General features: G+C 36.9%; 1 pseudogene; it reads right to left on the minus strand.

Annotated features, from left to right (window-relative positions):
- Positions 1–14225: 14225 nt before the first annotated feature.
- Positions 14226–53907, minus strand: LOC149189265 (GDSL esterase/lipase At1g06990-like; annotated as a pseudogene).
- Between the last annotated feature and the right edge of the window lie 18182 nt (positions 53908–72089).

Raw genomic sequence — 72089 nt, forward strand, 5'->3', positions numbered from 1 at the left:
TAAGATCTAATGATGGATCGAGATCTTAAGGCTTGAAAAGAATTATCATTATATGGTTTGATCATGTATAGTCTAGATCTGAATACTGACGCATGTGTTTTTCTGTAAATTTTATGATCTAGGTGTGACTAAAGTGTGGAATAGCTACAAAATTATGAATTAATATTTACAGACATATATGCTGGTTGGCTTTGATAAAAGCACGTATACACGCCAGTTCAACACATCTAAGTAGCGTATACATTATGTAATATGATATTTGAAGTTATAGTTGGATTTGGCTGTTGTTGCAGAATTCTGGGTTCTTCTTTGTGTTCTAGTGACTATAGTTTGATGGCATAATACTAAATGTTCAGATTGATTGATTGTGATTTTCTTCAGTGACGATGGGCTTTCACTGATTTAGTTGTGGGTGATTCAGAGATTTATGATTGAGTTTCAATGATTGGTTAATTCAGATTTATTTGATGGTTTTCGTGCAGTGGTGATTGATTTTGAGCTTCAATGTTGATAATGGGTCCAGTATAAAAATTTGATGAAACGAGGCCTTCATGTGTATTGTTGTGTACCAGGAGCATCTAGTCTGAAAATTTATGAGACGTGGTCCCTGGAAGAAGAGAGAAGGTTGTAGCCTTCTGTAGGTCAGTGCCTACGTACTAGTAAACATATTAGCTAGCACAAGAGGTAGGGGGTTGTAGCTCCCTTCTAGTAGAAGCTAGAGAACGAGAGAAGGTAATAACCTTCTGTAGGTAGAAGCCTGTGTACTGGTATGAGTCTGCACCAGTACAATGTTGTAAATAGATTTTCTTATTATTAAAAGGAGACAGAGATGACATCAACGGGAGTTTTCACCCACATTGGGTTTCCACCTTAAATATTGGTGTTCATGTGTGTTGCTTATGTGTGATGGTTCATTATGTTATTAACTACACATGGTTATTGTTTAATGTTTAATAAAGTACTGATGCATAGATTAAAGATCAACATATGATGAATTAATTGAATCATAATTTTTTTGGACATACACTGGTTTCCTTAAGCACAGTTGCGTGTACATGCGGGTTACCTTCATTGAAATACTGTATAAAAATTTGAGTATGAGAAGAAAAAGATTATTGACTTGAGTAATACTGATTCACCCCCCCTCAGTATTATTTCCAACACATATTACTACAAATAACCTATAGGTGTGTTGCAAGAAGGATTTTCCTATTGACAATGGAAAAAAAAATTGTTCCTTCAAAGATTAAAATATGGCATAGAATAACATATCATGGTGCATTTGATCAAGACTATAAGATTAAAAAGAACATGAATTAAAACTTTGATATCTTGTATGGAAACTATCAATGAACTACAAATCATGGCAATTAATCATTCTCTCTCCCTTATACATGCTCCAGAACAAAATAAAAAATACTTATGAAGCCTACAGGTGTGAGAGCCAAGTGGATCACATAAGAAACACAAACAAACGTATCAAGCTCACAACCTTTCTATATCATTTCTTCGTTAACATTACCATGATAAAATCAAAGGTAAGGTTGATGGTATCAAATAAATAATGGACATATTTGAGCACTTGAATTCCTTGGGGAATTCACTAGTTTTGTTGGTGGATTTTCAATTTCTTCACCTACAGGCATTGTTGTTGGGACAATGCATCTTCCTTGAGATGATCATAACATTGAAAGCACTCCCTCCTAGTGAAATTATACCATTTTCACACTGTGTTATCTTTCTTCCAACAAAAATAGGCAAACTTGGAGAAAAATTGAGATCCTCTACCTAGAACTTTTCCAAACCACTTCATCACTTCCCCAAGCACCTGTAGATCCTATTAAAACTCCTAAAAATCCTCTTCAATAATTCATAATGCCAATAGACATTAGAGCATCATGAAATTGTGCAAGCCAACCTCTATAGTTATGTTTCGATCACCAATGTTTCTAGTGATAAGATCACGATCCAGGTTGACATCAAGTCCAACAAACTACAATAATGCTAAAAATCCCCCCCTTTGAGGTTTATGTCAACCTATTGCAAAATACAGGTCATCAAGTCCTCTCCCCCTCTGACATCAATGGAAAAGGGAAGGTCAAACTATATAAGAACCAAGCTGACACATCATGCTTTCAGTTTTATTGATCAAGCCCCCGTGAACATGGAGTGGAAGTTTAATATGTTGCACACATCATGTTTCCTTGGCTATGTTTCCATATATAAGAAGGTGTTAATGATATTCAGTTCATTACAAGGTTACATCATCAAAATTACATGACTAAGGTTTGAACCTGTTAGGGTCCTATAATATAAGTAATCAGAGTCTATCTATCCAGTTATTTACTGTGGGAATCTGCTGGTAAAATTTAGCCTACGAATCCAGGTCTTATAGTCTAAATTGTCTTTGTACAAAGGTCCCTAAGGGGTTATCATTGAGGTGTCATGAGTAGTTGTCAATAACCATTTCCATTTGTAAAAGATGAAATATCTCTAAAGTTACTTTTACTAGCTTTTATTTTAAATGAGTCTTAATTTTACAATCAATATATATATATATATATATATATATATATATATATATATATATATATATATATATATATATATATATACTATAAAATTATTTATTTGAAAAAATAAACTTAATTTAAAAGTAACCTAGCAACCAAATCTCGAAACTATTGGAACCACATTTACTTTCATGGGTCGACCAATAATAAATTCTAAAGTCAAAATCGAAAAGTCAAACTAAATTTGTGACCCCACCCCGCACTTCATACATGAAATTCCCCACACTTTATATATTTATGAAATGAATTTACAGAGGAAAGTAAAAGGAGACTTACATGTCATTATGAAATGAATGTATAGTTGCAAGTAAAAGGAGACTTACAGGTCATATATTTATGAAATTAATTTACAAGTGAGAATAAAAGGATGCTGATTAAAAAACGAAATTTTACAAAGAAGAAAGACATTTTTTTTCTATGGTATAAATAGGAGAAATGCATGGAAAATAAATTTTGGATAAATACTTATCCAAATATTTTACAAGATTAAAAGGGGAAAGTAAAAAATACTTTACCATCCATGGAAAGGAAAAACAAGACATGGATTTAAAATAAAAGGATGCTTTATTAAATCATTCAAAGAAATATTTTGAAATTTTATTTATGAAATTCATTTACAGATTTAAGAAAAATATTTGGAAATATTATTCAAAATCTTTTCTTACCAAATATTTTGGGACAATGATAAAGCATTAAAAGATGATGAAGGCAAAGACTATGGGAAAAAAATTCAGCACATAAGTTTAGTTTAACTCGAGAATGCAAATAATTTATTGATCAACTAGGTGGAAAACATACATAGGCATGCAATTATTTTCAGTTTTTTACTCAAAAATAACAGTCAAAGGGAAATCTAGTTGATACATGTGGCAGAGTTAATCAAGTTTGAAAGGGAAGCTAGTAGGTTTTGTGAAAACAGATTCAACCTTTCTAGATTCCAAGGCAAAAGGTCAAAATTAATGAACCAATTTCCAGATTCGAAGGTTGAAGGTTTTCCAGTAGTTCTAGATTTCCTGCATTTTTCCAGTAGTTATATATTATTTTGTAATCTGTTCCCTTTTGGAATCTAAATTCAATAGGAATTCTATAAATATGTTGTAATAAAACTTAGTGAGGGTTGGAATATGTTGGATTGTTGGAACTTGTATAAAGGAAAGGGTTATGCATTGATGTAAGCCATGAATTGGACTCAAATTAATCAATTTGCAGAAATACAGAGAGTTTTGCTCTAGGATTCCCATGTTAGACAATTGGTGATGTCCTTTCTTATGTTAAATTGTTTCCTTCTTCGGTTTCTATATGGTTTTCCCTCTTTATAGTTGCAAGAAGATTAAGGGTCGAAAGTGTACTCTACTATGGGTTGTTAGCAATATTCATGTTTTCTTTTTTATGTTAAATATAGAATTCATCCCAATATTTTCTATATTTAATTGAACTTAAATCATATTCATCCCATTCACTCCATAGATACTCTAAAATATCCAAAAGTTTGCCTATCCTTCCCTATTATAGTTCCTCTGTTGTGTGGTGATTGATTACCCAAACGTTCATGACTCCATGCCCAATGGAATTTCCCTGGATCTTTCAACCAAACCTTTGAAAAACCCATCTCAAACTCAAATAGATAGCCTAAAATCTAAAGAAAAAATATAAATCGTATAGAGAGATCACTCTCTAAATCTAGAAGGGTTAGATCCCAACTTTAAAAGTGATTTTTTGGTTACTTTTGTAGTTTTCTTCCTTAGCCTAGGAAAATTATGGAGTGATAACATTTTGGTGACCATACTAGGGAAGAAAGGTTTCATCTTCCCCAAGAAAGACTATCAAGTTTGAGACCTAATTGTTGAAGGTGGTCAGTGGTTAGACATCTGGCGACTCCAAATTGTTTCAAACTAATCTAAACACTCCACTAGCAGTAGGATCCAGATAATAAGATGAGTTCTCCACCCAAAAGTTATGCTCCTATGAATCAGGATCATATTTCGTTTCGGGTTTTCCAAATCGCATGCCTGATGTAGCTTGGCAAAATTATTTACCTACATTCAAAGATAAAAAAGGAGATGTTGTTTCTTCACATCTGATTATATTTCATTTGCATATATGTAAGTTTAAATTTAAATTTCATGATGATTGTCTTATGAAGATATTGATGGCGTCCTTGGATGGAGTTGCACAATCATGGTTTGAAAGCTTTCCAAATAATTGTTTATATTATCTTAGACAAATTCATACAATATTTTATGAGAAATATAAAGAACATCATCCTTCTTTGTTGATGGTCAAAGATTGTTTCACACATTTTGACAATTTTATTGAGGATTTGGAATGCCTTTATGAATATGATCAATTTATGGATGATGAGATTATAGAGGCTATTCATGAGAGACCTTTCAACCATGAAGAATATGTATAAGTTGGCTTCTTTGACACTCAAGAAAATTCTCAGCAAGTAGTTATTTCTCCCATGATTGAAAACGAAACATACCTCTATTTAATGACTTACTTTCTCCAAAACTTGTTGATGAAATTCCATGACATTTATACATTTAAGAAGAACAAGAGAACAGGTAACCCAGATGTAATGAAGAAGAGCTTACAGATGATAGTCATATTCCACTCTTCGAATTTAAAGAACATTTACAACACTCTTATCAATCTTTTTGCAATCAAACACATGAGGGAAATTATATTCTATTTTTTGAAACTAATGATAGTTTGCAGCAATCTTCTCATATTTTCATAAATTAAATGATCATTCTAGTTGTTGTGCATTCCTTTCTTCTCTTGAGATTTTAATTTAGGAAAAAAATTCTGAAAATCGGAATTTTGAGTTTACTATTATAGGAAATCAAGAAAGTCACGATTCATCCATTATTTTCAGCAATAATATGTTGCAAGTTTGTTCCTTTAAGCTTAATCCATAAATTTCTAAAGAGCAGATTCTTGAAAGTACATGCACAAAGATTCTCAGCAATGAAATTATTCAGGATAATTATGAGGTAGAGCATGTTGTTTTGATTCCCATGGATATCGATGTTATTATTATGGACGAATTGGTTGCCTCAAGTGAAGAGGGTAAGATTAATGAACTCACTTCTCCCATTTCTCTAGAACATATTCCTCTCAACGATCATTAGGTGAAGGTAACCAATTATGTTTTTGAATATTCTTTTGTTGACCTCTTGAGCCATTGAAAGAAGAGTTTTATCATCCCATGGCCAGTTTTTTGGAGGATTTATGGAAGATTTAACTCTTTACCAATGTTGGCTTTCAGAATAAGTTGAATCTTGAGTTTCCACTCTCTTTCTTACTTTATATGCTCAAGGTCACTGTGAGAAGAATTCAGTCAAGTAGTCATTTGCTTGATTGGCTAGATTGGAGAGAAGATATCACCTAGTGTATATAAGGTCACTGTGTGAAGAACTCAGTCAAGTAGTCATTTGCTTGATTGGCTACATTGGAGAGAAGATATCACCTAGTGTATATAATTTCAATAGGTATAGACAATCATCATCAAAGTTTGAAGCACGAGGAGAAGGGCCTAAGACTTTTTTGATTTGTTGTCAAACTTATGATTTATTTCAAAGTTTGCAGTAGAGTTTTTAGTATGCAGTGTACAGTTCATGTTCCAATTTGTTTGCTTGATTGGCTACATTGGAGAGAAGATATCACCTAGTGTATATAATTTCAACAGGTATAGAAAATCATCATCAAAGTTTGAAGCACGAGGAGAAGGGCCTAAGACTTTGTTGATTTGTTCTCAAACTTATGATTTATTTCAAAGTTTGCAGTAGAGTTTTTAGTATGCAGTGTACAGTTCATGTTCCAATTTGAAGAATGGATTTGGTTCAGTTTAAGGATTAGAACAAATTACTAGTTGGGTTTTAGTTGCAGTTGTTTCATAGCATAGCATGTTGCAGGTTTGTGGTCATCCCAATGGATTAGGATATTATTCTATGGTGTTCTTGGTACATCATAGAGAGAATGTCATCCCCATTGGAGCCACTATTAGGGTCCTATAATATAGTCAATCAGAGTCTATCTGTCTAGTTATTTTTTGTGGGAATCTGTTGGTAAAATTCAGCCTACAAATCCACCAGGTCTTATAGTTTAAATTGTTTTTCTACAAAGGTCCCTAAGGGGCCATCATTTAGAAGTCATGAGTCAGTTGTCAATAACCCTTTCCATTTCTAAAATATGAAATGTCTAAAATTATTTTTAATATTTTTTTATTTTAAATGAGTTTTAATTTTACAATATATAGTAAAATTATTTAGTTTAAAATATTAAACTTAATTTAAAAATAACTTAGCAACCCAATCTCTAAATTATTGGAAGGAAATTTACTTTCATGCATCACCAATAATATTAAATTATGAAGTCAAAATCTAAGAGTCAAACTAAATTTGTGACCCCACCTTGCACTTCATAAATTAAATTTCCCTAATGTAAAATGCGTATAGAATTATGTGAATATTTACATCAACGGTTATTGATGGATTTCAGGGGGTTACTTATTTGACATTCAACCCGCCCCACCCTATTATTATGAAAATGATGCGGGAAGGGAGATAAAGCAAATTTCATATATTTATGGGGTTACCTATTTGACATTCAACCCGCCCCCCAATTATTATGAAAAGAGATAAAGTAAATTTCATATATTTATGAAATGAGTTTATGGATGAAGGAGTTTGAGTAAAACGATCCTAAGGTGAAAGGAGACTTAGAAGTCATGTATTTATGAAATGAATTTGCAGGTGAAAGTAAAAGGAGAATTATAGGTCATATATTTATGAAACGAATTTACAGGTGAAAGTGAAAGGAGACTTACAAGTTATATATTTATGAAAAGTGAAAGGAGACTTACAAGTTATATATTTATGAAATGAATTTATAGGTGAAAGTAGAAGGAGGTTGAGTAAAAAACAAAAATTTATAGATAAGAAATAAATGTTTATTTTTTGTGGTAGTATAAAGAGGAGAAATGCATAGAAAATGAAATTTGGATAAATGCTTATGTAAAGATTTTACAGGAGTAAAAGGGGAAAGTAAAAAATAATTTCCCAACCATGGCAAAACTAGGCATGGTTTTTAAAATCCATGGGAGGAAAACGAAGACATTATTTTCAAAATCCATCAGAAGGAAAAACAAGACATGGTTTTTAAAATCCATGAGAAGGGAAAACAAGAAATGGATTTAAAAAAAGAGACATGGATTTTAAAACAAGAGGATGGTTTATTAAATCATTCAAAGAAATATTTTGAAATTTTATTTATGAAATTCATTAACAAATTTAAGAAAAATATTTTCTTCCCAAATATTTTGGGATAATGATGAAGTATTAAAATATGATGAAGGCAAAGACTATGGAAAAAAAATATTTTGGGATAATGATGAAGTATTAAAATATGATGAAGGCAAAGACTATGGGAAAAAATTTCAACACATAAGTTTGGCTTAACTCCAAAACGAAAATAATTTATTGATCAACTAGGTGGAAAACATACACAAAAATGCAATTACTTTTAGATCTTTTACTCATAAATAATAGTCAAAGGGACAACTAGTTGATATAGGTGGCAAAGTTAATCAGGTTTTAAAGGGAGAAAACATACACAAAAATGCAATTACTTTTAGATCTTTTACTCATAAATAATAGTCAAAGGGACAACTAGTTGATATAGGTGGCAAAGTTAATCAGGTTTGAAAGGGAAGCTAGCAGGTTTTGTGAAAAAAACTTCAACCTTTCCAACCTTTCCAGATTCCAAGGCAGAAGGTCAACACTAATGAACCAATTTCAAGATTTGAAGGTTGAATATTTTCTAGCAGTCCCAGATTTCCTACAGTTTTCCAATGATTGTATGATTGTTTTCATCTGATTGTTTTCATCTTTAGTTTATTGTTCATATTTTTTCCAGAAATTGTTAGATAATATTTTGTAGTCAGATACTTTTTGGAATATGAAGTTAGTTCAATTGGAAGTTTATAAATATGTTGTAATAAGACTTAGTAAGAGTTGGAATATGTTGGATTGTTGGAACTTGTATAAATAAAAGAGCTATGAATTGATATAAATAGTGAACTGGACTCAAAGTGATCAATTTGTAGAAATACAAAGAATTTTGTTCTGGGATTCCTGTGTCAGATAATTGGTGATGTTCTTTCTTATGTTAAATTGTTTCTCTCTTTAGTTTCCATATGTTTTCCCTCTTTATTGTTGTAAGAAGATTAAAGGCCAAATTTTCTTAAGTATACTCTCCTCTATCTTGTTAGCAAAATTCATGTTTTCTTTCTAGTGTTAAATATAGAATATATAGAATTCATCCCAGTATTCTCTATATTTAATTGAAATTAAATAATATTCATCCTATTCACCTGACATATACTCTAAAAGATCCAAACGTTTGCCTATCCTGCCCTATTATAGTTTCTCTGTCATTTTGTGATTGATTACCCAAAGGTTCATCACTCCATGCCCAATGGATTTTCCCTGCTTTTTCAATAAAACCTTTGAAAAACCCATCTCGAATTCAAATAGGTAGCCTAAAATTTGAAGTAAAAATATAAATCATATAGAGAGATCCCTCTGTGAAGTTGGAAGGGCTAGATACCAACTTTAAAAGTGGTTTTCTGGTTACGTTTGTAGTTTTATTCCTCAGTGTAGGAAAATTACGGAGTCATAATAGAACCAAAAATGTATCAACAATTATGACATGATCATCCCATGCATACATGAACTATTATACCATCTTCCATTTTTCAACAATAAGAAACTATAAGGCTACAATATTTCACACATACGTGCTTTACATGACATGGAATAAAACACTAGAATGAGATGTATCAAATAAACATGAATGTTTCATCATACAACTACCTCCCCCAAAGGTCATGCTACTTGTCTTGTTCTTTATCCCAGTACAATATGCCCCTCCTAGACCTAAAATCATCCATCCATTCAGGCATAAGATGTTATTTTACGATACCAACAATATAGAAACCCTAAGTGAATTCCAACCACATCTGTGAGTGGCTAGTGCATGTACTAATATAAAATGTTGAATGTAGAATTGTTAGTGGATCATAATCGTTTTCATGTTGTTAGGATAAACACTCTTCATTCTTTGTACAATGTTATATACATGATGTGAATAGATGTGATCTCTCTCTCTTGTCCAATTGAACTCATACAAGACTATTCAAACCTTGACTATACTAATTTCAACTTTTATGTATGAAACATCAAAGATACAATTGAAATAAGACAATCTTAAATAATAAATGACATATTTCTTTCCTATTATTTCAACAAAAGAGCATAATGGAAACAATGAATAACTGATATAGTGGAGGCATATGAGTTGTTGCCCCTAAACATGTGCCAACCCTTCATCACCACACCTTGACTTAATTTTTGTCTTCTACCAATGCCCTAAGGGAATAAATCATTTAACAACTAAACAATGGTCTAACAAAACATCAAGATTCATCCATATGCATAATATTCATATGCATGGTTTCCATATTTTTTGAACATAAAGCTTCAAAATTAACCATAAAAAATAAAACTAATGTAAACCTTCTTTTGATGAATACCCCCCCCCCCTCCACCCCCCGATCCCATACACCTCTCTTCAAAGAGCAAGTTGACCTCGTGGACCTGATTTTCATCAGTCCTATACTCCTATCACATGCTTCTCATGAGGCTATGCACCTCTCATTCACTTTTGCAGTCCTTTTATAAATATGCATCAGGCATAATAAACTATAGTGAGGATTGTCTTCCCCTACTATGAATCAAAAGAGAGGGATATTGAATTCGGTCTCTTATTTCTGCCTAGATTTTCCTTTAACACATATACCTTATCTTCATTTCTGATCCCTTTTTCTATAACTTTTCTAGTGTCTTTTGTTATAACTTTTCATCCTCTTGAGTTAAATATCATGACATGTCCTCTATTAATTATTTGAGCTAGACTTAGGATGCTTCACTTAATCTCTTCAACGACTAATACATTAGTTTCTTCTCTATTTTTAACATCAAGATCAACTCAGACTTTTATTGGCACCATCGCTGGTGTGTTTTCACCAAGAATAACATTACTACCCTTGGCTTTATTTAGTGAGATAAAATTTCTCTCATCTCTAGACATGTGGTGAAAGAATCCATTGTCTATGTACCTATTATTTTCTTCTTCTTGTGTGCCTAGAGTAATACCACACTTCTCTTGTTGTTCTTTCATTTTTTTTTTTAGTTTCCATATGAGGGCTGCTAATGGAGGTGTCTTATTCTTGGTGTTTGTTAAAAATATTTTTGTTCATTTTCCTTCCCATACTTTTGAAATGTCTAAACGAATTCATTGGCATACTCCTACATTCTTTTAACACACGTCCAAGTTTATTGCATGTATATCACCATATGTGACTAGAGAAAGGGACAAAAGATTCATAACACTTCTTCTTCATATATGATCACAAACCTTGGCCTTATGACCAAATAATTTGAATTTCAAACAATTGACTTGAAAGAAACTTGAATACGTGGGAATCAATGATCTTCTTACGTAGAGACTATTTGCTTGAGGTCTGAACCATCTACTTTTACAATCGGTTGTAATGTATCCAAAGTTGTGATAGATAAAACACTCAATATCATTGATCAAGGGAGAGAATGAATTGTTGTTCTTCTTTGGATGCCTACATTTATGCCATAATAGTTTTGGGGAGAAAATGCTTTTCTTTTAAAATTCACTTTTCTTGGTTTCTGGTTCAACTGCCTTCCAAGATTTTTGAAATTCACTTTATTGTCTTTGACACTACCTGCGCATGCTTGTGAGTTAGATTCTTCCTTCATAGCTTCACGAACATCAAGGCTTTATTTAATGGAGGTATAAATTGGACTACTAAGAAGATTGTCTAATATCTTGGTACTATTTTGAAATCTCAATTATTTGTCTCTTTCTGCTAAATTACTTCTTACTAATATTACCTTCTTCTTTTTTTAATTTCTCACGATCACCGTTCTTTTCTCTTAGCCAATAGTGTATTGCTTCAAATTTTCTTGACTCTTCTAGCTGGGTTCTTAACTCGATAATTACCTCTTGAAGCCCATTTTCATGTTCTTCAAATGCTTCAAGTAGCTCCTTAGTTCATTTATTTGACTTTTCTAGATTAGACTTTAGATTATGATCTCATCTTCAAGTCCTTCACAATGTCTTGTCCTTTCATTAAGTTATTTAGTTATTGTTGCAGTGTTAGTTGATTCATCATGATCCATGTTCTCATATACCTACAACTTAACCTTGAGTATGTCAATCCTTTTGAAAGTAGAGACAAATTTCTCTGTGAGATTAAATTTGATATATAACCTTTCTTCTTTTGAATCTATAATTCCACCTGATATTATGAAATTTGTTTCATGGTCACTTTCATCTTCTAATAGGCTACAGGTTTCTTCTTCAGATACATTGAATTTTTTAGAACAATATTACCTATTGGTTTACCTGATCAATTTTTCGTCTTCTTGAATGAAGGGCCTATAGATTACCGCATACCTCCCTCACAAGTTGATAGTGCATAATTTTCTCAAGTTCTGAGTTAGGTGTGCTACAATAGATTGCATTTAATGCCTAACCATGCTTATCTAGTTCTTGACCTGATGGGGGTGTTTTAGGGCATCCATTACATACTAAGTGCAAAACATCAAATATGAGGTATATTAACATAGACTTTCTTTTCTTTCCAGTCTTGATAATTTGCATAATTAAGTAGAAGCATACATTGATTATACATAGATTTTTATCCTAATATTTTTCCTTGATCTATGATTTCTAATACTTCCACTGCATGTGATACCTCACTTGCACTATCATTGTTCTCTGGAATTGACTTATTCCTTTGCACTATCTTATTCTTGTACTTAATCCCTAATATCTCCTTCTACCTACTAAACTAATCCTTGAAGGAAATGGCTCTAATACCAATTTTTAGAAATACTGAGCTCGGGGGGGGGTGGTGAATTAATATTTTGTGCAAACAATATTTTCACTTTTCTTTTACGATGTTAATAAACAACTAGTTAAACATTTCTAGATAAATTATGTAAATTGTGAGCATTATGTGAAATCATATAAACATAAAGCACATAAATAGATCAACAAACACATCATCACATAGGAACACCAAATATTAGGTGGAAAACCCAAATAAGACAAAACATCGCTAATGTTTTCCTTGATTCATATCTTGGCTGGGGGGAGAAGATCTGATAAACTTAAACACCAATATAGAAGAGAAAAACACATAAATAATTTTTTTATTATAACAAAGGAACATTGTTATAGCTACATTGTGGTGGAGAAATCTACCCCTTACAAAAGGAAGCTTATTATTGATAACCTCTTTTTAGTTACATTACCATGGCTAAATACCATGGGTGGGAAAATATGATGGGCAAATCATACCACGAATGAGTTATTATAGCCTTTAGTTACATTACTACAGTTTAAATCATTGGGTGAATTTCCATTCGGATCATTCCTCCCCCCTTAGGAAGTAATGATCCCCATTTTGTGAAGTTCCCTCTGGAGAAGCCTTTATTGAAGATGAATTGTGGATAAGAAAGCATTGTTGAAGACAAGAGTTTTGCATGGTTTACCCATGACTGAGGGTTTGTGGCTGACTCATAACCAAGATAGAGATACCCTATAATGTTGGAGAGCCAAATACGACACAAACAATGTGCAACCTAGCAATTGTACCTCAATGAATCACGGGTTTGTGGATGACCCTTAACTATGACAATCAAATATTTAAGGACAGAGATACCCTGTAATTATTGTGACCGAGTGTGTTAGTGACAATGTGTAGCCTAACAAATGGACTTCGATGATAAGGGTTTTCCGTGGTTGACCCATAACCATGATAAACGAGGGTTCGAGGATAGAGATACCTTGTAATGAACCTTGAGATTGCTTGTCAGTCTATCTAGTAGAGATATGGGGGATTATCTTTGTAAATTCTCATAGTACGCATTGCAGTAAATCTATCCATATAAACACCCTGCATGGCCCTTATTATTGTTCCTCCAAATGGAATCTCATCATGAGACTTTGAGGTCATTTTATTAACTGTTTGAGGCCAAAAGCATTTGAATATGGTACTACCCTTTGCAGAATCACTCTCAAAGGATAAGGTTGATGGATGGTTCACAACATCAAATCTTTTAAGATTATTATGATCCTTGCTAACCACCATGATCAGAATCTCAAAATGTAAGTAAACAACATAAGCAAAGAAGTATTCTCCATTATCATTGTCTTTTAAAGTTCTCAAAAAAACTTTTCAATTGTTTGATGATAAGGACCATATTTAGTGCTTCATTAGGTGAAGAGAAGACCATTTGCATGCAGATCTTATCAGTGCTTATTTGGGTGCACTTTTGAGCAAGTGATAACTTGCATAGAAAGGTCATGAGAATTTGGTTAACTATATGAAGTCAATATTTTCCAATAACTTATATTGCCTTGGATATCTCATCCTTCATTTTGCGCATTCCAAATGCAAGTCACTACCATCAGATGAGGGCAACCAAGTGTCTCGTGTGGGTGGCTTTTACAACACAGTCAATATTTTCTTCTAGTATCTACCTATCCAAGGAAAGATAAATGAGAATCCCAGTGATATTGTTGTCCAACTTCAGTGAGCCCAATTCTGCAACAACCTCTGGTTACCTATTGAAATCCGTAATTAAGCACATTTTGAACAACGCGCATAATAATGGTATAAATGTCTAAGTAGACTATCATAGATCCATGGAGAGAAGCCTGTAAATTAGCAAGTGTGGGTTCCCACTTCTGAAAGAACTCGTATGATGTCTTGTTTATTCTTTCATTGCATGGCCTCCCTGCAAAAGCTACGTATGTTCTCTCCGAAGGTAAACATCCCAATATGTATAGATCCCCCACTAGCATTTTCCGAGCCCGCAAATTGTAAATCTCCTGGAATAGCGAGACCAAAGGCTGATGAGATAATCTACATACTGGGAGATAGTGAATTGTGTGAGATAATCTACATAATGGGAGATAGTGAATTGTGTGGCATGGTTATACTGAAGGTTGCGAGGATTAAAATTGAAATAACTGACACCGAAATCAAGATTTCCTGTACCAATGTAGTACGGGGAATCGCTAATAATTATGGAAGCCTCCATTTCTTCTAAAATACTTCGTAATCGCAACTGGTATTCCCTCAGATAATTTATTTGTTTATCATAACGTATTACATTTCTGCTCTTTGTGGCATTATCATAGCCAGAGCCAAAGAAAGGCAAAGGTAACTCTAGTGACCAAATCATTGGATGTCAGTTGTGGGTTGAGGTATGTAGGTATTGTTTCTTTGATACCAAAACTTGAGGTGAGGAAATCTGAGGTGAACTTTCTATTGGAGAAACGTCCAGTAGGTACGCAACCAGGAAAATCTCTACCATAAGGTGGGAAGTCACATTTAGTCAGCAGGTTGATCCGATTGTTGTTGCCAGGATCGAGGGTCGAGTCCCGTAACACCAATATTGCAGGAAACTGTGGGGTGCGCTGACTTGCACCACCTCCAGGAAACGTGCAAAACAAACGAACAAAGATGATGAGCTGGAGGAGCCAGTTGTAGTGCCTCTCTACTCTGACGAATAGCAGATCCTACCCATATGACAATGTCAGGATCTTGTGCAACACCCCGACAATACCTACCAACTTCAACACACAAAGCCACAAAAGTTTAGATGAGGAAGAACAATGATATGGGGAAGTGCTTGAAGTTGATGAGGTGCTCCGATAGGATGCGCCAATCATCTACCAGGGTTTTCTGGCGACCACCAAGAATTGATTCATATTCTAGGGCTTGGCTTGCATATTACAGGCCACGACATTGACATCGTAGATCTCTGTCACCTTATAGCTGGTGATGGAAGCAGTTTCTTAAGTGTTAAAAATTGTAATTACTCTTGTATGTGGAGTTGGTTAAATATAGAGAGTCAGTGAACTGAGTGATTGAGTGATTGAGCGTTGAATCAAGTCAAGTGATAGATGACTTCCAGTATGTGATTGCATGTGTTTGCATGTCAATATATTTTAGGCAAATCACTAGTTGGAAAAAGATAAATATGCTTCAGGGGGTTCATTGTAAATATCAAGTTTTGTATCATCAATAAGAAAATCCAACTCATGTGATTTGTGTGTTAACCTATGGTTTGTCTCCTCTGCTTTTACAAAAATTTGGTATCATAGCTGAGTCGAGAAAGAGACCAGGTTTATCAGGCCTTTGTGTATCTGAGAAGTGCAGCGCCAATCTTCAAGAGCCGCACAATTTATTATTTTTTGATTATTTGAGTTGTGAATTCCTTATTGGTCTGTATTGCCACCGTATCATGAAAAGCCCATGTCTGCTAGCTGCCACTGTAAGCAACTAATCCTCCATCGTCATTGTCGTGAATAGAGTTGGAGCACAAGAAAATACAAGTATTAATAAATTGCAAAGTCGTGGTTGGTGGTTAAAAGAGCCGTTAGTTTCCATAAGGGAAAACTAACATCACGTGCGGGTCACAAACTCCGCTGAAGGAATAAGTTAAATTCACCATTCGCCAATCGAAGGATATGAAAATTCAATTAGCATGTTATTCATGCCATACACAAGTCTTAAAGAGATATGTGATTTTTTTATTTTTTAAAAGTCACAAGACTTGGATTTTTTTCCCAAAGGTGTTTTAATTAGCATTAACACCAGATGTTGCAAAAGAAACACCTTAACACATAAATTGAGAAGCATTTTAACATATAAAGAATCATTGAAGATAAATATTAGTAAACAAAATGCTTCCTAGTGGCTCCTCACACTTGCAACTATGAACAAAGGGGTTGTACTTCTAGGGTTGGTCAATTGTTCTCACTATAAACACAACTTGAGTGTTTGGTATCAAAATGAGCACATAACCATTACAAAGAAAAATAAACTACTAAGATGCGGAATTGCTAGATATAAACAATATATGTTGAGTCAAAATAAAATGAGCAGATGTCATTTGGTGGTACACTCTTGTAGGGAGGCACCAAATTGGTGTATGAGACCAATTGGTATATAAAGCCTCAATATGTCCTTTAATACCCTTTTGTAACTTTGTTCTGTTTTTTAGTAGTAATCTTTTTGAAAATTACTATAATAAATTTTCAATATTATATATTTAAATATAAAAATATATCATTTTAATTTTACACCTAAAAAACACATTGCCTATTAATTATACACCTAAATTTTCATATAAATAATAAATATTTAATAAAAAAAAATACAGATTAACTATTAATTATACACCTAAATTTTCATATAATTAATAAATATTTAATTTTAAAAAAATACAAAACATTCGGAAGGTGCTCTCGACACAAACAATCCCATAAAAAAGAGAGCCTTCTAACTACTTCAAACTTTCACGGAAGTAATAATATAAGTTTTCCCAAAACACTTGACCTCTAAAGCTTTTACGATGTAATCCACAGGTCATGTTATGGGTATCCTTATAATTAATTAACTATATCTTATCATTAAAAAATGGAGTAAAAATGACAAAATGGATATTATTATTTTTAGAGGGAACTGATAATTTTTCTAGATATATGTAATAGATGGGAAGTCACAAATTCATACTTCAGCTCAGGATGGAGGCTTTGGGTTACCATCAAAAATTGAATAGGAATCTAAAATTGGAACTAGAGTTTAGACTCGGGCGGGACCTTTTTTAGTCACCCCTTTTTTTAGATTTATTATAATAAAGCATTAAATTTGGGTGAATGAAATGACAAACTACTATATCAAGCACTCAAATTAAAACCTAGTGACACATGAGACAAGTGTTCTTCTAAGCTAAATAAAACCACAAATAACATATGTTTGGCCTCCTCTCTTCACATTCAAATACTTCCACTGCCCTTTTGCCCATAATCAGCGTAAGCAGAACGACTCCAAAGCTATATACGTTCGTCTTCTTGTCCAGCTTCAGAGTGTACGCATAACTGTATAGATTTAATAATTACAGACACAAAAATCAATGTCAGATACAATGGCAATATAGTAATGTTTTAACGCATGAAATTTTATTTATATAATGCCAGTTGTTTGATAGAAATTATTTATGGGTTAAAATCTAATACACTGAATGTGGGTAGAGTACTATATATTCACAATAAAATACTTATCAGCAAAATGGTGTGGTCTGAGGTTTGACGTTTAATTTAGTTAACGACCATTTCTTTAATTCCCACAAAGTGATTTCCTATCTTCAACCACTGCACCTAGTGAATTTTAAAGAGCTAATAACGAACCATAAAATTTCTGAAAAAGCAGGCATTAAGAATCAGGCTGTGCGTGAAGTATCAGACTAACAGAATGCCAAATACTACGCCGTCGGGTGGATAGCGCTCGCCCTCAATCCACCCAATGTCCACTCAGGGAGAAGAAGGAAGCAAAAATTTGCAAGGTTACAGCTGGCATGTGTCAGTGGAGGATGCACGCAGATTTGGGCAGAATTGCATGGGCCAGTGGAAGACCAACGCAGCTATTGGCAGGATTGCAGGAAGGACTAGTGGCAGCCATCTTCCGAAATAACAACGGTGGTTTACATGAATTTACGCAGACGTTGGAAAAATTGCGTGAATGATCACTGGTACCCATCTACAGAAAGGCATGTAGTTTTCATGTATTGGTTTTTAACTTTTTATGCATGGAGATTTATGGGGCTGTCGATGAAGAATTGCACAAAACAAATGTGCCTCAGACTGTGAAACTGTAGTGGTAAATCACAGTGAAGAAGAGCGCTATGGCAATGAGAGAATCAACTATAAGAAAAGTCTCAAACCGAAAATAACATTGAAATTTCTAAAAATCTTTCATCTCCATTCACTGGGCTCTGTCCTCTTTTATCATCAACTTTGTCTAATTATCTTATTATCCGAAGTATTATAAAAAAACTGCAATTCTGTCTCATTGCAACTTTCGATCCATTGCTATAATAAAAATGTAAGTTTGTTAAAAATATGCACAACGGTAAAGATATTACCAAAATCTTACAGTTTTAGACCAAAGAACATAAAAAACCTGCACTATTCGAAATTTAAAGGTTAATGTCTGTGTTTAAATACCTGCAATAAGCAAGAATCTGTCCATGATAGAAGGTTAAAAAGAATCATATGGAATTAAAAAATTGAACGTACTGAGTCTCTCCGAGTTGCTGAAATGTTGAATGGATACTGAAAGAATGAAAAGGAGCCCTCCATTCGAACTTCAGGTTTCATGGCAGAGGACAAAGCGCATGGTAGATGACACATCACTACCAGCAAACTAAAGAGTGTGAATGAACCAGATGCGAAGCGGAGGTGGAGAGTGCCAATGAGCCGAAAGCTAGGCCGAGGGAAGGGAAGTTAGGGCGAGGGAAGGGTAGTTACCCCTTATCCACCTTGAAAGAGTTGAATTCACATAGGGCTTGCAACACTGAAGAGAACAAGAACAAGTTGCAATGGAGCCAACATCGCGGGAGAGGGAAGTGGGTGGTTACCCCTTAGCCGTAGTTCCTGCATCTGAACCTTAATGTAAGGGAGTTAGGTTTAATAACTATTCTTTCCGACTACTTTCTGATTAAAATTCTTCTAATCGTCTAACCTCTAATCCAATGACGCACAAAGTTGACAAGTGTGCGAGAGGAAAGTGTTTTGTTTTCATAGGGAAACGGCTTACCTAAATAATTTTTTGAATTTTTTTTTAAGGGTCGAAAGATATATGGAAGATTTTTTTTGGAATTTTTTTTATTAAAAAAAGCAAAGTTATATGTATAAATGTTTTTTTAAGAATTGAATATTTTTTAATTGAAAGAGAATTAAGGAAAAAAGGTTTTATTGCCAAGAGAATTTAGGGCTTTGCCAAAGTTCATTTATTAGTGAATTTTTTGGTGTTTTGTCAAGCATGACATTTTTTGGGTGAATATTGTTGCCTTACGGGGGCGCATATTGAAAATTATATGTTTTTTTGGGGGTGGATGGAAGACAGCCTCATGCAATCAACAAAACAACTATAAGAAAAGGAATGACAACGGTCATGGGTCGCAAAGCGCGACCGAAGAAGACTAAAAAAGTAAATCGAAAAGAAAAGGGAGAGATTGTTGCCATGGTTAGAGAGGTTCAGGTCATAGTCGAGGAACTGAGAAGTTTAGCAAAAGCTACAACCTCCAAGGAAGCATGGAAGATTTTGGAAATAGAGTTTGGCACAAAAGGGAGTGACATGTAGTAGCAGGTTATGTCACAAGCAAAGAAGTTAGTCGTAGATATGAGAGTAGATGAGAAAGAATCTGAGAAGAAAACATAGGTTGGAGAACCCCACTCAAAAGTGGATGATGGTTGTCAAGACCACAAAATTGAAACCTATTATGCAAACATGCATATGGATGAAGAAGATGCAACAAAGATTGCTAAGAGAGAAGTTGAAGCCTCTATGTGAAGCAGAGCAAGAGAATATAAATTCTCAAAGACCCCACAGTAATATGGATGATACAAACGATTGTGAATCCCACTATGATGAGACACATGTGGATGGTGACTGCAAAGTGAGATGTGAATTGGTGAATCCAGTCGTAGTTGATGGATTTGGTGAAGTTGAAATTGTCAATGAACTTGACAATGAGCACATGCATGCTTAGATATCAAACCATAGTGTGGATGAACATTATGTTGATGTTATGTGTGGTTTCTTTTTTGAAACAGGGATTGATTGTGGCAATATGGTAAGCGCAATTTTTGATGAAACATTGAAGGTTTAAGTTCCATTATAGCAACAAGATATGAAGCAATTGGATCTGCTCATGAAGCAATATGTCATCTACCAACAATTGTTGATCAAGAATAGAGTAAAGTGATTGAAGAGTTTTTTATGATAATATCGACTAACAGCATAAGAGTGAAAGACAACCTCCATGTTGTTGAAAAGAACGCAGATGTAGAGCAGGAAACTCTCACTCAAGAGAGTCATATTAAAGATATTTTTAACATTGGTTTTTAATATGCAGTTGTTCCAAATAGAATGGGAGTGGAAGTTGAAAGAAAGGTTGTTGATGAGTGCCAATATTGCAGCAAGGATGCCACAACTCATGGGCTACCACCTTTACTTATCAACCCGGGGTTTGTACAAGCTTGGAGGTGACAATGCTATATACACAAGTACAAGTGAAGGTCTTGCCTATTGTCACTATTCATCGAGCAAGAGACCCAAGGGGTTCCAACCCAGACTTCTATAGACCCAGAAGAAGCTTGATTCTTTGATGGAAGAAGAGCAAATTTATTCTAAGATACTATATTGCAGTAATGAGGAAAACATGAAATGCTAAATCGCACCATATCTTAATTAACCATTTAAACAGCTATGTTAAGCAGAATTGCTAAATCAACACTAACCTAATGCTGATATCTATGTTACAGAGGTAAAGAGCATCAAACTATACTAATATGTAAGTAAGAAAACTGAACTAAATATGTTTTCACTTTTTTGGTTTTCTTGGGCAAAATCAAGCATGCAATTTAATTGTTCTTATGGTTGTGATAGATGGATGGGAGGTGGTTGAGGATGGCTAGAAGGTTTAGGGAGTGGTTTGATGGTGTGGAAGGGTCCTAGGAGGATTTTTGTGACTTCCTAGAGGTTCCCCATCAATTTGGCCTCAAAACAGGTCATTTCAAGAAAACCTACAAGATATACTAGAAACCTATAGGATGATCCTGTAGGAATTACAGGAAACCTACAGGATGCAGCCGAGAGATGATTGTGAGGTGTTGGAGGTGTTAGGAAACTTGGAAAGGGTGTGTGATGAGCATGATAGGGTGTTAGAAGGTCTAGGAACACTCATGAGTCAATATCAAAGAGAAGAGATGGCTAGATTCACTCAATGTGTCTAGGGGAATTTCAATAAAACATGACAAAAAACTAGTGAGGGTGATGGTGGAACAAGAGATGGTTGAGGTGGATGAGGTGGAAGATGGATGCTGGTGACGAAGTCTAGACATTCTCCTGAAGTACCTGCAGTGCTTAAAACTCTTGCGTCTTCCAAGAAATATACAACAATATACATTTTCATAAACAAAAAAAGCATGAATCAGTTGCCCACATGATGCATGAAGAAAGTGTCGAAGGAAATGAGAACATGAGTGAGATCTTATTGCAGAAATAGAGTAATGGAAAGAGATGACAGTGAAATGAACCAAATGCTGAATCAAGACAACAAACTCCAAATCTCATGCAAGAACTAGAAATCTATGTTTTTGTGGTTGTCGAAGGGTCTCTTCCTCAAGTCATGGTCCCAGAGGGAGGAAGTGAGGTTGAGACACCTACTGACAACCTTACGGTGATGTTTTTCCTTGCTAACCTGCTAATTGAAAGAAGACACAAATGGAAGCAAACTAAAATACAACCAATCTACTCTACATTGTTGTAATGGAAATATAGCTACTTAAGCAAAGGAACAATTAAAACATGAATATATGTGCTAGCATATGTGTACAATAAAGAGGAGCCTTGGCTGCTAGGGTTAGGCCCTAACCCAAGAGCTTCAGCCCTCTGAGTTAGCTCAGTTCTGGCTCAAAACAAAACTCATTTTTTGTTATCAAAACCATGGATTACATCAAAAATTGTCACAATTCTTGCAGCTCGAAAATAGAGTACAGTTTTACAATCAAAAATCTGAATCCTACTGAGGTCCTAGGCCTCTCTACTTATACATTTGAAGTCTCCAACAACTTCCTTAAAATTAGGGAGGCTTAGCTCCCAAACTTGAGATAAACTGGTGCTTTGTCTTTCACTTTCTCGATTGCCTTTTAGTCCTCATGATTTGGCTGTTTGCACTCCAAGCTGATGGAGGAATATTCAAATGGAGGAGTAGTAAATGAGGAGCATTTACCTCGTATAATTCCTCTCCCTTATCCCATTCAAGTTTTTACCAAGGTCTTTGCCAAAATTCCTTTCTTTTATCCTTTAATCCTGCATTAAATGCACATTAGACCATATAGCAAAATATCCAACTCTAACTCATCTCATAAACAAAATATAATCAAAAGTATCCAACAAGTTGTGAGAATAGTTGGTTTGACTAGGCTAGAAGGTGAATTAAGGCCAATATAATTAGCCAATGATGAGGCTCATCATCACCCCCCTACTGAAAGTGTTGCTCATCCTCTGACCAACTTAGTCAATGTCCATGTCCTTCATGGCTCTGGTAGCCTCTCTGACATCCCATGCCTCTGTTGTGGTCTCCTCTTCTTGTTCATATAAGCCTGCTTTATTTTCTACTTCTTCCCATTGCCTCTTTTTATCTTCTTCTTTTCTCCCTTCCAGCATCCCTAAGAGTAGTGGTAGACTGAGTTTTAGGCCTATCCATTTGACCTTCAACCTTTGCATTTATTTCTTATACATAGGTGTCCTGTTGAGTGCCTCTCTCAACCTTTGAGGGGAGTGATATTCTCTAATCTTCAAGCTGTGTGGTAGTGTGTTCCATCTCCTTAGGCATGCATGTATACTATCATCTCGTAGCAGCTTAAACATATCTTCATGATGTGAAATTGCTTGCTCTTAGGCAGCAATATATGTATGTTCTAGCTGAGGATCATTTGTAATCAGATTATGGGTGCTGATTAGGGCCATGGGATTTGATTGTTCAGCTCTGATGAAAGGAGGTTCATTTTGCTCTCTGGCCAATATTATTTTCATCTCTGTAGCCATTGAATCCTCATGGTTCATCCATGATGCCAAAGCCATTAATTGTAGATCTCCTAGCATGGCATTAGGGTCCCAAACATTCATGTATGTGAGGGGCAAGTTGTGCAAGTGAAACTCAGCCATTTTGGCCCTATCCTCTAGTGTAGTTTGATCACAAAGAAAAATAAATTACCTGTAGTCCTGAAATGGCATGGTGCCCCTTTGTGGTAGTGTTTTAACTTGAAATTGCAGCCATTGTACTTTGAGGTAAAGAGCATGGGATTTAGCTGGCATCCTACACTAGATGACCTCCAAGGAGAGGCTGGCCGTACATGCTAGTTGGTTCTCCCTTTCCTGCAGTTGTCCCCTTAGCCATGCATTTTCCCTCTCAAGTTGATCTCTCATTATTGCTTCTCTATCCCTTAAGCCACTTATCTCTTTGCCCATTTATTTGAGCTTCTCTTCCATGTGCCCAATGTCTTCCACCCCTTTCGACTTGGTGATTTGCATCCATCAGTGGGTTCTGGCCCTCTTCTTCACAAGCTCGAAAAAAATGGGATGGAAAATTTTTGAGGTATCACCCTGCCTCCTTCAATAAACCGGTAGTAGGAGTCTAGGTTAGGTTAGGGGCTTGGTTCCTTTGTTTCAAGGTCTTCTTCTTTTGTTTCTTTCTACTCCCCTACCTTGCCTTCCAATTTCTGTGCTTCATGTAGTTTTTGCAGAGTATCCTGTAGGACTGTTTTTTCTTCTTGTAGGTTTTGTTGTGGATCCTGTAGGATGGCCTTACCCTTTAAGGAAGTTGATTTCATACTAGGCCTCCTTACATAGGTAATTGGTGACTTAGGGGAAGGAATTTTGTCTCTTGGTGCAGGGGAATCTTCAATCTCAATAGGAGTTTTTGTGGATATTTGTGGCTTCCCTTGTTTGATTCTTGTGCACTTTCTTGTTCTGAAATATAGTGGGGCTTGCCTCCTTCTTTCCCCTTTTTCCTTGACTGGGGTGCTTAGATCAGTCAGGGCAGCTGCTACCTCCCTCTCTGTAGCCTCTAGGGACACCATAGGTGACTCCTCTTTGTGTTCTTCCCTTTTTTTTTCATTTCCTTCTTCCTATCTATTTTTCTTATCTCCTTCCTCTTTCTGTTCCTCCTCATCTCCATTAGTTTCTTCCTTAATTTCCTCCTATGTTCCACCATCATCCTCCTTCTCTTCTCCCTCTTCTTCTTCTACTTAATCATATTCCTTTGTATCAACTTCTTCTTCTTCACCCATCTCATCCTTATCTAACTCTATATCTTCCTCTTCCTGTTTTGCCTCCTCCTCACTGACAGAAGGACTAACATCATAAGTGAGGGTTTTGATGTCATCCTTTGATAGCAAGTCTCTAAAGACTGGCCATGTTAGAGGGATTCTGAGGTTTTGGAGGGCATCATAAATGAGGATCTTGATCAACCCATGGTGAGACAATTGTTGGGAATTCCCTTCCATTAATTTGTTTCTGGATTCTATGAGTGATTACATCAAGAAATAGGGTATGTTGAGTCTTTGGTGAATTGGTGTTTCTACCCCAAATTTTAATTCTTTAAGGATCCTAAAATAGTATCCATAAACAACATTGTATCTACCCTCACATGAGATATATTTGATTAGTTGGTAACCTACCTCACTCCATGGGTATGGCAGGTTGTCCCTCCTTACTCCATTTTTATCCTCTATGGGTTCTTCACCTTCTAAACAGATTTTCTTTTTTGCCACCTAACTGTCTGCTTTGTCTTCTTTTCTCCACAGAATTACTAGGGGAAGTGTGGTGACCCTACTAATGAGCTCTGGGGTGATATCTATAGTAAGGCCTCTAAATAAAACAGTGGCACATATTTTGCTGTGTGGAGTGAGGGAATGAGCAAATCCTTGAGCCACCTTATCATCATACCCTGTGAGTTTTTCGAAAAACCCCATCCAGTTGTGTCTTGTAAATATTTCAAGCACATGGGGGTGTTTTTGTATCCTAACAGTGTTTGTGGGTTGTCTCATATTAAAACTTCGTATCATCTTACTTGTGAGGCATGTGGAGAAAATGAGAGGGTTGACAAAAAAAAAAAAAAAAATCAGGAGGAAAATAGAGTTTATTGTGTATGTAATTACCTCCCACATTTGCCAAATTCGCTAGATTTTAGAGCATTTCTAGTTCATTTTCTTGTAAATGGGGATGGATTTTTATAGCCTACCTCTTTAGAATGGTGGCAGTGCGCAATTCTCGTGATATCCCCTCTTGAACTCTTCTCTGCCTATCTTGTAGACTACCTCTATGTATCCTGTAGACTGATCTTGTAGACTATATTCTGTAGACTCTTCCTGTAGGAATTCCTATGCATGCTCCTGTAGGAATTCCTGTGCATGATCCTATAGAAATTCTCTTGTAGAACGATGGATCCTTGCTTCCAGTGGGTACCTAGAGTTATGAGAGCGACTTGAGTGAGGGAGTTTTGAGGAGGTGGAGTGCATGAGTGCATGCAAACAATGTTTTATTTCCCTTTATGGTGTTTCGGGGTGAGATGGTGTGCTAGAAGCAGAGGTACATTGCCATTTTTGGACCATTGGTCCCCACTACCACCTCATCATTTGCCACTCCTCGTAATCAGCTCCCACCTCATAGATCCATAGTTAACCACTTCTTGTCCTACTCCTCCTTTGTCTTTGAGTTGATTGTAGCCGCGTGTGAAAGGACACCAGCTTTTGCATGTGATGACTGAACGAAGGTGGCAACGTTAACTGGCCACCTTTTCACTTATAAACCAACTATCTCATAACCCTTCAAATTTTGATTATATGATGCATATGATTGAGTGAGCGGGATACTTACCTTTGGTTTTCATGCCATGCTACAGTTGTCGAAGATCAAAGGTGTTGTGTTATTTATTTGTTGCATGGTCATTCTTCTTCCCCCTCTTATTGTTTGCTGATGGTTTCTTAGCTTTTGTAGGTATCTGTGACTGAAGGTCCGATGCTCTTGCTACTTTGGAGCTCATGGATCAACCTAGTGAAGACTTGTAGATGATGATTGACATTCTTTGGGATAGGTTGCTATAGGATTTCCTACAGGATGTCCTATAGCTACTTCTCCCTTAGAATTCCTTAATCATGTCATTGGTTGTGCTGTGAGGATGGTGCAATGAATAGACAAAGGGATTAGGAGTGTGTGTGGATCAAGGGACATTCAGGTAATGCTCTTACTTTCCTATGTTTTTCCCTTCTTCTTTTTTTTTTATAACTGGTAGAAACGGATCTCTTTTCTATTTGAATGGTGGGTGTAGGGATGATGATAATGGAAGAGGTGAGTGGTTAGATCATGTTTAGGGTGAATTTTAGGGACCTAAAAAACCTACCATGTGCCCTCGGATTTCTTCCTATAGGTTTTTCGGGCCACTGTAATTCCTATAGGGTCATCCTATAATTTTTCAGTGGATCCTGTAGAAAACACAGTCTATGCATAAATTGAAGCAGTGTAGTCGAAAAAGATAGAAATGATGGAGGGATACATGGTAAGGAGTGGAGGAGATGGATATGTGTGAGGCCAGGTTCCCTTTGGATCCTCTTTTTTCTCCTTGACTGTCTTTCCCGCCCACCTGCAAATAACAATTATATATTTTTCTCTCTTTTTTATTTTAATTTTTTTTTTTGTTTTTTTTTTTTTTTTTTTTTAAACACATAGGCTACCTCAGAGATGTTTTCACCCTACATGTTTTCCCTAGCTGCCTCAAAGAAAGTTTTCACCCAAGGATCTTCTTATTCTTCTTGCTACTTTTTTCATCATTGTGCCACCTCACAAGGTTTTCAACCCAAAGATGGGACTCAGGCGCCTCATGGAGGTTTTCACCCGAGTCCTTATTCTTTTTTTTTTTTAGTGACCCGATGAGAGAGACGCTAAAACTTGCTCCACCATCATCACTGTTTTATTGATATTTTAAATGAACTCTTGCTTTGATAAAGGCGTCTTGTACATTTTCAATCGGTGTCCATTAATAAGCAATGGAATGACTTCTTCATCTATAGTTATAATTTTCACTGAACCATTATCATGACATCTCTCCACCACATAAGGTCTGAGCCATCTTATCCTTTGCTTTCCCTTGAAGTCTTTATACCTAGAATCATATAACAATGCCCAATCACCCTCTTGAAATTGCTTCTCCTTAATATGTTTATCATGCCAGATATTCCTCTGAACCTGAACTATCTATATATGTAGGAGGGCTTGCAATCTGAATTCATCCAAGCCATTCAATTGGAACAATATTTCTTTTTGTGCATGACTGAGATCCAAATCTAGTTGTGTTGTCATCCTTCATGTGTTATATTCAAAGTCAATGGACAACAAAGCCTTTTTCCCATAGACTAGCTCATAGGGTGTAAATCCAGTCGTGGTCTTCCATGTCGTATTATAGGCCTAGGTGGCCTCAACTAGTCTCTCTACCCAATAATTCCTATTGCTTCTCACTACCTTGGTTAAGATGCTCTCCAGTGCCCTATTGGTCACCTCCACTTGCCCATTAGCTTGTGGATGATAGGGAGTGGAGGTCCTATGCTTTATTTTGTGATGATTGAGTAGTTCTTCAATCCTGTTGGAGGTAAACTAGTTGGCTTGGTCTATGACTAGCTCTCTTGGGTACCCAAATTTGTAGAATACATTCTCCCTTAGGAACTCAACCACCTTCTCTTTTGTTGCTGCTTTAATTGCCTTGGTTTCAACCAAATTATTCAAATAATCAGAGCTCACAATAATGTACTGTTTTTTCTTTGGAGGGGGGTTGATTGGCCCAATGAAGTCCATGCCCCACTTGTCAAATGGCTCGAAAGTCACTTAAGGCTGTAGGGGAATTTCATCTCTTGGAGTAGGCTTTCCCATCCTCTCGCACCGATCACACTAACTAATGTACTTTTTCACATCTTGATGAAGAGTGAGCCAATAATAGCCTTCTTGTAACACTTTGAATGTTGTCCTCTTTACTGCAAAGTGACCTCCACAAGGCCGATCATGACAAGTCTGAAGGATGTCAAAAAATTCCTCTTCCCTTACACACCTTCTCAAGATTTGATTTGGGTCAAGTTTGAAAAGATTGCCCCTAATCCAGGTGAAGGGGGTGCTTTTCCTGATTATCTTGCTCTTTTCTTTGGAGGGCAAGTTTGGTGGGAACTTTCCTGATAACAAATAGTTTTCTATATCAACAAACCATGGAGAGGGAACCGAAATAGCAAACAAGTGCTCATCTGGTAACTGGTCATCCACCATTCCTTCTTAACCTACGGGCAGATTCACCCTAGATAAAAAGTCTACAACAACATTTTGTTTACCAGGCTTATTAACAATGGTTAGATCAAGTTGGTATAATAAAAGCAGCCACCTTATAATTCGAGCATTCACATCTGGTTTGTTCATTAAATAATTGCAGCATGGTTAGTATGCACAAATTTTTGATAGAGTGTAATGTAATACCTAAATTTTTTTAATGAATGCACAACAGCCAGGAGTTCCTTTTCGGTCACTTTATAATTTAGCTCAACCTTTGACAAGTTCTTATAGATAAAATAGATGGCATAGGGCAGTGTCTTCTCTACCTGACCTAAGGTTGCTCCTATGTCTTTGTCTAAGGCGTTAGCATGAATATAAAAAGGGAGGGCCCAGTTTGGGCCTCGAAGAATTGGTGCAGTGGTTAACTTATCCTTTAGAATTTCTAAGGCCTCTTGACAGCTTTTTGACCATTTGAACTCATAATCTTTGGCCACAAACCAAATAAAGGAGAGGCCAACTTGCTGAAATCCTTTATTAACCTTTGGTAGTATCTAGCTAACCCTAAGAAACTCCTAACATCTCTCTGCTTTTGGGAAGGTGGGACCTTTTGGATGATTGTTATTTTTTTTGAGTTCACCTGCAATCCTTGCTAAGATATTGAATGACCTAGCACGGTCCCTTCAGTCATTAAGAATTCACATTTTTTCAGACTAAGAGACAGGTTCATTTCAATGCATTTGTGCAATACTTTGCCTAGGTTAGTCAGGGCTTCTTGAAAATCATAGCCATAAGCTGTAAAATTATACATATAAATTTCCACCGCATCATGTACTAATTCAGTGAAAATACTGAAGACTTCTCTCTGGAAAGTGGCAGGAGCATTGCATAGGCCAAAAGCATTATAGACATATTTGGGCACTGCAACCCCAATCACATATGTCCATAAACTAAGGGCTTCTAAGCCCCTAAAAGTGTTGTTTCATACCCTAAAGAAACAAGGTTAGCTTATTACATCATCTCCCAGAAGCTCTCCCTGAAAAGCTACTCAGAACTAGTCAAAACTGGACCATACAAAGTGCTCCATGCATAGGGTGCGATGCATCTCACCTATTATACATGGGGGGTGTGATGCATACTAAAAATCCCTTCTGAAGGGTGCGATGAGTAAGAGTAGACAAATGGAAAAAGCAGTTTGCTAGGTGGAAACTCAAAGAATCTTCTAGAAACTTTTCATTTGACACTTGCCTCTCTGAATTCACTAAGGGATGAGTAAGAGATCATAAAATCTCCAAGTGGAACCAGGAACTATCAGTGAAATGACACTAATCAAAATCCTAGAAGCTGACTCACTCTCCTATAAACATCTATATATGGATCCCTCGTCCTAGAGATCCAGAGGTTGGAATTTTGTAATTTGTAAGGAAGTGTTGTTGATTTCTCCTTGAAGACATTGCCGGGTGATGTTGTCTTGTATGAGGTGAAGAGGGCTTTCATGCTGGGAGGATGATGCTGGATCAGATAGCTTGGTTGTAATCCTCTCTTTTACTACTTCTATTATAAATCTATTTGAGTTTTCCTCCATATGCTTGTATATCTTTGAATGTACATCTGATCCTACATTGTTTATGGTTATAGATCTCTATGCTTTGATGGTATTTTGCTGCCTTGACTCCATGGGTGTTGTTTGAAGCAGGACAAGTGAGAAAGGAGTGGTGAAAGCTCTATCAAGGAAGAGAAGAAATGAGCAAGGAGACTAGCGAAAGACTGAGGTTGGTACTCTCTGCTTCTCTCTCATATATCTCTCATAAAGGAAAACACAAGTAACTTTAGTTTGTTTGTTTCTAAGATAGTTACGTGTCTTAGTGGGACTACCAGCTTTGAATGGACACTAGCTTTCCCAATAAGAAAATGACAACTCCACTGGGGAGTGAATAGTTTGTTCGTTTTGTTACTGTTGTTTGCTTTATAAACCATAGAAAGAGCTTGAAGTTAAGCCAGCTAGCCTTCGAACTACTTTTGCTATGCAATTGCAAAGTAAATCAACACTGCTTTAGTCAATCCACGAGTTGGTTTATGAACTAAACATCTAGCTTGCAAGCATCATAAGTGCCCTGGTGGTAGCTCAAATAACCTCATTAGATTAGCCCCTATACTTTGTGTTTACTGAAAATCATTAGCTCAGCCTAAATCCCTGAACTTAGCTGCAAATTGTGAGTGAAAACCAAGCTCAGTCTCATCCCTAGACCATCGCACTATCTCTTCTTGGAAATCTGGATGCATCACACCTCCTGTGTGTTGCAGGTGAGATGCATCCCTATTTCCCTGTGTTACAGGTGCAATGATTGACTAAGACTGTTTATGCCTCCAGATTTTGGTTTTTTCTTCATTGTCTTCAGCTTTATTTAGTAGTTTTTTTGTCTATGATCAGTATATCATTGTTGAAACCATCTTCGTTTGCATTATTTTAGCCTCCATCAGAAGGAATTGTGAATTTTTTTATGTTTTTTTTTCATCATTTACAGTTCTCCTTTGCAAATAGTATCTTAATCGAACTACCGTATTTTGATTTGAAAGTGTCACAAGTGTCGTTTTGAGTCAAGAAAAAGAGTGTCACAAAGTATTCCTCTTTTAGATAGTTGATTACACTTTTGCCATTGTATTTTATTTGGATTAATAGTATTTCAAGTGTCGAAAAAAATTTTAAATTCAAAATCACAAAGTGTCGTCATAGTCTTCCTTTCATTTTTTGAAGAGAAAATTATTAGTACTGTCGCTTTGAAAGAAGATAGTTCAGATCTATACTTAGTTTTCATTTTTTCATTCTCACATTAATGGAACTGAAAAAAAATACATGCATGTGCATTTGCATTTAGACTGCATGCTAAAATTGATTTAGGAAAAGTGCATCTAGTGTGTGCTCTCTGCTCAATGTTGAAATAATTTCACTTCTATTTCCTTAGTAGCTAGGATTTTTATTACAAAAAGAAAGTAAATGACTGTTTATCATCTTAGATTGCATATTTAGGAATTGTATATCTACATCACGTGGTGAACCTTAAAGGAAAACTTCTTAAGAAATATCAATTGTAAAATAAACCTCAATGAACACAAAAACGCTTTGGATTCTAACGCACAACATTTAGAAGTCTAGTCTACAGACGTATTCCGACATCGTAAAGCCTGGTAACTACCGCTTTCATCATAGGTTGGGTGATTCCTCCTCTTTGAGACGACAAGTGCCAGTACCAACTTGTGCTCCCATATACCGTTGAGTATATATTGGGAGACCACAATATGCTACATCCTTTATCCTTAGGAAGCCGTGTCTGCCGCCCTATCGATTGCACTGCACTGAACACAACATTCGGGAAGATTGACTGCCATACCATAAAAAGTATTATGTAGTTTTGCGATTGGATTGGTAATTTCTTTGTCTAGATTTCCAAAGCAGTCACTTTCATTCCTTTTTAGACTCCATAAAAGAAAAGGTCCATCTGAGCACTTGTCACTTCAGGCTCATTAAAAATCGAAGGCGACTATAGTCATCTTTAGCTTTTTCTCGACTCTTAAAAATTGAAAAAGCAAGTTGTGTCAAAGCCTCATAAAATTTATTTTAATCAGAATAACATTACTATTCCCTCATTGGTCTTAGGTTGAGAAATGGAGTCTACCAATCAAGGATTTCCCCTTGGAGGAGATCCTAGTCCCTTCTCCTCTTGGGAGGATGTTGGTGCTCCACACATGGCCACATTATCCCTTCCAGAACTCACAATTGGCCTACCAGTATGGCTTTTCTTAACCTCTGTCATTCAAAACACCGTAATTCCTAAGTAATCAAAACAACAACCAGATGACACTAGAGTTACCCCCTAACTGTCTACTTCATTTGTTTCTCCCTCTCCTTCTTCCTCTTCGTTTGGTGAAGCTAGTAACCAAGTAACTTAGAAGAAGAAGAAGGGGAAGGAGAAGAAGAAGAAGAAGCCAATGGAAAAAGGGGGCAACCATGCATCTTCTGGCGAAAATCCACACACTGCACCATCCAAGCCTGAATCTCCATGTGTCATTTGCAAGGGAGACCACTACCATCGAGATTGTCCTCGTATCCCACGGATCCTAAGGGACTGGTCTCCCTGCTTGCACAATCTATTGTCTTCAACCTCTAATGATCATGTTGAGAGCACACCATCAACTAGTGAAAACGAAGCCAATGGACAAAAAGGAAGATCTAAATTTCCTTCTAAACTATGTGAAGGCGATCATGCCCTCCACCGTTGTCCTTCCCTAGACGAAGCTAAAAGAGTCTTGGATAATTGTCCTGCTTCACTGCAACACCTTCCTCTTAGATACAAGAAACTCTTGCTGAGTCCATCGCTAGTTGAAAATCCGACTGGCACACAATTGTTGTCAGTCGAAGTACCTATCATTGAAGATAGACCTTCTAAGTCCACACTGGACCAAAGTCAACAGGTCGACACAGCAGTCAACCCAGTCTTGTCTTCAGAAGGTCTACCTTCAGATGATATTGTCACTAAAGAGAATGAGAATGACATCGTTCAAATTCTCTTCGTTAATCCAGACTCTGATGAACATGGGGGAAACCTACCCATTCGTTTACCGCAGGAAGGAAGTTCGTCGAACATTTATCTGGCCATTTATTTGGTCCCTCCTCCAAGCAATATAGTCATTTCCTTCGATTGGAATCTACTCAGCAGACCCCGATTACCATCTAATGTACCATTCCAAATCATAGTACAAGCTTACAGAATGATCATGGTTGGTACTATCATAGATGAAGGGGCTTCTATGAGTATCCTTTCCTCAACTGCTTGGAAAGAGCTTGGTTCACCATCGCTTCTACCTAGGATTTGAAATCTGGCAGGCTTCAACAAAGGAACCAGTCGACCATTAGGGATCGTTCCAAGTTTTCCTATAACTTTGAGAAGGAAAACCATTCATCTAAACATGATGGTAGTCCAAGGGCCTCTAGATTACAATCTACACCTTGGGCGTGACTACATTTGTAGCATGGGAGCTATTGTTTCCTCACTCTTTCGAGTGATGTGTTTTCCACATGAAGGCAGAGTGGTCCAGCTCGTAGACCAGCTTTCATTCCCTGGTTCAACCACAACTATTAGTCAAATTCCATCCATAACTGGTCTTTTCGCACAAGGAATGTCTCATCAATCTCCAGTCCGTCCACCTGATGAGCGCGAGTGATTCAGTGATTGTGACTGAAACCTAAGAGGCATGTGCCCTAGTCTGCTTCGACGGAAAAAACCCCAAATATAAGGTAGGTTTCCCTGTAGGAATATGACTAGTTTGACAATCATGTCCATTTAGGAAAATGGATCAGTCTGGAAAAGGATTCCCCCACCAAAGGTTAGGTGATTGGAACTGGAATCACCTTCGTCCATTTCGATGGACAAAGCTAAGGAAGCGTTTTGTCTGCAACGCAGATGGTACAATCTTTCTAATGCGAGAACATCCGTATGGTAACCTGGAAACCCTACTTTATACCTGGGGGCATGCAAACCTTTTTGCGTGCAAGTGAAAAGCGACCTTTTATTTTCTTAGTTTGTAGGCTCTCAACCCTTTAAACTCGTAGTTTGGTCATTCCTAGCTTGCATACGAAAGGCTCCGGAGAAAAGTTTCGAATGGGGCAAGCTCCCTAAAAAATGAACCTATCAATGAGACATCCTTATTATATGACTAGCACGAGCAGTTTTACACAAAGTTCAAGCTCGTTAAAAAATAAATCTAGCAACGAGCAATTTTACACGAAGTTCAAGCTCGTTAAAAAATAAACCTAACAATGAGCAAATGTTCCCCCAGAGTTCAAGCTCATTAAAGAATGAACCCACCTTCGGTAAATAACCATTGCAATCGCATAATTATTAGCTTTTGAACCTTGGTCCTGTTCTTACCATCACCTCCACTCTTTTTTAGCCAATCATACACCTCCATGTGATTGTTTACCCCTTTTGAGGAACAGCTGCGATGAGTGATTCTATTAGCCACCTTCTTTACACTGTCGTGATTGAAAAGTTCCAAAACTTAGCTGGAACTAGTTGCTATCCAAAAACATCAATCGTTCCTCAAAAAATGAGTCTCCTTTAAGCTCTTTTCATCTGACTCAAAAAATATGAAAATATTGTCGAGCAATTGACCTCTCCAGCTCGTTAAAGTGACCGGAAGTGCCATCCCTTCTCTAGATTTTAATCTTTTTGGACCTAAGGGATCATTACAAAAAAAGATTGAGCGCTTGTCTTGTTCGGCTCATTAAAACTATCGAAAATTCATTCCTTTCATATTATTTTATACGTTTTCAGACTTAAGGGATTACATTATCAAAAAGGACTACCGGAGTTGCCTTTACGTACTTTTTTAGACTCTCTAAAATTGAAAAGGATTGAGTTATCATTGTCATTAAACTCATTAAAAAAATAGCGACAAACTTTTCCATGCAGACAAGAGCGAGTTTCACTGTCGCTAGGCTCGTTAAAACATAGCGACAGGTTTGCTCGAAGGGAAAATTATAGAACAAGCATATGTTATCCTCCTCAAGCTTGAAAAAAATAAAGAGGTACTGGTCAGCAATGACTGGGGAAAAAAGGGAAGAAAACTTGAATAACTTCATTGGTAGTAGGTCGCTCTTGAACATGACACTTTCACTCCATCACCATGATTGAGTCGGGTTGGGTTACTCTGTTCACCGGTCATATCACCATTGGTCCACCACACCATCCATTTTGGGGTTAATGCTACCAATCCATTTCAGTGTTGTCGATATGTTCAAGAGAAGTCGCTCAGAGAATTCACCAACCTAGCTAACGCCTCATCCGCTACAATACCTTCACTCTCCATTTTTCATGACGGCCACCCTAAACCGTGTATCATCAGATCATTTTCACCTCCAAAATCATTTGCTCTGTTCCGTGTCATAGATGTTGGATTCATTAAGGCCCTCCTATGACGGGTCGCTTCTTTTCGACATCATCTCATTATCCAAGAAGTTGACTTATGAACAACCCTTTCAGTATTTTGAAGCTTGCATGCCTCAATGACAAGTTTCTCACTTTTGACGACAGGTTTACATCAATGGCCTTCGACCAAAAGACTTTGCTTGGTGTTCGATATCAACTCATGTATTCACACCATGTGAATTGTACTACAGTACCTTCAGGGTCATCGTTATCGGTGATTCCTCTTGTGCCGATTAACAGCTTACATCATTGGTTGGTAATCAAGCGATGTCTTTCCATGTTCGACATCAGAACATCTTTCCCACATGGATCGACTTGTACTTCGAGCGAAGATTGAACGAGTTTGAAGACCCCAGATCTAGTTCCATCCATCTGGGCTGCGATATATACAAGAAAATAAAGGCATCAAATGTACATCATAGCTGCACAAATAATCACCCAAGCTAAGGGATGATGGCTCTACCAGAATCATCAGTCTACCACACAGACGATTGTCCTTCCTATGTACATGAATATGAAGTTATAAAGTTGAGCATGGGAATGCTCGCCTCAGCTAGATCATGAAAATATTATGGAGATAATGTATTGTATTGTATCTTATTATAGGTCACCTTCCAGTTCGAAAAACCTCAGATCCTCATTATAAAGAATTTCTCCCGACATCAGAAGATTTACAACCTCATGCTTTAAGGGGCAACTGTTATAGACATGTTTGGGCACTGCAACCCGAATCACATATTTCCATAAACCAAGGGCTTTTAAGCCCCTAAAAGTGTTGTTTCATACCCTAAAGAAATAAGGTCAGCTGATTACATCATCTCCCAGAAGTTCTCCCTGAAAAACTACTCAGAACTGGTCAAAATTGGACCATACAGACTGCTCCATGCATAGGGTGCGATGCATCTCACCTATTACACACGGGGGGTGTGATGCATACTAAAAAGCCATTCTGTAGGGTGCGATGAGTGAGAGTAGACAAATTACGAAAGCAGTTTGCTAGCTGGAAACTAAAAGAATCTTCTAGAAACTACTCATTTGACACTTTCCTCTCTGAATTCGTCGAGGGATGAGTAAGAGATCATGAAATATCCAAGTGGAACTAGGAACTATCAGGGAAATGACACTAATCAAAATCCCAGAAGCTGACTCACTCTCCTATAAACATCTATATATGGATCCCTCATCCTAGAGATCCAAAGGCTGGAATTTTGTAATTTGCAAGGAAGTGTTGTTGGTTTCTCTTTGAAGACATTTTTGGGTGATCTTGTTTTGTATGAGGTGAAGAGGGATTTCATGGTGGGAGGATGACGCTGAATGAGATAGCTTGGTTGTAATCCTCTCTTCTACTACTTCTATCAATAAATCTATTTGATTTTTCCTCCATATGCTTGTATATCTCTGAATCTTGTATTTGTATATGCATTTATATGGTTAATGTACATCTGATCCTACATTGTTTATGGTTATAGATCTCTATGCTTTGATGGTATTTTGCTACATTGACTCGATAGGTTTTCTTTGAAGTGGGACAAGTGAGAAAGGAGTGGTGAAAGCTCTATCAAGGGAGAGAAGAAACGTGCAAGGAGACTAGCGAAAGAATGAGGTTGGTACTCTTTGCTTCTCTCTCATCTATCTCTCATAAAGGAAAACACAAGTAATTTTAGTTTGTTTGTTTCTAAGATAGCTACCCGTCTTAGTGGGACTAGTAGTTCTAAATGGACACTAGTTTTCCCGATAACGAAAAGGAAGGACCCTGTAGGCAAAATTGCCCAAAGGATAGGTGAATGTGGTCTTATCATGGTATTCTGGAGAGATTTAGATTTGGTTGTACCCATTGAATCCATTTAGGAAAGAAAAAAACTTTTTCCCTACCAGGCTGTCTAGCACTTGGTCAATGAAGGGAAGGGGAATATGATCCTTCTTTGTGGCTTGTTCAACTCCCTATAATCCATACACATTATCCACTTTCCATTTTTCTTGGGAACTAACACTAAAGGAGAGACCCACTCACTTTCGGAGATAGGGTAAATGAATCCTACATCTAGAAATTTTTGTAGTTCTTCTTTGAATATATCTTGAAGAGTTGGATTCATCCTCCTTTATGGTTGCCAGACCAGCTTACAACCTTCTTTGATGTATATATGGTTAGTACACACAGAAGGGTGTACTCCTTTCATTTCCTTGTAACTCCAAGCGAAGGCTTCTAGGTTTTCTCTTAGCATGTTGCATAGCTTTTCCTATTCGAGAGCAGAAAGATATGGATTAATTTTCAAGGTTTTCTTTGGGCCGAATTATATGGTTTTGACATGAAGTGGATTTGGATCGGCCAAGCATAAGTCAATTGGATGATTTTTTTGGGTTTCCCTTACTTCTTCTTCTAATGGTAACGATCCAAGAGTTGGACTTTGGAGCAGGTGTTCAATTTAGTCATCCTCATCTTGTTGTCCTCCTCCTATGGTGGCTTCCAAAGCATAAAGTTGGGCAGAATAAACCTCATCTTCTTCCTCCTCCTCCAACCATAAAGGTAAATCATTCTCTAGAGAAGGTTGAGCAAGAGGGTATAGGACTAAATATTTGGAAGTATGCCCATTCTTGATGGTCATATTCCCAACTCTGTAGCTAATGTAAGCATTAGTTGTGGCCAACCATGGCCTCCCAAGGATGAGAGGATAACTAGTAAGTTTAGCCTTAGGCTGGAGAACTAGAAAATATGCAGGGTAGTACCAGGAGTCAATGGAGACCATCACGTCCTCCAAAATTCCCTCAGGGGTGACTGTGGAATGGTTTGCATGTTTAAGAACTGTTGTCACCTTCCTTAATGACCCTTGGAGGTTGAGCTTGAGCATGGTGTTCTTGGTCATCACATTAATTCCAGCCCCAAGTTCAATCAGAGTGTGTGAGACGATGGTGCCATTCATGTGCACATGTACTACATGGCTTTTAGGTTTCAAATATTTTGGACATATTACCTACCCCAGCATTAAGTTCAACAGTTGCCCAATGAAATTAATGGTAGGGGAATCACTTTTTCTTCTTTATGTATGCTTGAAGAATTTATCCTTAATCAACTTACTGTAAATGGGAACATCTTTTATTACCTCGAGAAGGAGGATATTTACACATATATTTTTCAATTCTCGCAGAAGTTTTGTTTCTTCTAGGGTAGGCTGGAGTTGTTCAGCTAATCTCTCAGCAAAGGTTCAATTTACTTTAAGGTTGCTTTCCTCTCTTCCTTCTTCTACTTCCCTATGTGGAGGGGGGGGGGGGGGGGGGGGGGGTTGCTTATCTGGGAGGACTCTCCCAGATCTTAGTTTGATCTCCTAGATTTCTACAGCATAAGCTAGATATGATGCCTCTACACTATATACTTGTTGAGCCTGCCTATTGTTTGTGTTTGTATTTGGCTGGGCAGGCATCTCGGGTTGCTTGGGTGGAGAAGAGTGTAGGAGTTGTGGTAGGGTAGGTGGTGGAGGCAATAGAGATGGAATGTTGTTGTATTAGGGCCTTCACCCTTGGAGTGGTGTATTCCACTGAGGTTGTGGTGGAGTGTAAGGTTGAAATGACTGGCTAGCTAGTTGAGAATGATACTGAGATGCATAGGACCAAGGAGGGCGTGTAGAATAGGAGGGATGAGCATGGGGTCCCCATGAAGGTATAGTTATGGTTTGGTTGGGGTTGTAATATGCATGGGGATGAACTTGGCATACCTTGTTGGTATGGTCTAGGCCTAGGCGGTTTCCTTTGGTTGATGTAGCAAAGCTACTTAGTGACCCCTTCAGCTCCTTGATATACAACTTTGAGTCTGAGTAAAGAAGGGAACTAGTCTATGGAGTGGTTTTCTTCACAGATCGAGCAAATTTCAATACATTTCAATGGACATTTGTTCTAACGATGCCTCCTGCTCCATCTAGGGCAGAAGATGGCCAAGGCTCTCTCTAATTCCTCTTGCTCCCTTTTCATGTTCATGGTGTCCAATTGTAAGGCAAGGGTTTGTAGAATGTAACTTTTGAAATCTTCTAGCATATTTCCAATTTCACCCTTGATGGATGAGTTGGAAGATGATGTACTGGCCATAGGTTGACTACCTACCCTTTTTCCTCGCTGCCCTAGAATGGTTTCTAAAGACAGTCTTGATATCCTCATAGGGTAATTGGTAGATATCTCCTCCTGCTAAAAAATGTAAGGTATCCAAAAGATCTTCCCTTACTCCTCTGAGTAGGACCAGCTTTAGTGACTCGGGATCAAGGGTGCACCTGGCCCTTTTGTAATTGAGCTGGAATATTTATTCATAGTCTTCTAAGGATTCATCCTAGCCCATGGTCATCTTGAAAATTTATTCTTTATTATCCTTTGACCTACAATAGTCCCGATATTTGTTGTTAAAAGCCTTATGCATCTAAGCCCAAGTTGTGATGTTATCTCCAAGTAAACCCATGAACCAATGCAATGCTGCATCCTTGAGGGTAGATGGAAACAATTTTAACTTTTTCTCATCATCTGTATAGTCATAGGTTTGGTATATAAAAACAAAATCAAATAGGAAAGTGTCGGGGTCCTCTGTGGTCAGGCCATGGAAATGAGGTAGGGCAGAGGAGCTTATATTCTTCATCTTAGTGTCCCCGTTGGTTTCTGTGATGGGGAAGGCACCCTCAACTCTCTCTCTATTCCCTCTATCATTTCGTTTTTTAGCCATTGTTTCAGTAGGAATGGGTTCCTCTTCTTCTTCTTCCCCTATAGGTTCTTCAAATATGTCAGGTTGCTCACCTAAAGGTTCCTCCAGTTCACAGCCACCGAACAAGAGGGAAGGTTGGTTGTTGGATGCAGTGGGGAGTATTTTGCAAGAATTTCCCTAAATTGTCACTATTCCTAGGGAGCATGAAAGGAAATGTTTTCAGGTTGGTTTTTGTAAGATTTCTTTTTTTAACTAGAAAGTGCTTTGCAGAAATAAAATTGCTGATTGAATGAAAACTACTGACTGAAAGAAAAGTTACTTGCTGAATTGAAATTCTACTTGTAGAAAGGAAAGCAAATAATGACAATTGAAAGAATGGAAGCTACTAGATTACTTTTTTAGAAATAAACTAATGGTAGAAAACTGGAGTCTAGAAATAGAATAAAAGAAAGTAGTAATCACATTCTACTCAGACACCTCCCTGGCAACGGCCCCAAAAAGTGATGAGCGTCAGTATTGCAGTAAGGATGCTACAACTCCTAGGCTATCAGCTTTACCTATCAACCCGAGGTTCATACAAACTTGGAGGTGACAATGTTATATGCTCAAGTAAAAGTGAATGTCATGCCCGTTGTCATTGTTCATCTAGTGAGAGACCCTAGGGGTTCCAAGCCATACTTCTATAGAGCCAGAAGAAGCTTTATTCTTTGATGGAAAAAGAGAAAATTTATTCTAAGATAGCTACTCTACTACAGTAATGAGGAAAACAACATGTAATGCTAAATCACAACATATCCTAATTAACCATTTAAACAATTATGCTAAGCAGAATTGCTAAATCAACACTAACCTAATGCTTCTATCTAAGTTACAGAAGTAAAGAGCATCAAACCATACTAATGTGTAAGTAAGAAAACTAAACTAAATAATTTTTCACTTTTTTCGTTTTCTTTGGTAAAATCAAGCATGCAATTTAAATGTTCTTATGGATGTGACAGGTGGATGGGAGGTGGTTGCGGATCGCTAGAAGGTTTAGGGAGTGGTAAATGGTGTGGAAGGGTCCTAGAATGCTTTTTGTGACTTCCTAGACGTTCCCATCAATTCGGCCTCAAAACAGGCCGTTTCAGGAAAACCTATAGGATGTACTAGAAACCTACAAGATGATCTTGTAGGAATTACAGGAAGCCTACAGGACACAGTCGAGAGCTAATTGTGAGGTGTTGGACGTGTTGGGAAGCTTGGAAAGGGTGTGTGATGAGCTTGATTGGGTGTTAGAAGGTCTAGGAACATTCATGATTCAATATCCAAGAGAAGAGATGGCTAGATTCACTCAATGTGTCTAGGGGAATTTCAATAAAAGAGGACAAAAAACTAGTGAGGGTGATGGTGGAACAAGAGATGGTTGAGGTGGATGAGGTGGAAGATGGATGTTGGTGATGAAGTCTAGACCTCCTCTTGAATTAGCTTCAGTGTTTAAAACACATGTGTCTTCCAAGAACTATACAACAAGATACATTTTCATAAACTAGAAAAGCATGAATCAATTGCCCACATGATGCATGAAGAAAGTGTCGAACGAAATGAAAAAATGAGTGAGATCTTATTGCAGAAATAGAGTAATGGAAAGAGATTATAGTGAAATGAACCAAATTCTGAATCAAGACAACAAACTCCAAAGCTCATGCAAGAACTAGAAATCTATGTTTTTGGGGTTTCTAAAGGGTCTCTTCCTCAAGTCATGGTCCCAGAGGGAGGAAGTGAGGCCGGGACACCTGCTGACAACCTTATGGTGATACTTTTTCTTGTTAACCTGCTAATTGAAAGAAGGCGCAAATGGAAGAAAATTAAAATTTACAGATCCATTTCGGCACATCAACCCCAAACTACAGATCAGTACTATTAGGGCCCATCAAACCCTAATTCCATTGTTACATTCCCTAAAGAATTCAACCATCAGAATGCCTAGCTTCCCAAGAATTTTCATGACTAAAATCATCCAAAAACTGCCTCTAAGTAGATCAGCATAGGTAGGCCTTCATTAGGGTTCACTGCTATGCAAACAATACACTGACAGGGTGTTATGCAGCGCACTTGGTCCCTCTTTGGCCTACGCTGGGCGAATTTGAGCAAATTTCCATGACAGTTTGAAAGATTCCTTATAGATTGGGTACCTCTAGAATTTTCTCAAGGCTATCCACTCCTTTGGGTTCATATTTGGATGAGGAAGGGAGTTAAGGAACATCAATCTCTTATCCCTTCCTCCATGGAACTAAATTCTAAGTTTGGGAGGGTATTCATTATCACCATTTATGGCATAACTTCCTTCATTCACCTATAAAATGACCACTCATCTAAGTGATCAGGGGCTGGAAATTATTGAATTATAGGGAGATGTTGTTAGTATGAGACTTGAGTTGATTTCAAGTATTTTAATGATGTAAAAATGTCTTGCTTGTTATGAGGAGAGGATGGGATTGAACTGGAGGAGTGATGCTGAATCGAGCAATGGGTTGTAACTCTTCCTTTTACTAATAAAATGTTCAAAGCTTTTTCCATATGCTTGTGTTATTCATTTATGCTTTCATATGTATATCATGTACTTGATTCCATGCTATGTTTAATCAGTAGATCATTATCATATGCTTTGATTGATTGTTGTCTTATGTTTGTGTGCAAGTACTCTTCAAGCAGATTAAGTACAGAGAGTAACGAAATAATCGGTGAAGGGAGATAAGGAGCAAGCAAAGGCTATAGGTAGGCTTCTTTGCCTCTTATTTAATCTATTGATCATAGGAAAAGTAGAGAACTCTTTAAACTGTTGTTCTAGACTTAGCTACTAGTCTAGGGGTTTAAGCGTTTATCCGTAGACACTAAAACTTCCCAAAAAAATTAGCGACCATACTGGGGAGCGATCATCCATCCTAGTAGCTTATCAGCCTCTTAAGACATTTCTACATACTGTACTTGTGATCTTTCATTGAATTTCAGTATTCTGTCATTGAAAATGTAGCTAAAACTGTGCCAAATTGTCCTCAAATTTGCTTACTGTCACCAGCGCAGTCCAATGAAGGACACAATGTACAATGCACTTCCTGTATAGACCCAGTGTGGTTTAGCGCACTGTCTTTCACTGCTACCTACGATAATCCCTTGAGGGTCAGTTTCCCATCTAGGAGCTGAAGTTTTTGAGCCAATTTTCTCCTGTTTGAATGATTTCTGAGTGTCAATGATGTTTTTCTTCTCAAAATAGTGTTTCATATCCTTACCTGGCCCTACTTAGACTAGGATTGATAAATGTTTCTTATGTATTCACTTTATCATTTTCAATCTATAGTCAAAATTAGTTTTTTATCGATTGATCTTTAGTGAATGAAAGTGTCGTAAAACCGTCTTTTCCTTTGAAAGTTTAATTGTCATCAAATCTTGATTCATGAAAAATCAATTGATTGATGTGTTCAAATGACTAGTATTTTCGTTGAAAGTTGCGTGATTCCTCATTTATTTGAAAACTAAAGTGTTGTAAAGTCTTCATTTCCTTGAAAATAAATTGTCACAAGATCGTCCTTTTTATGAAAAGAGATTTTTGATCGATTGTGCATATTTCCTTTTTGTTCATTCACATTAAGGGAAATTGAAAAGAAATACATGCATGTTGCATTGAAAAAGTTTGTGTGTTGATAAGGAATAGTGTAGGGAATTTTCATTTAGATTGTTCTCTTTTCTCTTTAATCAAAAGAAATATGATTTCTCTATCCCTAAGTAGCTAGGATTTTCATCATTAAATTGAATGGAAAGAATGCTTATCATGATAGTTTCATTTCTAGGAATTTCAGAATACATCACGTGGTGAACTTGAAAGGTGAATTCCTAAGCAAGATAAACTTAAAATAAACATCAATTTACCTAATGGAGCATTGTCATTAACGTAAACATTTAGTGGTTCTACGCTAGAGACGTGTTCCGGTGTCGTAAAACAAAGCAGTTGTTGCTAACTTGTCTACAATACATCTGAGTGTGATACCTCATTCCACGTACGTGAGTATATCATAGCTCATCCATGTACCTTCGAGTATATAGGGCGGTGTTACAGTACGTAAAGTATATGGGAATGCTCTCACTGTGCAGTTTTGCATTAGGCAGCGCTTATACGGATTGTGCCTCCACGTACCTTCAGGTATATATGGGAGGACAACTCTAGGTTTCTATCCATCCTTAGGTAATTGAGTCAGCTACCTTGTACACTATGATACACTGAACACAACATTCAAGGAGATTGTCTGCCCGTACTTCTTGGTTTGCAAGGAGGTATTCTGCAGTTCACAATTGATTGTTAAACCTTTTTGCCTAGATTATCCCTCTTTTGTTTTGTATTGTTACTTTGATTAAAATAAAATTAATTGATCATGGATAACATCCTTCTCACTCACTCCTTTGTTGATCTTAGGTTGAAACATATGGTGACAAATCCGGAGTCCACCAATCAAGGAATTCCTTTTGATGGGAATCCTAGTCCTTTTCCTCCTTTCGGAAATATTTGTGTTTCTTATATGGCTACCTTGTCCCTTCTGGGATTTGCCATTGGCTTGCAAGTATGGTTGTTTTCACCTCCTTGATTCAAAATGTCATGATTTCTCCGTAATCGAGTGCACCTCCAACAGGACAAAATCAACCTCTAGTTGATTCCAAGGTTGACCCTTTGCCTTCTTCCTCAGTTGTTTCTTCCTCCCCTTCTTCCTCTTCACCTTGTGAAAGTATTAGTACTAGTAACCAGGTGGCTAAGAAGAAGAAGAAAGGGAAGAAGAAAAAGAAGCAAATTCAGTAGAGGGGAAACCAAGAAACCATTGCTTTGAATGCAACATCTGATGAGAAACCATTCGTCAAGCCTCACAAAGTTTGATATCCATGCAAAATTTCTATGACAGACGATCTTCTTCGAAATTGTCTTGATATTCCTGAGGTCTTAAAAGAATGGTCTTCCCGTTGATATCATCCTGTTTCATCAACTTCTCGAGATCGTGCTGGTGACACATCATCAACTAGTGATAGTAAAGTTGATGGAAACAAGGGTAAAGTTAAGTTTCCATGTAGGTTATGTCAAGGGAATCACCCCATTCACCTTTGTCCCTATCTGGATGAAGGCAAAAGAGTGTTGGATAACCATCCTATTTACCACAGCGACTTCCATTTGGTTATAGGAAACTATCCCTATGTCCTTCACTAGTTGATGAATTGACTGACCAAAATCAACTATTGGTCAAACCCACTCTCTCTGAAAGTGAATCCTATGAGTCTATACCCAACCCAAATCAACAAGTCGAGGTAAAAGTTGACCCGATTTCACCTTTAGTAAATCGTACCTTTCCTGAAGAGAGTGAATATGATACCACTCAAGTTATTTTTGTTTCTTTAGATTCTAATGAGCTTGGGGTTAGTCCTCATGTTCCATCAAGACAAGAGGAAAATCCTCCCGCTGTTGTAACTCAAGGGGTTAATACTCCCGTTTCTATGGTACCCCCTCCAAGTAGTCTAGTCACTTCCTTTGATTGGAATCGACTAGCAAGATTCCGTCTTCCTTCCTATGTGCCTTTCCAGATCATAGTACAAGTTTGTAATATGATTGTATCAGGAAATATTATAGATGAAGGTGTGCCTGTGAGTATCCTTTCCTCGACTTCTTGGCAAGAGCTCGATTTGCTGCTGCCTGTGCCTGTTACCCATAATCTGCTGGGTTTTAACAGAGGAACTAGTCAACCATTAGGGATCATCCCTTAGTTACCTATTACTTTGGGAGGAAAAATCATTTATCTGAATGTGATGGTAGTCCCAGGCCCATTAGATTACAATTTACTTCTTGGTTGCGACTATGTTTATGGCATGGGAGCTATTGTTTCCACACTCTTTTGAGTGATGTGTTTCCCACATGAAGGCAGAATTGTCACCGTTGACTAGCTTTCATTTCCCAGTCCAAATATGGCTCCTAGTCAACCATCTTACCTAAATGGTCCTTTTGTACCAATGGTATCGTCCCCACCATGGGTTAATTATGTGGCAACCCGTTCCATACCTACATCAACTGACGATCAATTCGATGATGTTGTACATCATGTACTGGGGGCATTGGAACCAGATCTCTCCTTCATGAACACTTACAAGTTGTGATCGAAATATTTGAGGATAGTTCCTTTACTGTGTCAACCTCATTAAAAAATGAAACATGTCCATGAGGATAGTTGTTTTACTGTGTCAACCTCATTAAAAAAATGAAACAACTCCTATGAGCATAGTTCCTTGTCTTGTGTCAAGCTCGTTAAAAAATGAATCAAGGAGTCTGAGCAGAGTTCCTTGTCTTGTGTCAAGCTCGTTAAAAAATGAAACAAGGTCCCAAGTTCAAAGTCGAGTCTTTGAATAGATCTCGCAAAATCTCAATCGAATCTTTCACTTGATCTCATATATGAACCTTCACTCCATCCACCTAATAGCCATGAGTAGTCTACTTAGGTGAATGTAATGAAGCTTGGGGGGCATGTAGCTAGTGGTAAAGTTAAGTTTCCTTGTAGTTTATGTGAATGGAATCACCCCATTCACCTTTGTCCCTATCTGGACAAAGCCAAAAAGGTTTTGGATAACTATCCTGCTTCACTGCAACAAATTCCATCTGGTTACAGGAGACTCTCCCTTTCATCATGCTGGGGGCATGTAAACTAATCTCAAGCATAGTTTTTTGTCTCGAGCTTGTGTAAAAATGAAACTGAATCCAAGCATAGTTTTTTGTTTTGAGCTTGTATAAAAATGAAACTAAATCCAAGCATACTTTTCCATTTCAAGCTTGTCTAAACATGAAACTGAATCCAAGCATAGTTCGCTATGGTTCAAGCTTGCATAAAAATGAACCCATTTCCATTTTTAAATCCTCGTGATTTCCATTCTAACAGCCTCTTTCGTCAGATGAGCCTTGTCTTTTTTCATCCCATCACCACCATCCCTTTGGCTGATCATACGCTTTCACTTGGTTGTTTTACCCTTTTTGAGGAACAGTTGCAATGAGTGGTCATTTTAGCCAGCCTCTTCACATAAATCAACATGTTTTGAGAAGTTCCAACATCACCAGAACTAGTTGCTACCCTAGACACCGTTTATTCCTCAAATTGGAGTCCTCTTTAAGGTGTTTTCAGACTCTCTAAACATGAAAAGGTTGTTGAGCGCTTGTCCTTTCCAGCTCGTTAAAGGTTTGGAAACGATATCTCTCTTGTATTATTTTACACTTTTTCGGACTTGAGAGATTAACTTACAAAAAAGAACTTGTTGAATTTCCTTTTCATCCCTTTTCAAACTCCCTAAAAATGAAAAGGATTGAGTTATCTTTGTCGTTAAACTCGTTAAAAACATCAAATAGCGACAAACTTGTCCATCTAGACAAGACTGAGTTTCACCTTCGCTAGACTCATTAAAGCATCAAATAGTGATGGATTCTCTTGAAGGGTGAAATTATAAAACAAGCATATGTTATCCTCCTCAAGCTTGATAAAAAATAAAGAGGTACTAGTCAACAATGACTAGGGAAGATTGGAAAAAGGGGAAAACACTTTATGGTAGCAAGTCACTCTTGAACATGACACTTTCACCTCATCACCATGACTATGTGGATTGGGTCATCCAGCTTGATGGTTATCATACCATTGGTCTATCATACCATCGATTACTTTTTTCTCGGTTAACGTGACCAATTCATCTTAGTGTCATCGACATGTTCAAGAGAAGTCATTTTTTTCAAACTTCATCCTTTGCAATACTGTAAACCTTCATTTTCATGACCACCATTCCCGAAACTTGTGTCGTCAGTCAATTTTTTATCTCCAAAATCATTTACCTCATTTCGTGTCATTGATGTGGGATACATCAAGGCTCTCCTGCGACGAGTCGCTTCTTGTCCACATCAGTACATCATCTAAGAAGTTTACTTAGAAACACCCCTTCAGTACCTTGAAGCTTGCATACATCAATGGTAGGTTTCTAGCTTCCAGCAATAGGTTGACATTACTAGCCTTCGACCGAAAGACTTTGTATGGTGTTCGACGCCAAATCATTTATTCACACCATACAAAATGTATTGAAGTACCTTGAGGGTCATTATCCTTATCAATGATTCCTCTCGCATCTGTTAACGACTTAAATCATTTGTTGGTAATCAGACGATGTCTTCCCATGTTCAACTTCAGAACATTTGTTCACATGGTTAGATTTGTACTTGAGCAAAAGATTGGATGAGATTAAAGACCCGAATCTAATTTCATCCATTCGGTCTGCGATATATTCAAGAGTACTATATCAAATTTACAATGGCCTTACATTCATGGTCATCCATTCATGGGTCTATATTTGTAGACGACTATATTTGTACATGTAATGAAAGTTTATAAGTTGAGTATGGGTATGCCTTCCCTCAGCTAGTTCATGAGAAAAAATCAAATTACCATGATATGTGTATTATAATTGATGTAGGTCACCTTCCACTTCGAAACCTCCTCTACACATGATAAAGCATTTCACTCGCCATAAATATTTACGACTTCATGCTTTAGGGGGCAACTGTTATAGATCCATTTGGGGACATCAACCCCAACCTACATATCGGTACTATTAGGGGCCATCAAACCCTAATTTAGTTGTTACATGCCCTAAATAAGTCAACCATCAGAATTCCTAGCTTGCCAAGAAGCTTCATGACTAAAATCATCCAAAAACTGCCTCTAAGAAGATTAGCGCAGGTAGGCCTTCATTAGGGTGCGCTGTTATGCAAACCATACACTGGTAGGGTGCTATGCAGTGCACTTGGTGCCTCTTTGGCCTGCACTGGGTGAATTTGAGCAAATTTCCATGACAGTTTGAAAGATTCCTTATCCATTGGGTGCCTCTAGAAGTTTCTCAAGGCTATCCACTCTTTTGGGTTCATATTTGGATGAGGAAGGGAGTTAAGGACCATCAATCCCTTATCCCTTCCTCATGGAACTAAATTCTAAGTTTGGGAGGGAATTCATTATCACCATTTATGGCATAACTTCCTTCATTCACCTATAAAAATACCACTCATCTATGTGATCAGGGGCTAGAAATTATTGAATTATAGGGAGATGCTGTTAGTATGAGACTTGAGTTGATTTCAAGTATTGTAATGATGTCAAAATGTCTTGCTTGTTATGAGAAGAGGATGGGATTGAGCTGGAGGAGTGATGCTGAATCGAGCAATGGGTTGTAACTCTTCCTTTTACTAATAAAGTGTTCAAAGGTTTTTCCATATGCTTCTGTTATTCATTTATGCTTTCATATGTATATCATGTACTTGATTCCATGCTATGTTTAATCAATAGATCATTATCATATGCTTTGATTGGTTGTTGTCTTCTGTTTGTGTGCAGGTACTCTTCAAGCAGATTAAGTATGGAGAGGAGTGACAAAATCTGTCAATGGAGATAAGAAGCAAGAGAAGGCTACATTTAGGCTTCTTTGCCTCTTATTTAATCTATTGATCATAGGAAAAGTAGAGAACTCTTTAAACTATTGTTCTAGACTTAGATGCTAGTCTAGGGGTTTAAGCATTTATCCATAGACACTAAAACTTCCCAAAACACTGAGGTTCTTACAAACTTGGAGGTGACAGTGCTATATGCAAAAGTAAAAGTGAAGGTCATGCCTGTTGTCACTATTCATCCAGCGAGAGACCCTACGGGATCAAAGCCATACTTCTATAGAGCTAGAAGAAGCTTGATTCTTTGATGGAAGAAGAGTAAATTTATTCTAGGAGAGCTACTCTACTGCAGTAATGAGGAAAACGACAGGTAATGCTAAATCACACCTTATCCTAATTAACCATTTAAACAGCCATGTTAAGAAGAATTTTTAAATCAACACTAACCTAATGATGCTATCTAAGTTACAGAAGTAAATAGCATCAAACCATACTAATGTGTAAGTAAGAAAATTAAACTAAATATTTTTTCATTTTTTTGGTTTTCTTTGGTAAAATCAAGCATGCAATTTAATTCTTCTTGTGGATGTGATAGGTGGATGGGAGGTGGTTGAGGATGGCTAGAAGGTTTAGGGAATGGTTAAATGGTGTGGAAGGGTCCTAGGAGGATTTTTGTGACTTCCTAGAGGTTCCCCATCATTCGGCCTCAAAACAGGCCATTTTAGGAAAACTTACAGGATGTACTAGAAACCTACAAGATGATCCTGTAGGAATTACAGGAAACCTACAGGATACAGTTGAGAGCTAATTGTGTGGTGTTGGAGGTGTTGGAAAGCTTGGAAAAGGTGTGTGATGAGCAGGATGGGGTTTTAGAAGGTCTAGGAACACTCATGAGTCAATATCCAAGAGAAGAGATGGCTAGATTCACTCAATGTGTTTAGGGGAATTTCAATAAAAGAGGACAAAAAACTAGTGAGGGTGATGGTGGAACAAGAGATGGTTGAGGTGGATGAGGTGGAAGATGGATGCTGGTGATGAAGTCTAGACCTCCTCCTGAATTAACTTCAGTGTTTAGAACACGTGCACCTTCCAAGAACTATACAACAAGATACATTTTCATAAACTAGAAAAGCATGAATCAATTGCGCACATGATGCATGAAGAAAGTGTCGAAGGAAATAAGAAAATGAGTGAGATCTTATTGTAGAAATAGAGTAATGGAAATAGATGATAGTGAAATGAATCAAGTGCTGAATCAAGGCAACAAACTCCAAAGCTCATGCAAGAACTAGAAATATGTGTTTTTAGGGTTGCTGAAGGGTCTCTTCCTCAATTCATGGTCCCAGAGGGAGGAAGTAATGCCGAGACACCTGCTAAAAACCTTACGGTGATATTTTTGCTTGCTAACCTACTAATTGAAAGAAGGCACAAATGGAAGCAAACTAAAATACAACCAATCTACTCTACACTGTTGTAATCGAAATGCATCTACTTAAGAAAATGAACAATTAAACCATAAATCTATGCTAGCATACATGTAAAATAAAGAGGAGCCTTGGCTCCTAGGGTTGGGACCTAACCCAAGAGCTTCGGCCCTCTGAGTTAGCTCAGTGTTAGCTTAAAAAAAAACTAATTTTTATTAACAAAACCATGGATTACATCAAAAACTGTCACAAGTCTTGCAGCTCGAAAATAGAGTAGATTTTTACAATCAAAAATCTAAATCTTACTGAGGTCCTAAGCCTCTCTAATTATAAATCTGAAGTCTCCAATGACATCCTTAAAATTAGGGAGGCTCAGCTCCCAAACTTGAGATAAACTGGTGCTTTGTCTTTCACTTGCTCGGGTACTTTCTAGTCCTCATGATATGGTTGTTTACACTCCGATCTGATGGAGGAATACTCAAATGGAGGGGTAGTAAATGAGGAGGATTTACCTCCTATAATTCCTCTTGCTTGTCCCATTCGAGTTTTTACCAAGGTCTTTGCCAAAATTCCTTTATTTTATCCTTTAATCCTGCATTAAATGCACATTAGACCATTAAGCAAAATATCCAACTCTAACTCATCTCATAAACAAAATATAATCAAAAGTATGCAATAAGTTGTGAGAATAGTTGGTTTGACTAGGCTAGGAGGTGAATTAAGGTCCATATAATTACCCAATGATGAGGCTCATCAGTTGTTAATAAATTTTATGTAGATTTGAAGCTCATTGAAGAATGGATTCATAAACTAATAGAACAAATTGAAGCGAGTCTCAAAGTAGCAGTTGGAATAAAAGAATTGAATGAAATGGTGAATGATGATCTTGAGTGTGCACATTGTAGGAAAAAAATAGAAGTACCTAATGATGAAAGTGAAAAGAATGATATGGATGTTTCTAAAGACAAAGATGAATGCATTGAAACCATTTTTCAACGATGGAGTCAAGAAGAGATAAGATTTTTCTATCAAGAAATATGGCAGAAAGAAATTCAAGAATATGAAGCGCAAGAGGCAGAGAAAAGAAGACAGTTTGAAGATGCAATGTTATGGAAAAAGTCCACAGTTCAATGAATATTTTAAGAGGGAGGTCTAGAACACATGATCCAATTTGTTTTCAGAACAAGTTCAAGACAAGTCAAAGAAAAATTGCAACAACAACAAGTAATGCTGAATTTTAAACTTTTGTAGTCATTTCTTGGAAAAATATGACCTGGATTATCCACAGTACTTTGTTCATCAAATCGACATTTCGAACCCCAAAGGGGATCCGTCATCATGACAGAAAATGAGTGATAGACTGAGAGAAGAATTTACCGACCAGGACAAATAAATAGAAACCTAATGGCTGATAAGTTAAAGTATAAGCCAACTAATTCATTAGTACTAAAATATATAAGCTATTTAATTTTGTTTTATTTGTTTTAATTTAATATGAATTACTAAATAATAAAAAAATAATTAATTCTAAATAAATCAAATAAATATCATAAGTTTATTTATTCCTTGTTTTTATTTTAACTTGATATGACTTACCAAATATAATCAGTTTTATTATGTTTTAATTTTATTTTACTTTTAATATGAACTCTCATTATATTATGTTACCTAATTAGATATAATTAGTCTATGTTAATTTTAATTCATATTTCTATTTTTATAAATAATAAATCCAATTAATTTTTTACTTTTTATTTTTATTATTACTGAAATAAATTAATTAAAATAATTAATTAATTTTTTAAATATCTTACTAATAAAGTAGTAAATATTTGATTTAGATTTATTTTATTTTATTTTCAATCTAGTTAAATTTTTATTTTTATATTAATGTTAATGCTAAAACCTATGTCACTCCTTTTCTTAATTTTTTGAAGCTTGTAACTAATAATAAATTCCCCCTTATCAGATTCAAGGCGAGGATATGTAGCAATATCAACTGCAAGACATGTCTTCTTAGTTGTTGAAGACCATTTCCAAGAATCAATCCATCCAAGTTGAATTTGTTCTTGTTAGCTCTGCTACGTACTTCAGCATTTGGAGCACCAAATACTAGTTTGGTTGTGTGTTTATGTAAAAAGGGAGCTCACAGCAGTCTATTTCCTTCTCCTCCTTCATTTTCCTTATACTCCCATAGCCCCACTATCTCCTTTTTCTTCGAAAAACCTTGGATAAACCCGCTTTCCCTCAAGTCCCACATGCCACGTCACAATCGCAATTGGCACTTTCATATGGCAAGACTTCTCGTCTTGCGATCTGCGACGGATGTGATGATAGGTTAAGCCATATTGTAATGTGGCACCGAGTCCGGGTTTAGTCGTCGATCGCAATCGCATCCATGTGTGTATAAGGCCCAAACCCCTTGACTTCCACCGATGCGATATTGCGATCGCTCCTCCACCGTCCGATCAGTCCTGACATGATCCAATGGCCCATGCCCTTTTCACTCTCATGTATCCCGATACCTCATGCCGAGAGATCTTTGCCTTCTATTCATTTGATCCAACGGCATCCGCTCCTCCCGCGTTCACAAACCGCCCACGCATTAGCTCGTGATAAAGCGGTTTTCACTCGTTCCTGTCTGCCATGCGTCGCCTGGTAACTTGCATCGCTCACCCTTGAACGATTAGCGCTCACCCTCCAAAAGTGGTGTGATACATACCGCTTACCACCCATTCACTCGACCTCGCTCATTATCTCCCATGTATCTTTCCTGCTCAATGGCCGTCGGATCTATCCACTAGAGATTTGACGGCTCACGTTTTTTCACTCCTGTTTCCTCCTGATATCTCACGCCGAGCCATATCCATTGTTCATCTGCATGATCCAATGACTAATAATTGTTCTTGTCATACTCATGCCTCCACCATATTGTCTGCGTCCATAGACTGTCCCATGCATCCGAAGGAAGAAGGGGGCCAGTGTTAGTACCTGGTGCATTTCATCTCCAACCACTACATTCAAGAAACAGAATGGCCGAGAACGAGAAGGACTAGCCTCGAGCAAGGCAGAGCATTTATCAGTTATGGGGCTTCTTTCATACGACACTCCACCCGATAGAGGATTACAACAGAGCACTAGAGAATGTCTAATTAATTCATTAAAGCAAGCAGATTGTAGCAGAGATGTCATCGGAGAGTTAAAGCAGTTGGTGGTTCATTATGACCCCTCCATGCATAGAGCAGCAAAATATCTTTGTAATCAAACTCTATATATCCCTAGAAAATAGATGTAATCTGGGGGATGGGTTGATGGTTTTTGTTTTGATGTAAGGTTCAACTTCTAGAGATTGTAACTACTTTGATACTTGTAGCGTCCAGTCTTCATTTTCAGCTAATACAAGCTTCTTTTGCTGTTGATTGCTCACTTTCCATTTCTACTATGTTCTAGGTTGTGCCTGTTATGCATTTGTTCATGTGCTCTTGATATTTAGCATTAGATTGGCTATCATCCCACCTCTGTGTTGAAATATAGTATGTATCATTGAATGTGTTATGCAGGTTTCTATTTACTTAATGTCAAAGAGCTATCATCCTATCTATGCATTAGGAAATAGATTTGCAGACCTCTTTACTAGTTGCAGATGGCCATCACATGGTCTTGTGCATCTGCTGGTGTGGTCAGTATTCTCCATGTACACTTAATCCTCAAACTGTGAGTAATTGGTGGTCTAAATCATTGTAGTCTGGGGGTTTTCACCCATGTCTGGAGTTAAGCATAGTAGAAGTGGTTATCTAGATTGAACAAGCATCATTCCTTCTATTCATCCATTTCCAACATTTTGTTGAGTTTGTAATGTTCCCGAGCATCTTCGAGATATAACCTAGGAGAGTTTCTTGGGGTGATAACATTAATAGGTTCCATTGCCGGGGAGAGGAGATTAAAGCTCAGCTTCGCTTGGAGAATGACACAGTTCTAGATTTTGATGATAGACAAGGTCTGGACACATTTCTGGTTGTAATCATCTATCTAGCAACTCCACTAGAGGAATACCAACCTTTGGCGACTCCAGATGTCAGTCCTGGCTCAGTTCGTGAGACACACTTGAAGAAATCCTCAGAAATCACCAGTTGTTCCAGTGCCTGACCCTGAGAAGATTGTTAACCCGAAGAAAACATCACAGAAAGGAGCATTAGGATCAAGTAAGCCCAAGAAATCTTATGAATCTCTGCAAGGGAAGGTTATAGTTGAAAATATATAATTTGAAGATATATGGCCGAGGGCTGCTAGTGAAGAATCAGCTGCATAGATTCATAAAGCTCCTTACTGGTTTAGTTCCCATTTGGATCTTAGTCCAAAGATAGCATCCCATACAGTCCAGATGAGAACACACAAAGAGGGGTTGAAGTATAAACTATCTCTACCTGATAAGATCAAATGCTCTAAACTCTTTGAGGTAGAGGATCAAATCAACCCAATTTTGCAGATCTTTGATGAGCTGACTGATAGGCCGGCCGAGAGGAGGAGAAACAATTTTTATGGTCCATCAGATGACCATTTTTTGAAGATTTATGTTGTTTATGGTTTTCGAGCCTTAATGATTGTAAGCATGTTCTTTTACAAGTTTTAGTGTAGACTTAATTAGACTCCATGCCCAATGGAATACTATGCAATGTTTTTAAGCTTGTTTTGTATGAAGGCATTGGTTTGCAGCTCTTGAGACCTCACACGGAGGATCTCATCCCCAGAAGGAGCCAGTGTTAGCTCTGTTATGTACTTCAGCATTTGGAGCACCAAATACTAGTTTGGCCATGTGTTTATGTAAAAAGGGAGCTCACAATAGTCTATTTCCTTCTCCTCCTTCATTTTCCTTATACTCCCATAGCCTCGCTATCTACGTTTTCTTCCAAAAACCTTGGATAAACCCGCTTTCCCTCAAGTCCCACATGTCATATCACAATCACAATCGGCACTTTCATATGGCAAGACTTCTCAACTTGCGATCTACGATGGATGCGATGATTGGTTAAGCCATATTGTAATGTAGCATCGAGTCTGGGTTTAGTTGCTAATCGCAATCACATTCATGTGTGTATAAGGCCCAAACCCCTTGACTTTCACCGATGCGATATTGCGATTGCTCCTCCACCGTCTGATTAGTCCCAATAAGATCCAACAACCCACACCAATTTCACTCTCATGTATCCTGATACCTCCTGCCGAGATATCTTTGCCATCTATTCATTTGATCCAACGCATCCGCTCCTCCTGCGTTCATAAACTGCCCGCCCATTAGCTCGCGATAAAGCGATTTTCACTCATTCCTCGCCCTTGAATGATTACCGCTCACCCTCCAAAAGTGGTGCAATACATACCACTTACTTCCTATTCACTCACCCCCGCTCGTTATCTCCCATGTCTCTTTCCTGCTCGATGGCCGTTAGATCTGTCTGCTAGAGATCTGACGACTCACATTTTTTCGCTCTCGTTTCCTCGTGATATCTCTCGCCAAGTCATATCCAGTGTTCATTTGCGCGATCCAATGGCTGATATTTTTTCTCATCATACTCATGCCTCTGCCATATTGTCTGCATCCATAGCCTGTCCCGTGCATCCGAAGGAAGAAGGGGGATAGTGTTAGTACCCGGCACATTTCATCTCCAACCACTACATTCAAGAAATAGAATGGCCGAGAACGAGAAGGACCAGCCTCAAGCAGAGCAGAGCATTTATCAGTTATGGGGCTTCTTTCATATGACACTTCACCTGTTAGAGGAGTACAACAGAGCACCAGAGAATGTCAAATTAATTCATTAAATCAAGCAGATTGTAGCAGAGACGCCATCAGAGAGTTAAAGTGGTTGGTGGTTCATTATGACCCCTCCACGCATAGAGCAGCAAAATATATTTGTAATCAAACTCTATGTATATCCAGAAAATAGATGTAATCTAGGGGATGGGTTGATGGTTGTTTTGATGTAAGGTTCAACTTCTGGAGACTGTAACTACCTTGATACTTGCAGCATCTAGCCTTCATTGCCAGCTAATACAAGATTCTTTTGTTGTTAATTGCTCACTTTCCATTTCTACTCTATTCTAGGTTGTGCCTGTTATGCATTTGTTCATGTGCTCTTGACATTTAGCATTAGAGGGGTTGTCATCCCACCTTTGTGTTGAAGTCTAGTATGTATCATTGAATGTGTTATGCAAGTTTCTGTTTACTTAATGCCAGAGAGCTATCATCCCGTATGTGCATTAGGAAATAGATTTGCAAGCCTCTTTACTGGTTCCAACCGACCATCACATGGTCTTGTGCATCTTTTGGTGTGGTCAGCATTCTCCATGTACACCTAATCCTCAAACTGTGAGTAATTGGTGGTCTAAAGCCTTGTAGTCTGGGGGTGTTCACCCATGTCTGGAGTTAAGCATAGTAGAACTGGTTATCTGGCTTGAACAAGCATCATTCCTTCCATTCATCAATTTCCAACATTTTGTTGAGTTTGTAATGTTCCCGAGCTTCTCTGAGATACAACCTAGGAGAGTTTTTTGGGGTGATAACAGTTCTCTTGGTGGAGTCTTATGTGCAGAGCATTTGTATGAATGGTGAGTGTGCTTACCACAATGCTTACAAGGTTGAAGATAAATACACTGATATTTCAGATGGCCAACTTGATTATAATGCTAACATTTAGTAATATGTTGTGGTGGAAGAGTAGAAACAGGTGAAGATGAATCATCTTTAAGAAACCGAGTACTTTGAAATATGATGGGTATGGTGTAGTATGGAGTGTGAAAGGATGTTCCTTTTCATATCCAGGACTATTTATGTTTCTATTGTTAACAAATTCTTCCTAAGGTCTAATTATGGGCTTGGGAGGTGCAGACTAAAGCTCTACATATTTATGCAAATATGCTCCTAAAATGGCCTCATTATTATGATAATTTTCAGTTTTTAATGGGAGTCAACTTCAAACACAAAAAGAGAATTGTCTTGAACAAAAAATTATTCAAAATGACTACTCTTCTATTCTAGCTCACTTTTGCCATAGTTTTGACTCAAGTTGCAAAAAATCAATCTTATCTTGTGCATTTTGCGAACATGTTTGAATGTCAAACATAGTGACTTTGTTGACTTTTATCATACCATAAACAGTTTAATGTATCACAGTATTCAATAAATATAATGATTCTCTAGTTTGATCCATTTCATAATAATTTAAGCTTAGTAAATGAAGATTGTAAGCTTTTTAAACCTTTCACCAATATGTTGTCATACAATGTGACACTATCACATACAAAATGTGTTCCAACAATCTTATCACACACAAAATGTGTTCCAACAATATTACCACATACAAAATGTGTGACAACAATCCAAAATATCCTTGAAAAAAAACCAAGAAGTGGTTTAATTATTCCTTCTACACTGTAATTCTGACTCGCCCAAAACTTACAAAACTTGGTGGAAACATTTGTATGTCAATACCATTAATGCCCGAGAGCTTGCAAATTGCCACTATATCCATGATCGAATTTGACTAAAAATCCAAATTAAAGAAATTCAAACTATATCACATGTAGTACTATACAATGTGGGTTATCCTTAACACTAGTTGACTTTTTATAACCAATTTCGTCAAATTAGGAACCCAAGGCATGTGATTGTTATGAGGCATGCACATATTATAGAAAGGGCATTGAGATCAAGGGTGTGGTTCCAAATTCAACTTCAAAGGGACATGTTATGGGATCGTTGGCACAAACCAAAGACACTATGAAGACAAGGCTTCAAATTCTATGTGTGAATATTCTTGATTCAAGAAGTTGTACAATATGATAGAGCGAAGAGAGAAAATGTGAAAGGATGACCAAAATGAAGCAGACTAAATCTAAATTAACTGGTGGGAGGGAATCAAGGAAGAAGGTTGTAATAAATTCCTTTAGGAAATTTTCACTAATGATTTAATGTTGGAAATACTTAGACAATGAAAGAAAATTAAATTAAGTGAATAATTCACAGAAAAAGAGTATTTACAACTTTAACAAAGAGGAAAATGACACGTTGCAAGTGAAATATTCAAATTTGAGGAAAATAAATGCTATCGAATTATTCCTTGTCCAACAATCAGCTACATTTTTTAGGGGATCAAACTCGTAGGGATTCCATTGATAACTCATCACAGTCATTATTTCATATCTATTGATTGGGCAAAACATGCATCATTCAAATTTATTCCATGTGAGATAAATGAATAAAAGGATCTTAGCAGTAGTATCGTCGTGTCCCTTAGACCACTATGATTCAATTAAACCTCACAAAATTATCATCAAACACGCAAATATTGCAAACAATGCTTCTCGAGTTGAACAAACATAATCCTCAATTGATGTCGCTTGTTCAAGATCACCAAGATGATTTTCTTGACTTGGTTAATGAAATGGTTGTACGTGCAGAAGATAGGGGATTTGTCTAGAAGGAGGTGGACATTCAGATGATGCTTGTTGTTGATGTTCATCTTAGCATCAAAACTGAAACTTTCAGAGGGAACATTATGTGCATAAGAGGCATTATGATGGCATACTCATCATAAATTTAGGTAAGACTTAGGAAAAGCTTCAGCTTGCTGCAAGGGTGATTGTTGCAATCAAGAAAACACTAGATATTATTGTGCAATATGCAAGGCCATATGGCTAACTTGTCATCTTGATGTTTGCTCAATGTCTTGGATCACATCCAATAGTTGATAGACACTCTCCATAGGTGAATTGTATATATAGTCAACTAAGTCCTAAAATTCATTGCGTATATTGGCTGAGAGAATATCAAGTCAGGTAATAATGGAGGAGAGGGCTAAGGAAATGTCAGGCTGGAGTTGGGTAAAAATCTAATGGAGCCAACTTTGAGAAACATATAATAAAATAAACGGGTTTTCCATTCACTAATAACCAAAAGTATATTAGTTACCACATATAGAAACGAGCAACATAAATGCTCAACTCTAACGTACAGAGTAAAAATAAAAATGATCATTGTATAATGTGAAATTTTGGGACAAGAGAATAGGTGTAAGGGTTTCTAAGTGTAGAGAAGCGCTAGGTGGACTAAAAATTCTCAGGATTACTCAAAGGCCACAAAACTAGTGCTCACGAATAATTTGGTAGGGTAGGAATGCACTTGCTTTGATACCATGTCAAGCACATATGAATTTAAACAACAGATTAGATAAATCATGGAATCCTTCTTTATTCACAAAGATGTACATAATAATACATAGTCTTATGACCCTTGGTTTTCATCTTCCAAAATATAGTTGACGAAGAGATCGAGTAGGAAATAAAGGAGAAACAAGAGACAATGATAGCATTGTTTCAAATCAAACAATGGCAAGCCTATTTCCCATCAACATACTCACTATCAATGAGGTGAATAATAGACCAATCCCCTTTGTAGAAGAAACCTTGGGGAAAAACCATGGTATCACTGATGAAAATATGAAGGTTTAATTAATCCTTGAGTAATTTTAACATTGGATAGTGAGGATTAAAATTGATGATGAATATTGAATTCATCTCCACCATTGAGTGTAGAAGCTCCCTTCTAATTCTAAAATATACATGTCTATTGACGTGATATATATATATATATATATATATATATATATATATATATATATATATATATATATATATATATATATATATATATATATATATATGTATATATATATATATGTATATATATATATATATGTATATAGTATATATATATATATATATGTATATATATATATATATATATGTATATATATATATATGTATATATATATATATATATATATATATATATATATATATGTATATGTATATATATATATATATATATATATATATATATATACATATATATATATATATATACATATATATATATATACATATATATATATATATATAGATATATATAGATATATCTATATATATATATATATATATATATATATATATAGATATAACATTTTGACTTCTTCAAACTTCTTGAATGTTACTTAACGAGTCAAAAGAAATATCATTGTTCAAGCTTGATAATCCATGGTATTGTAAAAAATCCTATTTACAAGCCAAGAATCCTCCATGGTATGTATTTTCATTTTTAAACCCTGGGGAAAAACCATGGTATCACTAATGCAAATATGCAGGTTTAATTAATCCTTGAGTAATTTTAACATTGGATAATGAGGATTAAAATGGATGATGAATATTGAATTAATCTCTGCCATTGAGTCTAGAGGCTCCCTTCTAATTCTAAAATATACATGTCTTTTAACGTGATATATATATCTATCTATATATATATATATATATATATATATATATATATATATATATATATATATATATATATAACATTTTGACTTCTTTAAGCTTCTTGAATGTTACTAAACGAGTCAAAATAAATATCATTGTTCAAGGTTGATAATCCATAGTATTGTAACAAATCCTATTTACAAGCCAAGAATCCTCCATGGTATGTATTTTCATTTGTAAATTAAATAAATATAATAATTATTTTCCCTTTTCTTTTGCATTTTTTGGGTTTTCCAGGTAAATCAAGTGTGCTAATGGAAACCTCTATCATGTACTCTATTATTTTAAGCTTATTTCATCCTATGTTGTTTTTACTTTTAACAAATGTATGCAAGCCATAGCCTTTTACTGTTATTGGTGTAAGATATATTTCTTAAGTAGTATGTAGATTGTTGTAATGAGTGATATGGAAAAGTGGAATGGGACTAATTTCTCCCTATGGAAATCATAGACCAAGGATACACTGATATTGTAGGATTAATATTTTCTAATTTAGGGAGTGGTAAAAAAACCTCATCAATGATGGTTGACACTTCAAATTTGTTTGATAGGAAGGCCATTTCCGCAATATGGAAGTACCTAGGAAATAATGTCTACTTCAATGTGGCTAGTGCAAAGATAAGACAAGGACTATGGAAAAGGTTACATGATTTGTATAAGAAGAAAACAACAACAATTTTTTTTTTTGCTTCATTAATAAGTCGTATAATCTCAAGATGAAGTAGGGTGCTTTAGTCACAAATCATATAAATAAATTTAATATACTTACCACTCAACTTTCCTTTGTCAAAAGTTTTTGTTTGATGAAATTAGAGCCATTCTACTCATGTTCTCTATGGAATAAAGTTAGTTGAATTTTATAGTAACTATGAGTACTTAAACACCTACAAGGACCCTAAACTTTGTGTTAAAATCAGAAACTAGGGCCAAACTCCATGTGGGTCATCTTATTTATGGAAGCTAATACTTTTCTTGCACTCCTCTCATCAAGAGGTGTAATATTGATCTAACGATCATCCCATTCCCACATGTATTTATGGAGATATGAATTTATTTGTATATAGTTGACAATTTGTCAAGGTTGGCCAACAAGATAAAGTGTGTGGCACACCCCGATCTTAACCTAAACGATTCATACAAAAGGAAGATACCTTGTGGCATTATTTCAAATCATCTCAACACTCATCTTCTCTCTCTTCAGCTCATTGGGCCAGCGTAGGAGAAGTTTCTCACACGTTCAAGAGGAAGGACGAATTTTCTGTTTTAGTGCAGCATTGACTGGTTCTAGGGAAACGTTGACTTTCTGGGCTATGTTGACCAAGTGCAGGGATGTTAAAGGATACGTTGGCTTGCACATGTTGTTTGGGTGTTGTGTTGACCATCATTGATTGATTTGTTGACCAGTGTTGACTAGTTAGGGCTGATCGCATGCTGTTGATTATTGACTATTGTTTTGACCATTGAAATTGGGCTAATAAGAAGAAATTGAAGTAAATTGCACTAAGCATAGAACACACCATAACATAACATGGTATCAAACCCTCCATCAAATGCATTGGTTGCTGCGAGGAACAAATGGACTAAGGGTGAAGTCAAAGCAAAGAAGATAATCTAAGACTCTATTGATAAGCGCTTGGTGGCCTATGTTTCTGAGCTCAACACCTCCAAGGAGATTTATGATAGACTTGTAAGCTTGTTTCAAGTTAGTGATGCAAATCAAGTTTTGTTCCTAAAAAATAATCTGAAATAAGTTAAGAAGGGCAAAGATGAGGATATGCAATCCTACTTCTTAAGGATCACCGAGATCAAGAATGATATCCTATCGATTGGGGAAGTCATTCCTAATAGGGAATTGTCTATCACAACTCTTGGAGGGCTCCCATATGAAAGGTATGTATTTAGAAGCACTCTTCTCAGCAAATGCATTCAAGAAGAGACTAGGATGGAAGAGCATGAAATGCCTACATTTAAAGGCAACCCCACTACTTTCTCCTCTCATGCTAAAAGGAGAAATAATTTCAGGTCTAAAGCCAACCACAATCAAAGGAGTGGGAGGTTCAATGGCAAAGGAAAGAGGAATGCCAGAAATCAAGGAAGTGGTCAACCCTCCAAGAAGGAATGGAACTCCAGGTATAAATCTAATGTTGTTAACAATAAGCAAGATGAATATTATTTTATATTGGCCCTCTCTGCTACTACTCCACTGGACTCATTGCGCAATTGGCTTATTGATAGTGGTGCTTCAAGGAACTTCACTGGTTATAAGGAAGCTTTCTCTAATCTGATAGAGAAGGATACCAACTTGGAGATTATTCTTGGAGATAACTCCACCTATCCCATAAAGGTTGTATGGAATGCTACTCTTCAATTAAATCAGGGTAACATAATTCATTTGCAAGGAGTCTTATATCTACCTGATCTCAAGAAGAACTTGGTGTCCATTTTGGCAATGGAAGACAAAGGCTACAAGGTGGCCTTCATCGATGGCAAGGTACATGTATGGAAAAATAATTTTAAAGATGTTTTCAGTCTTAGTTGACTCTCTATATCAAGTTGGAGGAAGTCCGTTGGGAGTCATGTCTTGCGATACATCTCTTCAGTCCAAACAATGGCACTAGAGGTTTGCCCGCCTTCATTATAAGGCTCTACCTGACGTGAGATAGATGGTGACCAAGATGCCCGAGTTTAAAGTAGAGCAAGAAGGTGTATGTCTGGTATGTGCCAAAGGAAAGCTCAAAACGGGACCATTCGCCTCAAGCCATAGCAATAACTTCGATATATTGTAGTTGGTTCACTCTGACATACCTAGTATGATGCCTGTGAACTCTTTAGGAGGATATTTATATTATCTCACTTTTACAAATGACTATTCTCGCAAGACATGGATATACTTCTTGAAAAAGAAGGATGAAGTATTCTCCTGGTTCCGTCACTTCAAATCTTTGATTGAGAATCAAACCAAGAAGAAGATCAAGATCTTAAGGACTGATAATGGGACCGAGTATGAATCGAATGAGTTCTATGACTTTTGCGAAGAGGCTAGCATTAAGAGGAAGACCACAACACCATACACTCTTGAGCCAAATGGTGTGGCAAAAAGGAAGAATCGTACGATTATGGAAGTTGTTCATGCTATGTTCCATGATTAAAGGCTTCCGAAGTTTCTATGGGCCGAAGCTACAAATACGGCCGTATATGTCCAAAACTGATGCCCTCGTCAAGCATTGGGTTCCAAGGCTCATGAAGAGATGATCACTGGTAAGAAACCTAACGTCTATCATTTTAGAATTTTTGGAAGTCCCATTTATTTTCATGTGCCAAAAGAGAAAAGAAACAAATTAGGTTCATATGGGAAGAAGGGAATCTTTTTGGGCTATAGCGAAAATTCTAAGGCCTGTATAATTTATGTGGCTAGTCAAATGAAAGTTGAGATTAGTCATGATGTCACCTTTGACGAATATATGGCTCTTAGCAAGGTTGACAATCTTCCTATTCTAAGGAAAAATAAAGAAGCTAAAACCAAGAAGTCAGATGAGAAGGAAGATGAGACGATGCCCGATGTGGAAGAACCTATGGATCCTATTGATTCCCCTATGTAAGAGCCTTCCTCCTTTAGGAAGAGGCGCTCATGGCTCAGGGGGACACTTGATGATTCTGAAGGACACATTGCACCCAGAGGGACTTTCCGTTAAAGTAAGAAGCCGAACAAGTATGAAGGATACTTGACCATTATGAGCACGATCATTCAAAATGAGTCTTCATCATTCAAAGAAGCCATGAAGCATCAAGTATGGAAGTATTCTTTGAATGAGGAACACGAGTCCATCATGAAGAACAATATCTGGGATGTGGTCCCTAGATCCCAGGACAAAACAGTTATCACCTCGAAGTGGCTTTACAAAATAAAGCATGGAGCTAATGGAAGTGCTGAAAAGTATAACGCTCATTTTTTCACTTGTGGATTCTCTCAAAAGGAAGGTATATATTATGACAAGATATTTTCACCTGTTTCCTAATACACCACCATCTGCTCGATCATAGCCCTTTCTATTGTGCAAGGATGTAACCTACATCAGATGGATGTCATGACCGTGTTCTTGAATGGTTCAATCAAAGAGGAAGTATATGTGGAACAACCTGAGGGGTTTGAGATTCATAACTGGGAATCTCACATGTGTAGGTTGAAGAAAGCCCTGTATGGGCTGAAGCAAGAACTGCGAGATTGGTATGAGAGGATCGATAGCTACTTGATGAAGTTGGGATTCACTAGGAGTCAAGTCGATCTAAACCTTTACTTTAATGTTGAATATGATAAGCCTTTCATACTAGTGCTATATGTTGATGACCTCTTTCTAATAGCTGCAAACCCTCTCATTCGCAATTGTAAGAGGGAGTTGGCTTCTGAATTTCAGATTAAGGACTTAGGACTGATGCACTATTTCCTAGGGCCGGAAGTCTGGCAGAAGCTATGGGAGATTTTCCTATCTCAAGGAAAACATGTGGTGAAGATATTGGAGAGATTCGGTATGGTGGACTGCAAGCCCGTGACTACCTCGATGGAGCCTGACTTCAAGAAGCTATGTGGTAGTGCTTCCAGACTTTCTTTGGCAAATGCTACCAAGTATCGTCAACTTATAAAAGCATTGATGTTCTTGGTGAACTCCCATCTGGATATATGTTTTGCAGTCAACACGTTGAGCCAACATATGGTTGAGCCTCACCACTCACATTGGATTGGTGCCAAGAATCTTTTGAGATATCTTTGAGGCACAATCACTCGAGGGTTGAGATAAACTGTCAGAGATGTGAGGCTACATGGATATACCAATATTGGTTGGGTAGGCAGTGTGGTGGACCGAAAGAGAACTTCTGGGTGTTGTTTCTCTTTGGGTTCTACCTCGATATCCTAGATGAGCAGGAAGCATAATTCAGTGACTTTGAGCACCACTGAGGCAGAGTCCATTGCTACGAGTATGGCCTCTTGTGAGTCTGTCTGGTTGCAGAAGCTCTTCAATGAGTTGTTTGGATATACATTGGATACTACTGTGATTCTTTGTGACAACCAGAGTTGGATTCGATTATGCAAGAATCCCGTATTTCATGATCACTCCAAGCATATCGATATCAGATACCACTTTATCCAGGATATGGTACAATGACAAGAAATAATGTTCCATCATATTGGTATAGATGAGCAGGTCGCTGACATTCTGATGAAGCCCCTGGGAAAGGTCAAATTCTGGACTTTCTAAGAATGACTTGGAGTCATTCAGAGACCCTCCTATGAGGGTCCTGTATGATGGATGGATTGAGCTCTGGAAGCTCTGGGGGGCTTGGGGTACTTCTTGGAGTGACAAGCGACCATAGGGTGACTCAACCTCCCCTAATGGTGTGTTGTGTACAAGTTGAATTTTTCATACTTCCCCTATGATACCCCATGGTGACTTATGGACATGATGAGTGGCTCTCCTGCCGAGTTATCCTACCCATGCAGTCTAGGACTCATAGGAAGTACCTCTCATTTAGCCAATGATTATGGAAATAGGGTTAGTGACCATAGTAGTACCAATGGACACATTGTGTATCTACCATACTCCCTATGCTAGGATGACCAACATTGATCTAGGATCAGTTGGAACTCACTTCAGGTCAGAAGAGTGATATAAATCACTCACTCTTGGAACTGATCTAGGATCAGTAAGAGTGGTATGACACACTCCCTAGAACTGACTTCAGGTTAGTAAAGGATGGTATGATACATCCTTGATCATTTCTTCTTCTTAATAGTTCAAAAAAGAAGAGCCAAGCAGTGTAGGGAAGTGCATTTGATGGCAATGATAGTACCGATGAACAGATGGATTAGCAAAAGGAGTTATCCCTAGTTGAGAGGGAGTGATAAAATTGGAAACTAGGGCCAAACTCCATGGGGTCATCTTATTTATGGCCGCTAATATTTTTCTTTGACTCCTCTCGTCGAGATGTGTAGGATTTATTTAACGATCATCCAATTCCGACATGTATTTATGGAGATATGAATTTATTTGTATATAGATGACAATTTGTCAAGGTCGGACAGCAAGGTAAAGTGTGTGGCACACCCCTAGCTTAACCTCAACGATTCATATAAAAGGAAGATACCTTGTTTCATTATTTCACATCATCTCAACACTCATCTTCTCTCTCTTCATCTCATTGGGCCAGCGTAGGAGCAGTTTCTCTCGCACGTGCAAGAGGAATGATGAATTTTTTGTTTTAGGACAACATTAACTGATTCTAGGGAAACGTTGACTTTCTGGGCACTGTTGACTTTTCTAGGGCTGCACTGAACAAGTGCAGGGTTGTTATAGGGTGTGTTGACCAAGCGTTGACCTGTGCATCCATTTTGGGTGTTGTGTTGACCAACATTGACTGATTTGTTGATGAGCATTGACTGGTTAGGGTTGACTACGGGTTGTTGATTATTGACTATTGTTTTGACCATTGACATTGGGCTAATAAGAAGAAATTGAAGTAAATTGCACTAAGCATAGAACATACCATAACTTAACACTTTGATTATATTAGTAGCAGTTTAATGAACAAGGATATGTGCAACAAAGCATTTGACGAAAATGAGGGATGAGAAGTTGTAGCCTAACCTTATGATGGCAAGAAAATTAAATATAATAGACAGGAGCATTCAAGATCAAGAGGAAGATCAAAATCAATAATATGAAGATTTCCTTTTATTCATTGTGAAAAAATAAGACATAAGAAAATGGACTACTAGCTGTTAAAAAAAAAAGATAAAAAGGAGCAAAAATCAAGAAACAAAAATGAAAAATAAAATGACACAATTGGAGGTCATACCATTGTTGTAATTTCACTAAGTGATGGTTTATTTAGTATTTTAGTAGAAGAGGTAAGCATGCATATGTATGTATAGTAGTGACATTGATTGAATATTTGAATTTGGGGCATCTCACCATATAACTGCATGCAAAGACAAGTGTGTTGCATATGAAGTTGTTGATTATGGAAGAATTAATTTGGTAATAAATCTATTTCCCGGTAGTAGTGGAGTTGGGGGTGTCCAAATCAATATGAAGGGCATATCGGATATCTTAATAAAATATGTTAGACATGTCATAGAGATTTGTATGAGCTTGATCTCTTTGAGATGATTAAATGATGAAGGTTAATCCACATGCTTTGGTAAAGATGGCTAGAAAAATATTACAGGATCATTAGTCATGGCTATAGGATTCAAGAAAGGAACCTCCTATAAATAAAGGAAAATAAAAAAATTATTAGATGTGGTTGTTGCTACAAAAGAAGGAAACTTGGTAAATTTATAGCATAAGCCATTAGGTCTTATAAGTGAAAAGGTCCTAAAAATACTTAAAGGGGGAAATTCATTTCTAGGTTTGAAATGCCACGAGATTGAACTTTAAGAGCATTTTATTTATGGTGGGAAACAAAGAGTTTCATTTATGAGAGGTGGCCATGAAAAGAAAACAAATATTTCAGGATTAATACATTTTTGGTGTGTTTGGGCCTATTAATATTAAGTCTTTCATAGGAGCCTAATATTTTTTCACATTCATAGATAATGAATCTAGGAAGGTTTGGCCCTACTCCCTTAAAAGCGAAGGAAAGTTATTTGAGATATTCCATAAATACCATGTTGTTGTTGAAAGAGAGACTAGCAAAATACTCAAGTGTTTCGTGACAAATAATAGTGAAAAGTATTGATGCAACACATTCACGAATTATTATACATGGATTGAACATAAAACATGAGAAGATTATTCCTAGTCCTCCTTAACATAATGGTGCTATAGAAATGATGAATCTCATTATGATGGAGAAATTTAGAGTATATTTTCAAATTCCATATTGGAAAAATATTTTTTGGTAGAAATAGTAAGAACAATTTGTTACTTCATCAATCAAGCATCTACTATAACCTTGGATGGTGACATTGTTGAAGAAGTTTTTATCGGTAAGAACGTAAACTATTCTCACTTGAAAAAAATTGGATGTGAAGCATTTATGCATATTCCTAGATAGTATAAAACCAAGATAGATTATAAATCCATTAAATGTATTTTTCTAAGATATGTGGATGGTGATTTTGGTTATATTTTGTGGGATTCAGCTAAGCACAAAATTGTTAGAAGAAGGGATTTATATTTAATGAACTAGAGATGTATAAAAAATCTACAAGTGATATAGAGGTTAAGAAAATTGTTAATAGTTTTGTAGATTATCAATAAAATATTCCACCATTGCAAGAAACTAGGAAGCCAATTCAAGAGTGTGATGGAAACCAAGTGGAAAATGATGGATACTAGGAAGAAGAGTCCTTGCAACAACCATTACAAGAGATCCAACTAGAAAACACACTGTAATAGTTGGTTCATGTTGTACTATGAAACAAGCCCCCCATTTATGGATAACAATAACTAAGGTTAGAGACATAAATGGGGACCCTTTTTATATTTTTAGTCTTAGGATAATAAAACCTAACTCTAAGGAATTGCCTTAAAAAATCTTGCAAAACAACCCAAGGGTGTGACCCTCATCGCAAATTGCAAATCGTGCTTTTCCATGTGATGATCATAAAACACCTTTAAAAAATTGTGATGCGCGATCAAACCTCCCCTTGCAATATCCTGATCAAAGAACCTTGTCATTTCACAAATCACACTTCTCAAACTTCACAAGTAATTAAGCAATGCCACTACAACGTCCATTAATGATTTGTGAAATTCGATATTGCGACATTCGCAATCACATTTCGCCTTATAAAGTGGGAAATGCTATATTGCATCCTTTTAAAGATTGTGATGTGCGAATAAGAGCGGTAAGCGTGTGAAATAATTGCGTTTTAATATAAAAATGAACGAATTGATAGGTTAATAAATATTTAGTAGCCCGAGGATAGGTAATGATTTTCCAAGTTATGGGTAGTTAACGTTGAGTATCTCATTAAACCTTTCTCACTATCCAAAGTCATTTAAAAAAAGCTTTCAATCTTAATTGCCCGATACTGTCTGCGTTGATATATATTGTCCATTTCAGGCAAGCTACAAAAGATATGTCATTGAGGAAGGTGATGCAAAAACAAAAAAAAAGCAGAGCATTACTGAATTTGAGTTTATAGAGATGGCTCCTATATTATCTGATACATTCTGTAGTGCTGACAGAGGAGCAACAACTTGGGAGGTCATATACAATAGGCTTGAGGATGAGTGTCCCAAGATTACTGTCACAAGAGCAACAACTGACTCAACAAGACCTTCAGGGCTTCAATTCAAGGATGCTACCTACTCTTTCCTTCATAGAATAAGAGTGAGGGATAAAATGCTCCCATACACGGATATGATTAGGTGGGTGGTTGAAAACATCACCATTGAAGATAGGTAATTCAGGAATTCAAGAATGGAACTTATGGGGTCATTTAGAGCAGAGGACCTGAAGAAAATGTACCATATACCTGACCCTCAGGATATATATGACAAGACATACATTTCCAACTTCACAAAGAAGAACCCAGAACCCTTCAAGTTGATTCAAGGTTGGAGAGTATTGGACAACAAATTGAAGTTTGACAAATTGGGTATGTATGTTATAGCCTCTTTGGCAAACCCCTACAACTATGCAGTTGTTATGTTATGTAGACTATATGGGTTACCTAATAATACTAATTTTTCTATAGAATGGATTCCTCTGATTGATGCCTGCGTTAATTACCGCATCATAAATTGGGCCACCATCCTATCTGATAACCTAGCCGCCATCATTATTGAATAACGATAGAAGAGAGACTCCTCTCGAGAGAACCTTCCCCCATTCTACTTTTGTACCTACATTATGGATGCCATATGTTTCTGCACTGCATTTTCGATCATGGGTTGGAAATGTACCTTACAGGACCCCTACCCTATCCATCTCAGTCATAAGAAAATATGGGAATCCCACTATATAACCCATTTTTGTGAAATATGTCATGTTGTTATTTTACCTCTGCATCAAATAATTTTCAATAAAAAGGCCCCAAGTTTTCCCAAGAAGCCACAACAGACCTTTTAGCTGACGGAAAATATTTTATTATAGAATGGTTCACCTACATTAGGGTTTTTGGTAGCACATCTGACCCTCATGTCCTTCCTTTGTATGTTTCTGATAAATTTTTGGCAAGAGAAATCGCCCACTAGACCATGAGAAAAGGCCTTACTAAAGTTCTCAAAGAAAGCAAGAAGTTATTATGGCCCTCTTTTCCTATCAAGTGTGGTCTTTTTTCTTTAGCAAATTTTAATCATGCTATTAAGGAGTCAGTAAGCATGGAAGTCGTCAAGCTTCATACTTTGCCGAAAAGGAAATTTTATCTAGACAAGGTGGCATATAACATCACTATTGTGGTATATCTCAAGCAATACAACCATGAGGATAACGATTTTGAAGACCTGTTACCATCGGTCAAATCCTTTGAACAAGCATTCAAATGGGCTAAAGTGAACATAACTCCTAAAGATTTTGAAAATTTTCGAGAATTCAAAAATGAAAGG

This window comes from Pinus tabuliformis, chromosome 3_1, assembly GCF_031772625.1.
Source record: "Pinus tabuliformis cultivar Carrire ecotype Pingquan chromosome 3_1, CPIR1, whole genome shotgun sequence".
NCBI lineage: Eukaryota > Viridiplantae > Streptophyta > Pinopsida > Pinales > Pinaceae > Pinus > Pinus tabuliformis.